We start from the raw sequence: 69,601 nt of genomic DNA on the forward strand, positions 1-69,601 counted from the left end.
ACTAATTCAACTACAATAAAAAAAAATTACACTTGAAGAGCTTATTATATACTATTCCTCCCCGTTCTGAGAAACATTTGAGCAGAAGCCTAGCATAGTTACCATGGCAACTATAATGCAAAATTGGCAGCGACTTTATGAATTGCAAATTCCTCTAAGGGTGTTGGGGATTTTTTTTTCCTATTTCCATTTTTAACCATCTCATATGCATTATTCCAGCAATATGTTAAACAAGATTTTTGGGAACTCATGCATCACTTTGAAAGAAGCTATGTTTTAAACCCTCAAATGCCATTATCCTAACAAGAGCAGGCTAACCAGGGAGCACCCGGCTTATTAAATTTTAAAGAGTCTGTTGTTTTTACCCTGAGTTCTTAACATGTTTGATCACCTTCACCTTTTCTGAAGAGGATCCAGGTAGTCAAATAAATGGAATGACTAAATTCTTCACCATCATCTGGCCTTGAATTGCTCTGCAAATGGAGAAATGGGGGCAGTCCCAGTTTTAAAAACTTAGAATTTCACAATCTGTCTCTCCTTCAGTTGTATTCTGCATCAAAACTTTAATCAAACGAATGGTCAATTCTTGTTGTTTTCCTTTCTCCATCCCATCTGCTCTCAAAGATGCTAATGAGCATGAAAATTACTCACAGAAGCTCTTTGAACAACTAGTAGTATGCACTTCCTAGCATGAATTGTATGCCTTGGGAGTTTAGACACTTGAAAAGGTAGCCAAGAATATTGTGCTACATTGCATATGTGCCTCTCCATTTATAAACACTTGGGATTGACAGGAAGAGGTTACCCAACAATCATAATTATTTCAAATCTTAGCATGTCCATTTATAGCTCTGTGACTTTGTCACTTGTAAGCAATAGATTTTAATTTTTTCCCAGTCCACTTCACAAGTCTGTTATAAAAATCACATGAAACAATGTATTTGAATACTTTCATGTCTTAAAAAATAATAATACCATCAGTCAGGTGCCTGTAGCTTACGCCTATAATACTAACTACTTGGGCTGTGATCTGTGGATCGTGATTTGAAGCCAACCCTGGCAGAAACACCTGTGAAACTCTTTTTTCCAATAAACCACCAAAAAAGCTGGAAGTGGAGCTGTAGCTCAAATGATAGAGCATTACCCCAGAGTTTGTGTGCTAGGTTGGACGCGTGCATGCATGCATGTGCATGTGCACACAATTGATACTACCTATTATTCTGAATTCTTTTCTAAAATGAAGAATAGAATCTTGAAAAAAAAAACAGACATCCTTTGTTTTTAGAATGTGGAATTAAGAAGAAAGGTGCTGATTTATAAGTCAGATACAGAGTTTTGGAAATCAATCAAAATAAAGATAAGAAGAAAAAGGATTAGAATTAAATCCTATCTTAAAAAGGAAAGCCTAAATCACTGCCTTTCTAATTTGGGGGAGTCTGTTTGCCAACAGTACTGTACTATTGAAAATGACTATAAGAGCATATCTCTAAAACAATTGTCCCCACATGCTGAGCAAGGGCAGGAAGCAATGGCATTTGGTGAATACAAGCAATCCACTGATGTGTTCTTTTCTGACCTGTTTCATAGCAACTTCCTGTGGTCAGAGGAACGTTTAGTTGTTTCCTACTGTTGAAATGTAAGTGCATCATGAACCTCCATGAACATAAATTATGGCATACATAGTAATTAGAGAGATACAAAGGAGAATGTTCAAAAGACTGAGGCACTGCTTAGCTTCTGAAGACTTTCTGTGCATTGCTTCCTTCTTTCTTCCTTCCCTCACTTCTTCACTCAACAAACATCCCCTAAGAGCCACTTGTACTATACTGTGGTGAAAAAAGGAAGCATGAGACACATTTTAATTCATAAAGGCCTCCTCAGTTTATTGAGAGAAGTCTGTACAACCTCCTCACTAACCCCAACTGCACCTAAAGTTTATGGGAACAGAGATATGGCTAAGATAAATCGCAAAAGGGAAGAGTAGAGTGAGGAGGCACGTTCGTATAATTCCAGCTGCACTGAGGCAGGATCAGTATGGTAGAAAAGAGGTGGGAGGGATCCTGTGGAGGAGAAATCATGTGGAAAGGCAGAGAAAGATGAGATCCAGTGCCTTTGGGAAGCTGGAATACAGAATACCAGGTACATAAAATAATAACCAAGGATTCTCCACAATGGGTTCAGGCCCAACTTCACAGTACATGCAGAAGCAATGAGAAGTTCTGAGTTTTTGAACCAAGGGAAAAGAATGGCATTAACAGATCTAAGGTTGAGACAGGACCTTGTAGGAGTAGAAGACCACCAAAACAAGTACAGATGGATCAATCAATAACACCGACAAGTCTTTCAGGAAAGGCTGCTCTCACCAAAAACTCATGACTTCACAGGCATGAGAAGCTTAGAGGAAACAACAGGAAGGAAGTAGGACTGCACTGTCCTCCACATTTCCTAAGGAGTGAGGAAAATGCTGGAAATCTGTCAGCGAGATCTCAGAAGGTGAGCACACAGATTTCAGAGTGTTTCTACCTTCCTATTTTGGCAGTCATACAAAAATGTGGTTGATTCCCTTCACTCCAAGTAACTCACACCAGATGCTGATGCCCTTTAGGCTCTTCCCCAGCTACAGTTCCCCAAATCATTTCTTTCCGGAGGTCAGGCATATGGAGCTCATTAAATTCCATACAGCAACATTCTAACCGTGTGAAACTTTTTTGTTTGCAGTGCAACTTGATGTTGCATTTGATTTACAAAGCGCTGTGTATTCTTAGTCTGAGATGACAGCCCATTCTTCTATGAGCTGAAAGTATGGTTTGGGGCAATGGGGTTAGAATTAGAAATCTGGGCTTGTGCTAAGCACTTGTAAAAAGATAGAAATTCACATCTTAGAAAGAAAAGATCTATCTCATCCTCATTCTTATATGGAAGAAGAAACCAAGACCTAGATGATTTAAATGACACAACAGTAGCTGTACCCCAGGACTCTTGGCCCTCACTCCAGAGGTCTTTTCTCTCTTGCCCTTGGCTCCTTACAACTGAAAATTCAAAATGAATTTTCATGGTCAAAAAAGGTTACCTATGTACAATGTACTAGTATTTTCATATTCTAGCATGTGCACATCAGATAATTGATATGATTTGTTTGAAAATGATTTTCTCTGTTTATTACAGTCATTTAATATATGATAATACCCCTATGGAATCAGATTTAAAGGTCTAAATGCCTTATGCAAAGATATGTGGTTTGGAAGGCTAAGTATGGGTCTCTTCATCTGTAAAATGGGCAAGATAATTCTTCAAGGTTGGATTGTTTTATTAAATGAACCTTTGAGTCAAATGCTTAAAACACAATGGCTTGTGTTATGGTTTGTGTAGTCGGGCTTCAAATAGCAGAGCTGGGAAACTCACCGAGTTTTCATTCCCATAGTGCTGTCCTTGTTGAAAATACTTGTATGCTTTGTTTGTGGAACTGCCTTTGGAGTTAATTTTTGAGCCTTACGGTAAAATTATAGTTTTATGCCTACTGCTGTGGTTTGGAAATGTCCCCCAAAATCCTGCACATAAAATCCGGGTCATCAGTCTATGGTGCCATAGTAAAACCCTTAAGAACTTTAAGGGGTAGGGACTAGTGGAGGGCTATCAGGTCATTGTAGTGCCTTTAAAGGGTGTAGTGTGAACCTGCCTCTTCCTGTTTCTCTCTTGCTTCCTTGTCTCCGTGGGAGAAGCAAGCCCCAAGCAACATGGCCAAGACATCAAGATGTCGGTATAATTTGTGGAGGGGAAGGGAAAAAACGAATCGTTTAAATAGGGATACAGGTGGACCCATTGCAACAATGAGATGTACAAGTCGTTATGTCGAAAACGGACTTTACAACTTTGGTGGAGGAGAGGATTAGGGGGGAAGATGGGAAGGGATGGGAAGAGGAAACAAAGGAGGAGGCTACAATGCTTGATAAGAAATGTACTCATTTTCTTGCCCATGTAATTGTAACTCCTCTGTACAGTATTTTCACAATAATAAAAAAAAAAGAACCAAAAGTCTGAAACTGTGAGCTATATCTTTTTCTCCTTTTGTATTGATTAGCTCAGGTATGTTGTCAGAGCAACAGAAAACTGACCAACAGGCCTGTATTTAGACAAAAAGAGTATAACTTAAGGGGTTTTTTTCTATATATTTTTATTGTAAAAATACTGTACAGAGGGGTTACAGTTACATGAATTAGGTAATAAGTACATTTATGGAGCATTGTTACCCCTCCTTTTTTTCCCCCTTACCATCCTTTCCCTAACTCCCCAACTCCTCCCTCTGGTGTTTTAATGTACTTATGAATTACTATGTGATTTTTTTGTTTCTTTTGTATAACTTAGTCAATTTTATTCACCAATATTAGCTCTGAGGTACTTCTAACCATTTGTTTATACTGAAGCTAGATATAAAAGATGAAAAATTGCCTTGACTAAGAATACTCAAAACACTTTTCTGTATTAAGTGAAGGAAACACACTTTCTATTTGTTAGATCAGGTCCAGAAACCTTAGGCAAGGCAGAAACCATGGAAGCAAACCCTGTTCTACAGTCAAGGAGATGACTTAGTCTTGGGGAAGCTATAATTCTCTGGAATTTTTGAGTCAGAAACATTACTGCTCTGAGCAATTAAATATGGATTTTTCACAAGCAGAAAATATCACTGTAACTCTGGCAAGGATGAAGTCTCCTTTTGTGGGAAGGACAGAAGGAAGGAGATACCTTTGGGAGCTCTGAGCACTCCTGACCTTGAACACAAGGCAGACGGTAGAAGGAAAAGTAGCACCTGGACGGCTCCTATTTTGTCCTTATTCAGGATAAATTTCTACCCCTTCCCCCAGGAGACATATGCACTTATGCACAAACACATACACACAATAAAGAAGAGAGCCCCTTATCTCTGTACTCTACTAGAACTCTGTCACTCTTTCACAGTAGAGTTAGCATTGTACTGGTACTTGCCCCTCAACTATCCCATTCTTTGTGCTGTTATCATTATAACACTATCACTACACTGTTGGTTAATCATAATTAAAACAATAAACAAGGGAAAAAAGTCTTTCCCTAGTGAACATAAATAATTGCAGATGAGTATATCTTACTTGGGCCTCACACCATGTAATGTGTGCTATTACAAACAGTATTAGCAAAGGTTTTATTGCCTGCTATAATTTTTCTAATTGTAATATCTACTCCCTTCACATTCCAGGCTCATCCTGAAGATCCACCAAAGTTACTTACCGTTTGTGGCACTTACTTTCAGCTAAGGGGAAAAAAGTCTTTCTCCTCCATAGGTAATAACCTTTAAGGTGAAAATGCCAAAAGGGGTGGGGAATGCTTTCTCTACCAGATGTTAACTAGAAAAGCACAAGGAATTGTGGGTCCAGAGTGAGCCTCGCTGGGTTAACTGAGCAAGGAGAGGAAATCCAGGGGACCATTTAGAAAGGCATCACGCCTTTGGAAGGCTTTCACTAGAAAACCAGCTTACTAAAGGACCAGCTCAGTAGTTCAGCTGGAAATAGATTGTTTTTGTTTTTGTTTTTGTTTTGCCAGCCCTTTTTCTACCCAGCTAGGATGTTTGGTTATACTCAAATATTAAAGTATTCGAGTATTTAAAAAGCTCTTGTAGTGATAGGTTCTCACCCTATAGTAGGTTCCTTCCCTCCACCCAGCTCAGGAATGAGCAGCCAGGGGAGGAGATGGTGTGTGTGGAATGGGGAGCGGGGGGAATGGTCTCCTTTTGTAGCTTTTCCTACCTTGTCTTCCCTCTGTTGCTCCTGCCCCACTCACTGTACTGCCTCTGATCCCTCCAAGGTGAGGGTGGAGAGGGACAAGCACAAGGCCTATTAATGGGTGCCTTTGTATTCTGTGAGCATGGCTTTGTGGGTAAACTGCAAATTTGCCAGATGCTTCTCTCATAAGAGGATTTTGTGGGTTCTTAAGCAACATCATCTGCCCACCCCCAGCTACCCCTTTCCATCGCTATGACTTCTGGGGTTCACCAGTGATCCTGACTCAGCCCTGAAGATGCACTGTCAGATAACTGTTACAGACTCCAGTTTCTGAAAGCAAGTCCTCTGGTTTCAGGTTTACTATACTGGCTTTCTCTGCATCCCCTTAATCTACACTAACTATTGTGCACATGTGCCACACATGCCTTCTCCACAGAAAAACTTGAAGCCTGAAGCTCTCTCATGGTGTTGCTGGTTTTGTTCTGTCACCAGAGACAGCTCCGGGAAGTTTTTTTTTTTTTTTTTTTTTTTTTTTTTTTCCAGGTAAGTCTCAGGTTCTATCTCTAGCCACCTACTCCTATCTTCAACCTCAGTTCCACCAACATTCAAGGATCCACCTCAAGTCCTCAAATCCTGTATCCATGTTTCTTAGTGTTGCCTCATGAGTCATAACCCTATCCTATTGAGTGAACAAGTCCAGTTTAGCAGACATGTGCTCTATGACCGGGTTCTGATCCCTATCCTTCTCCATACACGGGGCCTCTTGCATGGCAGAGATGGCTTGGTAAAGAATGCAGATCATTTCTTTTTTGAAACTATTTATTTTTGGCTTAACTAAAAATATTAAACCTAACTCCCTTCTCTATCATTGTCTTAAGCCAATCACACAGATAAACTTCATATCTATACAACATAAGTTGGGATGTTTGATTCATTAGAATATAGAATTTGCACATATAAAAGTTTACACCTATAAATAGTATTTCCACAATATTCAAGCCAAAGATGATCTCATTATCTGTATGTGTGAATCTTTGCTGATGAATTAAAAACTTAATCCTGAAAACCTTGTTTGCCATATGTAATATATGATACTTTATACATTCATAAATTCATCTGAAATGAAGGATGGATGAATGTAGACAAGATAAATAGATACATAAATGATAGATGACATATTTTTAGAAGTACCATATTTAGGAAGCCAGCAGGAAAATAGAACTGGATCTGATGTCTAATTCTTTAAAATAATACTTGATGACCTAGGAAGATGTAACTTAACCTCTTAGTATCCCAATATTCTCATTTATAAATATAAACAATAATCTCAAGACAGCTGTGAGCAATATATGAGCCAATCTTGGGAGCTCTAAAACTACATACCAACAGGAACGTGTTAGTGGGATGGAGCAGAAGATCTACAGCTTGGCTTCTGCATTCAACAATTCCCATGTTTCTGTGACTTGCTCTTACTCCTTAGAAATTGGGAGAGTCTTAGTTTTATGTAGAAGACAGTTTATATAGAAAAAGAACTTTAATTTCCCAGAGCCCTGCAGATCTAACTGGACTGTACAGCCAAGGACAAGTCAAGAAAATCTTTGTGCTACAGTTCCTTCAACCATTAAAGAGGATAATGGTGATGGTCTCATAGGGTTGTTGTGAGAATCAAATGTCTTACTAAGTAGCTCAGTGACTGTACAATGGTTAGTCTGATTCGTGTCCTGTGGGTTTCCAATGAAAAAAATACCATGGGGTTACCTCCCCCTTTACTGCCTCGATTCAGTCATTTCTGAATAAGCTTAGTTGCTATGGTTACCTCCCAAAGACACCACTTTTGAAAATGTGTTGAGAGATGGGGATTGGTGGCAGAAGGCTTTAGTGGAGGACACAAAGCAACTTCAGCAACAGAGACATTTTAATACATGTGAATTCTTTCCCTTGGAAACCAAAGTCACATTTTGCCAAAATGGAAATCAACTCAGGAAGTGGAGTCTCAGAAGTTCTGCATTTGGCCAGCCTCCTCCCCTAACTGAGACCTCAAGGACAGGTATGTCTGGCCCTGAACCAATTCCAGAGCATCACAGTTTCCTCCCCAAGGATCTGGCAGTCAGAAAGATGCTAGTTGCCAGACAGAATTCATCAGATTCACTTCCCAGATGCTATCACTTCTGATGCCGAAGGAAAAATAGGTTGCCCAGCAATTGAGGTTGGAATGGATGGATATTGCCGAGACAAACTCAGTGTTATGTACCAAACAATGATGGGCTATTCTTCCTGAAATTCATAAGCAGCAGTTTTTAATTTTTGAATATTACAGGAGGTTTTCATATACCTCCAACTCCGTACTGAGCTCTGAAGGAGCTAACACTATTATCCCAGGCCAACCTCGCCCCCCCCTCCCCCAGTGATGTCATAAAAATGCCTTTTTATCTGTCAAAGTAAGTCATGGTTCCAACAGTGCTCAGGGAATGAATAAAAGTTGGCTTGACCCTGCTTCCTGTTTCCAATGAAACGAAACCCCAGACCTGATGGGGCCTAAAAGGCAAGAGTATTGTGCACTGGATCCTACTAAAAAAGACTCTTTTTGCCTGGCTATTTTTCCCAGACATCCCAGGGAGCCATCAGGGCTCTCATTTGAAATTCAAACCAGAAAGTGACCCCTGAAAATACGAGGTGTCCCATTTGTACTTTCATGATGATTCAGCACCACCTAGGGGACATTTTTATTCATTTCTTGTTATTTCCATTTTAAACATCTTTGGATATATTGCAGTTTCCCCCACTCCTACTCCATTAGAAGGCCATTGAAGTTTCCTTTTCTCCATTTAAAAAAAAAAAGATTCAGCGCCAATCTTACTAGAAACTGACCAGCAAACATCATACAGAGCCTGATGCTGGGTGATGTGGTTCACATTTACAATTCACACTATAATTACTAATATAAGAACCACCAATGCTTACACAAGGTAAGGTGTAGATAATTATTCCTAATACATGCACTAGTCCTGCAAATTGGGGACTGGCATCCTGATTTTACAGATGAAGAAATTAAGGTGCAAAGAGGTTAAGAGATTTTCCTAGAATTCCAGACCAGAATGGGCTTTTTCCTTTCATAGGAAATTGTTGTCTCTATCCTTCTGTGTTAAGCCTATGTAACAAAGCTGTTCATGTTAATGACTTATTGTTCTTTTGATACATCACCTTGAAATCAATTCTGTCATTCCCAAATTAGTGATGAAACACAATTGTCTCAGTAGTGGGAACTACCTAGAGAACAACCTTGAGCCGCCTGGTACAACCTCATGAGTTTAGAAGCAGGTGATGGGCTAAACAAAGCCACAGTGATGTTGTACAATGTAATCTTCCAGACCCTTTGTCTGTAGATTTTGATTTAATACATCTGGAATGTACCCAGGAGTATATATATTCCACGAATATATAAGTGACTGCAACCACCTGGAAAGCCTGACACATAGTTGTACACTGAGGTCAGAAAGACTTGGATTGCAAATCCAAGACTCTGCCTTGTCTGCAGTTATCACTAGGTGAATAGCAAAGCCCTTTCAACCCCTTAAAATAAATTCCTTGTTTATAGAATGAACATTAGTAGTTATCATGAACCACTAAGCAGGGCTATGGTAAGAACTGGATATGAAATGCTAGTGCAGTGCCTGGAACACAACAGGACTTGATAAGTGGTCATTACTGTTGTCGTTAATCTCTTGCTCAGTTCACCAGATTTGCTGAACATGACTTCTTCCTATATCCAAAATTTAAATTCAACAGTGAAAGGAAATATAGAAAAAAAATACACTATAATAATAATAATATATATATATCACTAAAAAAACACAACCAATCATCCTTAGGAAAGATGATAGATGACAGACAGATCAATAGTTAGCTAGCTCACTAAATAGATAACCTTTAAGAAAATGTTCTACAAATGAGAAACCACATATTAGAATAGTTGAACATTCAACAGAATAACAATTGTCTGGACACACAGAGATTCAAATTGTGGACAGATAAATGCATAAATAAAATGGGAGACTCTTATCTCAACTAATCACCAAAAAGCCAGAAGTGGAGCTCTGGCTCAATTGGGAGAGCATGAGCCTTGAGCACAAAAGCTCAGGGGCAGCCCCCAGGCCTTGAGTTCAAACCTCAGGACTAGCGTGCAGTGCACACGCGCGCACGAACACACACACACACACACACACACACACACACACACACACACACACACACACACACACGGTTAACATGGTAAACTTGGTTATGTGTGTTTTATCATGCTTTAAATATATTCTAAAAATATATAGCATTTCAAAATCTCAGTGTTTGAGAAAGATCATGTTTGGTTCATTTGCTGTTTCTTCTAGCAAATATGGTCCTAAGCTCCATGTGAATTAGCTTCTGTTACCAGAAATTTAGGGCAACTTAGTTGACCTTCATTCTTGTTTCTGGCAAGAAAAGCAGAGCACTTAAGTAAGGTAACAGGAAAGTTTATTAGCAAAGAATTATGGCAGAGAAAGAAAGAACAAGGCATAGGCATTCCAAGGGAAGATGGCAATTCAGTCCATTTTAGCCAACTTGGATTGTCTTCCAGGTTAAAGAGCTTGACCTTGAGTTTAATAGGGAGACTTGGAGTCCTTGAAGACCACTGATAGGTGACGAGACTCACCTATAAGTATCCTATAAGTTCATAATGCTAAAGATTTAGTACTTTTCCTTATTTTATCATTCTTTTGCCCTTCATACTTCCTCATTCTTTTTTTGTAGCCACTGGTTCGCATGTCCTCCTTGTCAGGTTTCAGTTTATCATCTTATCCTGTCACCTGCAAGTTCTCCAATTGCCTGCTTTTCTACTAACAAATACCTATACTGTGACTTCAAAGGGCACAAGGTACATACTTCTTAAAAGTAAACAAGTAAATTCACAACTTTACACATACATTCTCAAAAAAAATTAACTGTCAATGTTGTGTTTTTGTTTCTAGCTGCATGTAAGCAAGCTACCCATGACCACTCAAGAAATACTAAGCAAAATAAGAGGTTGTCACTGAACAGCTGTTCTACTTTAACCACCCTGACATGTAGAGATGCTCTGTAAAACGGCCCCAGTGCATACACTTTTAGAACACTGAGGGAGAATGGTCTTTCTCTCTAACAGTGGCCTGCATCGGGGTCTGCCACTCTTACTTGGCTGGGCTCTAAGTAAAAAGCAGGACATCAGAGGCGTATCCTGGGGGCCAAATTGTAAGGGACCCACTTCAACAGCTGCATCAACAGCAGCAGGTGAAACCTTATTGAACCTCAATTTCATTTACTGCTAGTAATAATTCCAGACCAGCATCTGATAAGCTAGAAGAGTATTTGCTAATGAGTTTAAGCAACACCCAAGCACTTCAATAGTTTCCAAGCATGGCAACATCAGTTTTGTCTAACTTTGGGTGAGACAAAATGAAAGTTTTACCTATCTAGTTAATTGTTTCATTTATATATCTAATGAATTCTACATCTTGCTCCTGTCCTGTTTTGTTGTTGTTGTTGTTGGGGTTGTTTGTTTTTTTAAAGCAAAACCAAGAAACAGATTTCCTAAGACCATTGGGAAAATAGCCTTTTCCCTCTTCAAGAGAACAAGGGTCTCCGTGGCAGACTGCCTGTGAGGGAACCAGCCACAGCAACAGTGAACATGTGGGGAAGGTGGGTTGGTTTCCCCCTCACCTGCCAGAGAAGCTGTACCACTGCCTGGCAAGACTTGCTGAGGAGACCTTACGTGGTGTGCTGGGCATTCCTAGTGAGTCTTAGTATGTGTGCCTAACCCTGAGCAAAATTCAAAGTATTTTAAGAGATTTTCTTTAAACTCTGTAAACTATATAGGCATGTATCTGTAACATCTTTATCAATCATACCAAGTTTAACATAATGCAGTTGGAAGTTAACTCCTGGCCCTTCAGAGAATTGCTTACACAATTAGAAGAGCTGAAGGAACAGCCTTTAGTCCAACATCTGGAACAATTCTCAGAACACCATAGCAGAACTGGCTGTTTAGGAGACACTGGCTCTGCTGACAATCGGGAAGATGCTGCCTGATCTCTGGTGCCACAACCACATTACCTCAGCCATGATCCCACATCCCAGGACCTCTGTTACTGCTATTCCAGACAAATCAAAACATCCCATAATTGCTAGTAGAAACAATTGATCTCCATTTCACTTGGCCCTCCTAATTTCAAGCAAGAACATCTGCACGGAAGAAGCTCTCACATTTGGCATTCAAGCTGAAATGGATTCTGGGAAATGTAAACTTCAGTCTTTTCTGATCCCATCATCGAGAGCCCACTTATGTGCTCACAGATGTGTCAAGAGATTAACTCCTCAGCCTTCTCAGTAACCAAAAGGCTAAGCAGACAAAATTCATTTGGCCAGTAACCTACTTACCTAGGGCTGCCTAGAGGATAGCTCAAGCATGATGGACTGTATTGTCCGCCTTGGTCCCTCTGGAAAATGAGTATGCGAAGAACCTAGGCTTTCCTGCTTTTCTGTGCTGTTAGGTGAAGTCCAGTGCATGTACAGACACCTGTACAGCTACATACGCAGCCTGCTGCTGGTGAATCACTGAGAATCAAGGACAAAGGGTCCTCTAGCTACTAGATCAACTTAGCAAAGTATAAACAGGTGACTCTGAAAATACCAGTTCCCCATAGGATCTGCTCCAGCAGGAGCCCCAAATCTGTCCTAAGTAAAGTTCTAGTTGTTTAGAGATGCCCAAGGCACTATCATAACAATACATACACACTCATAAATTAAGAGTGTCATCTAGAAATGCTTGATACTTAAAAATTCTAGGCATGTGTAAAAAACCACTACCACATTCTGTTAGTGACAGAAAAAGAGCTGTTAGGTTATGAAACTTTTGAAGTTTGACTGATACATAAAAGTTTCAAATTGTTTTAGCAGCTACTTTTGTGAGCAAAGTTTCTGTCAATGGGAACTACCAAGAATTTGAAGAACTTACCTAATGGTCTTGATCTAAAATTGCATGTACTCATGTTAGCAGACTACATATTGTCTAGAAAGCCAGATGAAGCATCTCACCAATTCTGAAAATAAAATTATTTAAAAATTTCACCCAAAGGCAATATTCATTTAGCATCTTCCTTATTAGTTCGGGTTTGACTGGTTTATTTCTTCTTATACAATGAACATATTTTTTCCTACCCACCTGAAAAGGAAACTCCAAATCCTCTGCAGTGAGCTAAGGAAACCATTTTGTCTAGGTGAGCCTTTCATGGGAAGGGGAAAAAAAAAATGAAAAGAAAGGAACCTTTCAGTTATTGGACATGTTGTCTTGATTGTGGTGAGGTCTCCAGAGGTACGGTGTTTATATGTCAAAACCTACCCAACTGTGCATCTTTATTATATGCCATTTGTTGTATGCCAATTACACTTAAAGCTTCATTTAAAAAAAAAAATGAAGGAAAAAAATCCATTCCAGAAAGGTTGCATTAATTTACACTTTGCCAGCAGCCTATGTAAATGCTTGCCTCACTTATCAGTACTATAATTCTTTAAGAAAAACAACTACTAATTTTAAAGGTAAAAATACTGTTCTTTAAAAGTGCATGTCTTTAAGAGTACACTAAAATTTTTCATGGTAATCAGCCCACTTTTCTTTCATTGCCACAAAACAATGAAGAATGGTAATATTAGTAAGGCTAGTAAGAGAGGAATGTCTTTTATGTGCCATATTAATCAGTTCAAACTCAAGAAAATTACTATTCTAAATGGCAGCTTTAAGTATCTAAGTTTATCCAGTCCTTCCACTAAGAATCATAACTAGCTACTGGAAAGAAACTGATATACTTAACATTAAATAATGAACCTTAGTTTCATTAATAATGGAATATTTTCATCTCCTTAGGAAACTTATAAAGGTTAAATCACTTGGCCAAGTACACAAAACTAAATGACACCCAATTTGGAACTAGTATCCAGCACCCTGGGGACATGACCTACTCCAGCAGACAATGAAAAGAATGGAATGATTGAATTTGAACTTTCTTCCACATAAAACTAGGAGGGTACACCAAATGACCACTGGACTCCTTCCAGTTCTAACCTTTTCTAAATGCAGTTGAGTGAGTAGATGAAAGTTGACTGCTGCCGTTATACTGTTGTAATTGTTTTTATTACCAGACTGGGAAATCCTTGACTATTCATTTTTTTGGCCAGTCCTGAGGCTTGAACGCAGGGCCTGGGCGCTGTCCCTGAGCATTTCATACTCAAGGCTAGCACTCTCACTTGAGACACAGCTCCATTTCCAGCTTATTGGTAGTTAATTTAAAGTAAGAGTCTCACGGACTTTCCTGCCCAGGCTGGACTGAACCTTGATTCTCATATCTCAGCCTCTTGAGAAGCTAGGATTACAGGAGTGAGCAACTGGTGCCCAACAAGAATCCATATTTTTATGCATTGAAACTGATGAAAAAAGTAAAATTTGCACCTCATAAATTTGTTAAACATTTAGAGTGGAGATTATTAGTGGTTAGAAAAATGACCTTTCTAAAAATTTTTCAGCATATTCTAAAATGCTAATAACATCACTTCTATTCCTTTTTTATGCTGGTACTAGGGCTTAAACTCAGGGTCTAAGTTCTATCCCTTAGCTATTTTGTGCAAAATTGGTACTGTATCTACCACTTACGCCATAACTCCACTTCCACATTTTCTATTCTTAAAATAATTTTTGTCAGGCAATAGTGGTGATTCATTCCTGTAACTCCAGCTACTCAGGAGGCTGAGATCTGAGGATCACCATTCAAAGCCAGCCCCAGGAAAGAAAGTCTATGAAACTCATCTCTCATAAGCCAGCATAAAGCCAGAAATAGCATTGTAGTTCAAGTGGTAGAACAGTAGACTTGAGCAGAAAAGTTCAAGGGACAGCACTCAGGCCCTGAGTTCAAGCCTCTGGACTGGCACAAAAACTACAAAATAAATAAATACATAAATTCTTTTGACAGAGAAATAAATTAATGTTCTGTTATCATGAGCTGCCATGTTAATTTCACTGATTTCAGTCTTTATTAAAGTTAATTTTTACTGGATATATGTGTCTCCTGATATGAAAATACTGACTTTTAATATGTACTTTGCAAATTTACATCAGTGGTGGGTAGGGCTTCAACTGAATAGATTTTAGTCTTCAAAAGCATAGATGCATCTTCCATCTTTAGTTTTTCCATCAACCAATTATTAACCTAACCAGAGAAAAAGAAAAATAGTTTGTGAAATAACTTTTAAAAGCTGTAACTTCAACCATATTAAAGTCAACAGCTTTTTAAGAATAAATTAAATTACAATTACTCATATTTTCAAAACCTAATAAGACTATATGAATTGACTATAGAATTAAGAAGCACTCTAACAGTGAACATTATAAAAACTTTAAAAACTGTCTAAATGGTATAAAAATTACTTTGTTGGAAAGATCTTTTTACTATACAATACCACTAGTTGTACACTAGGAGAAGGGGGTCATTTCAATCTTAGTAATCTACATATGACCCATCTCTGGATTCTAATGTACATTAATGGAAGACCTGAGTGTTTACACTTCAGATTATGCATAAGACCAAGTGAACAGCAGGAAGATTGGTCACAACATTACCATAGATATAAATGTATTTATATGATTCTTTTTATGGGTAGAGATATTTAGGAGTAGAAGATGCTGTTCAAGGAAAGCTGTGGTGCTTGAGATCAAAGGGAGCCATAAGAGGAAGACCATCTTCTTCTGAGTATTCAAGTGGTCTGCACCCTGCATCAGCCTCATTCTGGCTCAGGAAAACAAACATTAACACCTTTTTTTCCAGGTTCAAGATTGTGTGGAAACTGAAATGGTTTAATATAACTTCAATTAAATAGGAAAAAGTATTATTTACATTCTTCCTTATCAAAGATGGATTAAAGTTGTCCATTAACAACATTCGTAAAATTCCCCAATATCTGAGAGTAATCTGCTGAGCAGAGCCAAGTCATATACTGGCAATGTTCCTTTTCAAAGGAAACCAGAAATAAAGTATTTGTTCCAATAAAGCTGACAATTCCCCTAGAGTGTTAATAACCAAATTCAATCATGGTATTCCCAGTAAGTACTGGAATGTACATCAGTAATGAAAGAATACTTCATTTGCATTTTTTTCTTACCAAGATTACATGAAAACCCATTACATTCAAATGCCGCATTTTCATAGCAAGAAAACCTCTCGGGTGGCTTAAATCCAAACAATAAAGGGATTTAGGAACACAGAGCACAGCTACCCTGAAAATAAACATACACAACACAAGAACAATTAGGGAGATGAGCATTTACAATCTTGCTACATATCTGTTCTTTGGAGATTCCCAAGTTGAGCTTTTTTGAAAAGCCCCTGTTTTAGTCCTTCTTTTCTTTCTGTTACTTGGGTCTCTATACATATCATACTACTTGCAAACAAAATCTTGAATACTTTATACAGTTATCCTTCAGCCATTGTTGAGAATGCCTATATTTGTGAGGAGGAAAATTTGCAGACAGGAAAGCACCCATTTTAAAGTTGCTTTGGTTGTGCAAATCTCTGACCTGGATACAATTACTCTTTAGAAGCTGAATGGGGAATACTAACGATGGTAAATACATTGCAGATATTGTAAAGAACAACATTTAAAAACTTAAGAGAAAGTCGACTAGAAAAACTAACATCTGTAACAACAATGTAAAGAATGTTATATGTTTTCTCATGTGTGAATTTTGGAAATAAGTTGATTGGGAAGAAAAATGGAAAAGGAATTTATAAAGATACTATATCCTCATTGTCTTCTACACACTAGATTTTATAAGAGAAATTATATGACTATATTATATATATATTAAATGCTTAAGTTCTTCACTTGTCAGTTCTTTCTACTGAGAACTATGATAGCTCTTACTATGTCAGAGAGTTCTTAGTATGCCAAGAAAGAAAAAGAACAAAATCTTTGGGCAGGGAAGGCTCAGTGGTAGAGTGCTTGCCTTGCATGCATGAGGCCCTGGGTTCGATTCCTTGGCACTATATAAGCAAAAAAAGCCGGAAATGGTGCTGTGGCTCAAGTGGTAGAGTGCTAGCCCTGAGCTGAAGAGCTGAGGGATAGTGCCTAGAGTTCAGGCCCCACGACCGACCAAAAAAAAAACAAAAACAAAAAACAAAAACGTCAGCAAGTTCAGCAAGGAAGTCTTTTTTGAGGACAGATGGGTAGGAAATAAAACATGTGAAAACAGTGGCCAAAGAAAGAGCCAGAAAGATTCACAAAGAGTAAGTCACAAAACTTTATGCAAACAGAAAGGTGAAGATAAAGATTTATTTTATATCTCTAGGTCATATTTGTTTACTGCCCAAGAGGGTAAAGGAATATAAATTCCTTTAGACAAGGTCTTAGGCTGACTCATCTAAGACCCAAAAAGCCTCTCCACAAAGGCTGACTGAAGAGGGGGTATGCAATGACTCATGACCTAACTCCTCAAGGTATGGTACAGTGCTTCTCCACAGGTTCTGATGAGTCAAGGACTCCATTTATGATTAATGTCAATACTCTCTGCCCTCGTATAATACAATTTAACTGAAGTGCTAAGGTTCTGCTGGTCCCCAACAGCTTATACCGGCAATCTTAGCTACACAGGAGGTTGATATCTGAGCATGGTAGTTAAAAGCCAGCCATGGCAGGGAAGTTTATGAGACTCTTATCTCCAGTTAACCACCAAAAAGCCAGAAGTAGAAGTGTGGCTCAAATAGTAGAGCACTAGCCTTGAGTGGAAAAGCTAAAGGATAGTACCCAGGCCCTGAGTTCAAGCCCTAGGACCAGAAAAAAAAAAAAAAAAGAAAGAAAGAAAAAGCTAAGGTTTCTCTACTTTTGAAAGGTCTTGGAGTAAGGAAGTAAAGCAAACTATATGTTGGATATTAGATATTGTGTGTGTGTGCGTGCGTGCATGCGTGCGTGCGTGCGTGCGTGTGTGTGTGTGTGTGTGTGTGTGTGTGTGTGTGTGTGTGTGTGTGTGTGTGTGTGTGTGTGTTGGCATAATGCTTAAACTCTAGGCCTTATGATCTCAATCTGCTTGCTTTCTGATAGCTGGCATTTTTCTACTTGAACTATGCCTCTAGGACAGTATTTTGTTGGCTAATTAGAGATGGAATCTAGCATACTTTTTTGTCTCAGCTGGCTTCAAACCTCCAGGTCTTATCCTCCTGAATAACTAGGATTACAAGTTGGAGCCTCCAGTGACCAGCTGGTATTTGTTTGTCTGTAGAAGTCTCAAATCTTTGTGTCTTTAAAATATTACCTTGTTTGAAGTTTAAGCATTGATAGCTTCAACTATGTTAGCATTGTTTTATGACCAGTTTAGCTTCAAAATCTAGCTTTTTGAAAATGTCTATTTCAATAAGCAACACAATTCCAGTTTTGTATTCAACTGTAATAAACACATTTACACTGGATACCAGTGGCTCACGCCTATGATCCTAACTACTCAGGATACTGAGATCTGATGATCGTGGTACAAAACTAGCCTAGGCAGAAAAGTCCCCATGAAACTCTTATCTCCAATTAACCACTGGAAAACCAGAAGTGATGCTGTGGTTCAAAGTGGTAGAATGCTAGCCTTGAGTGAAAGATGAAAGAGTTCAGGGACAGTGCCCAGGCCCTGAGTTCAAGCTCCATGACCAACAAAACAAAACAAACAAAAGGAAAACAATTTAAAAAAACACATTTACATAAAACAGTAGATTTTGAGTGAAAAATCTTTGGTTTGTTGAAAGCTCTATACAAACACATTGGTATTATTACTGCTATCTGATATGAAGTCTTTCAGATTTCAGATTTAATTTCAGAAAGCCAAGAAAGTATTATGTAAGCAACCTTTGTATATTTGTAGAAGTAACGTCAGCCTCTGAAAATGAAAATGCTTGGCTCCGGTTGGCATCCATTCTGATTTCAAAATCTGAAAGAAAAAAATTGAAATGAAATTTTCAAACATCATGATTTTCTATATCAAAATGTCTAAATCTACTATTAGTAATGATAATGGCAGTTGCCAAAAAAAAAAAAAAAATACTGAGAGCTTACTAGTTGGCAAACACTAGTCTGTGGATTTTTACTTGATTCTTTTTTTTTTGGGGGGGGGGGGGCGGTCCGGTCATGGGGCCTGAACTCTGGGCCTGGGTGCTGTCCCTCAGCTCTTCAGCTCAAGGCTAACACTCTACCACTTGAGCCACTTCTGGCTTTTTTCTTTTTGCTTATGTGGTGCTGAGGAATCGAACCCAGGGCCTCATGCATGCAAGGCAAGCACTCTACCACTGAGCCATCTTCCCAGCCCCCGTCTGTGGATTTTTACTCAGATTAGTTATCAGTTATTAGTCTCAAAGTATTATTGCCATTTTCGAGATAAGGAAATTAAGGTGTATTTGTGTCTAAAATCAGATCACTGGTCATTTGTAAAGGAAGAATACAAACCTTGGCAATCCAGGTCCAAGGAAAAACCACATGGTACTAAGCTGCTACAATGAACTTTTTTTTTTTTGTCAGTCATGGGGCTTGAACTTTGGGCCTGAGCACTGTCCCTCAGCTCTTCAGCTCAAGGTTAGCGCTCTACCATTTGAGCTACTGCTGAACTTCTTTTTTAAGGGAAATAAATAAAATAAGGAAGTCCCATACCAATGTGATAGTTATGTGGCAACTGGACATTTCTTGCAAAGTATCCTTCACCTCCCAGAATGCTACTTAGCACCTGGGCAACCTTTGCATGTGTCAGCGATGGTGATGGTGGCGGTGGTGGCAGTGGTAGGTCTATGGCATTTTGATAAGCAACATCGTCAAGTTTCAGACAAGTATCTAAAATATGAAGCCTAAGAACATTTTTCTCTGGATCACCTAAAAAATAACACAATGGTGGAACAAAGGGTTAACAAAGTCAGCAGTGATATTCACTAGACACTATGTTGAAAATGAACTATACAACTTCACAGGGAAAGGGGTTGGGAGGAAGAAAATTCATGAGGGAAGAGGTGACAATGTCCAAAAAGAAATGTACTCAATACCTGACATGTAACTGTAACTCCTTGGAACATCACCTATACAATAATTTTTTAATGGATGCTCTATCTTCAAAATAATATTAATATATCTATATCTGTAAGTGTCTCTTTCTTATGATGAGAACTCTCCTGGGGTCTCTGTAGGTTGGTTGGTTTGAAGCACTGACTTTACCTTCACCACTCTTCCCCCAGTAACATCTGTTCTGCAGACTCCAGTGTCTTATTTTAGTCATTACTATGCACTGCCATCCTACCTGATGTCAGCAGTTCATCGATGATTTCTTTTTGGAGAAGTTGATTAATAGGAGCCAAGGGGAAATAATTCATCATACAAAATGAACACATGGCATTCAGTAGGTTTTCAGAAGAAATATGGTGTAGACAACCAGTCAGAGCACTGGACATACCTTCTAGGAACCTTTTGGGAATAATAAGAAAAATCAGATTTCAAACATAAATACAAAAACAAGGTCATGGAGGAGCTAGGTAGGTGTAATAGAACTAATGTCTTCAAGGAATCCCAAGAAAAGAGATAAGAAAACCAGGTCTATAAATAAGTTTCTACATATAAATCAGGATAAATTGCTAGTATCTAATAAGTACATATCCAATTAATGATGGCCTATTGCTATATCTTGCACTAAAAGTTATTTAGTAATTTTACTTGTTTAAGTCTTACTAAAACTATGGGACATTATTACTATTCCAATAAGAAAATGAGTAAACAGGCCCAGAGAAGTTGAGTAAATTAGTCTATGAATTAGTAGTGTTTGGGTAAGCAAGCTCTGAAGCAAGGAATGACAGGGACAGTATTGCCAATCTCCAGAGCCCTGACTTATAGGTTCACTGTCTTAAGCTCACTATGTAGATCAAGTTGGCCTCAAACTTGTGATCCTCCTACCCTAGCCTCAAAGTGCTAGGATTACAGGTATACACTAACTTCCACATCCAGTTTTAGAGACTTTTAATAATTATAAAAGATTTTCTATAAAGCCAGCACTCTTGCTGAAATTGTATCATCTATTAAAATTCTGTAGCTATCAAAATTCTGAGTTAAGTTTAATATCGATGGCTCATGTCTATAATCCTACCTACTAAAGAGGTTGAGACCTGGAGGATCAGTTTGAAGTTAGTCTGGGCAGATAAGTCCAAAAGACTCTATCTCTGAAACAGTCTGGGATTAGCTGTGATTTGGAGGAAAAAAAAAGATCAAGAAGTTAAAAAAAAACAACTAAGAAAAAAGGTGATGGGTTAAGTAGATAAATGTTTTCCTCTGCAGATAGCAAGCCACAGACAATATTATGGATTTTACATGCCCTCTCCCTGCTATAGGCAATCAGCTTCTGGACATACATGTTCCTATCACATCCATCTCTTCCAGTCAACTCTCTTTCCAAATGCTTGGAGTTAGCCTATTTTTTCAACCTTGTCACTCTTGCTTATAATGTTGTCCTTACTCTTTCCTTCATAAAGCATCATCTGGTACCTGCCATTTACTGCTTCCCTCTGGAAGAACAAGATATGGCGTCTAAATCGAACTAGAAAAGAAGGAGCACAAACTTCTTTTTCATAGTCATCAGAGTACCAAACTCAGACAACAGTATATGTGGACATTCAGGATGACTGATTAACTGCTATCTCCCACTGTCCCTGTTCCTCTACACAGAGACATGGAATGGGAGACTAAGAGGTAGATAGACTTTTCTAATCACAGTATGACTGACATTTAGAACTGGATAATTCCTTTTTGTGAGGGGTGTTAGCAGAACTTCTGGCCTCCACCTAGTAGATAGCAGCACACAAGGCTTAGCCTTTGTATGTCCTCCAGTTGTGGCAATAAAACAGCACTGCCAAATGTCCCATTGGGAGACAAAATCACTCTGGTTGAGAACCTCTAGGTCCAATAAAAGCAGAACAGACAGATAAAAGGATAATATTCATAATCCTCCACTCCTGTACTATTTAATTCTGCTATTAATATTTTACTAAATACCCCAACTCTTGTTGCTTCTTTTGGGTATGATGATTTCACTGGATCCAGTTACCACTTGAGCTGCTTAGAATCCATAATCTCCCTCACCCCTGAGCACTTATTTGCTAACCCCATACGCTCTAAGAGACAATTTCTGGAGTTTTCATTACCACCAGCTTGCTAGTAATTGTCTAAAAAGTGCAGAGGTCAATGAGAGAAAGAAAACCAGGTCAGAGCAAGGATAAATTTAGGAGATATTTTTCAACCTTTATTAAATGCCCATTTTTTGTCAATTCCTGTGCTAAGTTCAAGGAACCTGGTTTTGATTCCAGAGAGCTTACTAAATGAAGAATAGAGACACATGAATTGACACAATTATGTGGCCAAGTATCCACCAGATTTTAGGATACACTGGCACTGACAGAGACACCAGAGAAAGCTAAGGAAACTGTTTCAGTGGTGGGCACAGTAGGCAGGTGCTTTGTAGGCAGCCTAGCCCGACTTCATTGATGAACTGAACCTCAGAGGTACACAAATAGATAGCTTTAGAATCTGGATCTAGAGGAAAGACTATAGGACAGTTGAAGCCAGTTATTTTGTGTCAAAAAAGACAACCTGAAAATCTTGTCACTAACACCCTCTGAATGTTTTTTCCTCTAAGACCTCTTTAACCCATGCTATTTCCTTTTTTCAATCTAACAACTACTTTGTGACAGACATTGTTTTCATAGTCTGGCATAGGTAATTCATTTAATCCTCAAAATGACTCAAGGCAAATTTATCCCCATTTTAATAGTGAACAACCCTTTGCATAGATAAATAACTTGTCAAGCATGTAGTATGTAATAAAGGCAGGGCTGGAATTCAAACCTAGAAAAACTATCTTTAGAAGCTGTGATTTTAATCCACCTAAAATAATACTCTTCTTTCTGGTTTTTAATAAACCCTGACAAAAAAAAAAGATGTTTTATCTAGTTAAAGATAAAAAGAACAGAAAGTAGTTTGGAACAAAATGAATAGTCACTAAGAGTGACATTAATAAGACAAATAGAAAGACCAGCTCTTTTAGTTCTACAGAAACACTGATTTGATGAAAACCTACAGACCAAATAGGACTTCATGAGGAGTCCAGAATCAAGATAAAAAAAGGTCATAGTAATCCAAATATGCGCAAAATCAAAAACAGCTGCATAGGAAGATAAAAGGAGAACTTTACCTATGTCAAGCCCTCCCTCAAACTGTCAGCACTCAACACTAACAGACACTCTTGGCCTATGACTTTTCTCTTGGAGGGAAAGAGTAGAGGATGCACACAGCATTCCAGTCTTTCACTGAGACTAAGGAATTGGTTTCGGCTTCACCTCACATGAGGTACTGATGGACCCAGCATAGATCAGACGGCTAGGCAGTTTTAGGAAAGTACTTTCTGCAACTAGTGCAGACACTAAAGATGAAGAGACAGAGTCATGGGTATCACCCCAAGAAGCAGGGAAGTGCAGTGGAATACACCTTTAACATCATAACTATCTGAGATGCCCATTTCTTGGACCTCTCATATCTTGCCTCCTATCTCCATGCCAACACAACTAGCACAGTTCAGATGCTTAGGAAAAGTTAAAAAGAAAGAAAAAGAGCTTGGTGGCTTATAGTGGACAGAGTAGCTCTGTGGCTGGGAGATGAGCAGAACTCCAGAAAGAAGGAAGGAATCTGGTGCATCTCCAATGTCCCAGCCTACAGTTCCGAGGACAGACACCAGAGGGAGCAAGAGCTTATGGGCTCCTGAAATAAATGAAATTTCCAAATCCTAATTAGGAATCCAGCCAGGTGCTAATGGTTCATGCCTGTAATCCTAACTACTCAGGAGGCTGAGATCTGAGGATTATGGTCCAAAGTCAGGCTGGGCAGGAAAGCCTATTAGAACTCTTATCTCCAATTAACCCCCCCCCCCAAAAAAAAGCTGTAAATGGAGCTGTGGTTCAAGTGCTAGCAAAAGTTCAGAGACAGCACTCAGACCCTGAGTTCAAGCTCCAGGACCTGCACCTCTACCCAAAAAAAAAAAAGAAAAAAAATTGCAAGCACAATCAGAGAAGACATATCCACAGAAAGGTCTGAAAGGGCCTTGTATTTTCTGACTTGACTGAGGGTCTTTCCTTGTCAAAGCCAGTCCATAAAAGTAGGGCGAGGCAGTTGTTCCTTTAAATGTGCAGACAACAGTGCAAAAAACTACTTAAACACAATCAAGACCACATAATACAATTAAAGGAATAACTATCAAATAGCTGACCCCAAACGAATGAAAACTTAATTGTCTCACAAAGAATATAAAATAACTATCTTAAAGAAACAGTGAGTTTCAGGACATACACAAATAAATCCAATCAGGAAACAGATGACAAAAGCTAGACTATCAATAGATCATGTTAATTTTTTTAAAACAACTTAACATTTCAAGAAAAATAAAAACTATACAATTATCCTTTCAGCCCATAATGGAATGAAACTAGAAAGCAAAAGCAAAGCTGGTAATTTCACAAAAATGTGAAAATTATAGAACACTGTACATGGGAGTGAGGGGATGGAACACACATGCATGTGTATGTGTAAGGCCTGGGTTCTGTCCCTGACTGGGTGCTATCCCTGAGATTTTTTTTGCTCAAGGCTAGCACTCTACCACTTGAGCCACAGCTCCACTTCTGGCTTTTTGGTAGTTAATTGGAGATAAGTCTCACTGACTTTTCTGCCTGGGCTGGGTTTGAACCAAGATCCTCAGACCTCAGCCTCTTGAGTGGCTAGAATTACAAGCATGAGCCATAGGTGCCTGGCAGAACAGCTAATGGGCCAAAGAAGTCAAAGTGGAAAATATCTCAGCAAAACCACAACATATCAAAAATTATGGGATCACAAAGAAATAATCTAAAATTGTACTTGTGGAAATTATTAAGCCCAAACTTAGCAGAATGAAAAAGATCATAAAGATTAGCACAGAAATAAATGAAATAGAGGAAGTGGTGCTGTGGCACAAGCGGTAGAGTGCTCGCCTTGAGCTGAAGAGCGCAGGGACAGCGCCCAAGCCCAGAGTTCAAGCTCCATGACTGACCAAAATAAAAGAAAATACAGAAATAAATGAAATAGAGAATAGGAAAAAAATTAACAAAATTAAGACATGGCTTTTTGAAGAGATCAACAAAATTGTCAAACTCTATCTAGACTACCAACGAACTGTGAAATCACATTTATAATAGCAGCAAAAAGAATAAAACACAGAATAAATCTAATCAAGGATGTGAAAACTAGCCCACAAATGTTTGCATTCTTTTCTATTTTTCATTAGTGTTGTCTTAATTCTTTCATTAGTGTTTTGCTGTTTTCAGTATATAGTAAAATGTCTATATTATACAGCATGATCTACAAAGTAGACACACAAATAGTTTACAGGAATATGTTAAAATGCTCATTACCAATAATCATAAGGAAAATGCCAATCAAACCCATAAAAATATGAGATATAACTTGCACAGGTTATAATGGCTACTATTTTTTTTAAAAGGATTAGGAAGAAGACATTAGAATGGGGAAACAAGATGGGGGAAGGAGGAGGGAATGTAGTTGTGGAGGTGGAAGATAAGGGATGGTAGGGGAAAAACAAAGGAGGAGGCAACAATCCTTGACAAGAAATGTACTCATTACCTTGCTCATGTGATTGTAACTCCTCTGTACAGTATTTTCACAACAAAAAACTTATTAAAAAAAAGAATGGGGAAATAAAAGTGTCTGTGTACTGTTGGTAGAAATATAAATTAGTATAGCTACTAAGGAAAGCTATAAGGATTTCTCAAAAAATTTAAAAGGAGACAATTCTACACCTAGAAATATTTATAAGCATGATCTCCTAAAGATATCCATAGTTCCATGTTCATTGCAGCATTATTCACAAAGTCAGGATATAACCTAAATGTCCTCAATGACCTAAATGTCCATCATTCTAAACAGATAAATATTTTTAAAGAGGGGAAGCCAGATATAGTGGTGCACATCTATAATCTCAGCAGTGAGAAGGTTGAAGAAGGTTGAGTCTGAGGTAATCTTTTTTTTGGGAGGGTCCGGTCGTGGGCCTGAACTCTGGGCCTGGGAGCTGTCCCTCAGCTCTTCAGCTCAAGGCTAGCACTCTACCACTTGAGCCACAGTGCCACTTCTGGCCTTTTTTTTTTTCTGCTTATGTGGTGCTGAGGAATCGAACCCAGGGCCTCATGCATGCAAGGCAAGCGCTCTACCTCTGAGCCACCTTCCCAGCCCTGAGGTAATCTTGAACTACAGACTAAGTTCAAAGCTGACCTGGGTTACATAGTGAAATTCAACAGAATATTATTAATCCTTCAAAAAGAGCTATATGCTAGAAAATAGATAAACATGGAGGACATGATGCTAAGTAATGAACAAATCACAGAAGAACAAATACTACATAATCTCAAACTCAGAACTAGGACAATGGTTGGAATGGGGTAGGGAGTTAATAATCCATTGACATTTAAAAATTTATAGAAGAGTAGATATCATTTAATAAAAGGGAAACTAATACTAAATTAAAGATACATTTCTTAACTTTGCAACAAATTAAAAAAATAAACTACAAACTTAGTAGCTAATGAGATAAGATAGGAAAGTGAATACTGAATGAACATACATTGAGAATTTTTTTGAGAAAGACAAAGAACAGTGAAAGTAAAATTCTATTTAATTTCATAAATGACTGAAAAATACTGTCTAGTTTCTTCACATGGATGATAACTACGGGTACATTCAGTTGTTATAACTTGTTACGCTCATAATTTATAAATAATTTTATGTTATGTAATAATCAAGTAAAAGAGAAAGTACATACTCTTTGTGCTGGCCTTTGTCGATGTGATTAAGAGAAGAATACACAAACAGAACAGATATAATACTTTTCATGTGCAGAGATTCAGGTTTCTCTACAACTTTCTTCATAAACAAGTCCATCAATTCAATGGGTCGAAAGTGAAGGTTTTCAAATAAAACAAGGAGAAGAAGGACCTTAAAAAGAGGAAAATGTCTTAGTTATAATAAACTGCTAACAATCTTTATATCTGAAAAACATTAACAGTAATACCACTGTCCTGAGTGATAAAATACTTCCTAAAAGGGAAAAAATATCTCCCTAGCGCCAGTGGCTCTTATCTGTAATCCTAGTTACTCAGGAGTCTGAGAGCTAAGGATCATGATTCAAAGTCAGCCAGGAAAGAAAAGACCATGAGATTCTTATCTACACCAAAAACAGGAAGTGCAGCTGTGGCTTAAGTGGGAGAGTGCTAGTCTTGAACACAAAATCTAAGCCCTAAATTCAAGCGCTATGACCAGCAACAACAACAAAAAAAGGAACAGAAATTCTTGAATCATATTAAGTTAATAAGTAATCTTTTTGTAGCTGAGAACCAGAACAATACAATGGTTTCCATACTTCTATTTCATTTAAAACTAAATTCTTTCCTACATGCTTTTCATACTACAGATCTTAAAATTACTTTTAAATGTACCTTTAAATGAGGTTTCCCAAAGAGACTAACACAATCTCAAATAGCTCCCACTTCCAACTCCAGATACTCCCTAGATTCTAAGGTAACTGAAAAACTTCTAGATTTTATAATAATTTCTAAAACTGAAAATGGTTGAAGTATCATGGTAAAAATAAGTTTTCCAGGACACCTCCAACCTTCCTCTAGGGTCTTTACCACAATAATTCTTTTCCCAAGGTTAATGTAAAATTTTTAAATACTGAGTTAATAAAATCAATATTCACTTTACTCTCTAAACAGACCCAAACATTTGCCACAGTCATCACCTACTTCATTATAAAGAGAAAAATTCTGATCCATGTTTCTATTAAACATTATTCCTAAAAGCTTTTTCACAGAATGAAAAAGGAAATGATCATAAATAATAACATTTTATGAATAACAACATTTTATTCATCAACAATCAAATCTGTCACACTACCTATCTTTATTTTTAAAAATCTAGGAAGGAAAAGAAACACACAATGATAAATACTCATGTACAATATAGTCTTCCAAAAACCAAAGAGAGCAAACTTCAGACAATATAATTTTTGTTTCAGATACAAAGACAATTAAAACACTAAATAGTATATTAATAAATAACCCCAGAAAGGAATAATGAATAATTTTTCAAGTCAGATTAGTATTGGAAATTGACATATTAACTGCTATAAAGCAGAAAAAAATACTTAAAATGTTTAATGAATTGATATGCTCCTTTAAAGTTGTTGAGGACTACTTGAAACTGATAATTTACTCACTTGTTTCAAATTCCAGATGTCAAAAGTTGTAGACACATAATCTGCTATTCCCCTGAAGAGATCTAAATTATGGTATTGGAGTTCTTTGCAAGACCGCAAGATGCTGACCAATATTTTAAAAGGACATCCATGGATATTATCTTTAAGAACCAATTAAATAAACAAACAAAAATTACCAGATAGTTTTGAATGCAAGATTTATTATGTCCAACGTTTTTGTTCCTTTTGATTAAAAGAAAAGGAAGCACCGTATTTTTAGGAAAAAAAAACTATAGGCAAAAACTAAATATTTATAACCAATTTTAACTCATATAAAAGCAAAATTTCACAAGGAAAACAAATGTAATTCAAAACAGTACATCAGACACTATTAATCATGAGAGGAAAACTCCCCTTACCTATGACCTTCTTACTGCATTCACTCAGGAGAGCAACAGAACGATGATTCATAGCAGCAAGGACTTCAAACATGTGCTGGCTATTCAAAAAAGAAAATCTGTCTAATTCTTTCAAGGCTTTCATCTAAAACAAACAAACTTGTGTTTAGCATTTGTGGAAAAATAAATTAAAATTTTAAGTAAAAAGTATGAAGTTTGAGAAAAACAACTCACTAAAAAAACTACTCTGTGTTTATCATTAGTGGAAAAATAAACTTTTAAATAAAAAGGATGAAGTTTGAAAAACTCAGACAGGTAAGTAAATTCATGTTTATATATGCAAACAAAAAAATCTTAATTGACTTCAGTAAAGCTAAACCCCAAAAGCCTAACAATGTTCTCTCCCCATCCTCCCCACTCCAAAGTGACTTCAAGAAATAGTAGCAGGGTCACAAAAAATATTTTTTTTAATTACCCACTAAAGAAAATTCAGGTTCTTACCTCCAATTTCTTTTTAAGTGCTACTGGTGTATCTTTTCCAATATATTTCATCACAGTTTGTAATGTGAAGACACGCTGTATTTTCCAAACATGTTGATCAACTAGTATCCTGTCATTAAACATAATAAATATTATAATCCTAGAATAATTTCAAACTTTATTTGGCTCAGTTCCTGCTTCTCATGAGCAAAGAATATGGAGCCTATTAAAGAGATCTACGTGCCCAACAGAGTATATACGTCTAGAACTAGTATACCATATAAAACTAGTATCTAGACCATCTAGAACTATTTTGTCTCACATTATTGTGTTCTCAAATCATATCAGGACACTACACTAAGATTTATTATGTATAGTCAAAAAACAGGAATTAAGTATTATTCTCAATAATCTATGACATTAGGTTAGGTGATTCATGCTAGTGTCATGAATAACATAGTGCCCAAATAACTATCCTGAATGGATTATACTTGTCAGTTCTCTCCACCTCCCAATTTCAAAATTATGTTTTAAGATAATTTAATTTCAATTTTGCTCACATATTTGTTTGTGGTAGTTCTTTTAAAAAGGTATTATTTACAGCTTTATCTCACTCAGAGTTAGGATTTTAAGTTTATTAAAGTATGAAAGACCTTAATTACCTACAATATGTTCCTTCCCTCCCCAAAAGGAGTTTAGTTCTCATTTCAATTGTTAATTTCAAATACAGAGGGTCAGATAAAAACACATGAAGGATAAGAATTTCTCACCGCAACCCTGCTTGAAGAACATCCACATTCTTGCATGGGTCCATTGTCTTTAGAAGAACTGACAAAATTGAAAGACATCTCTCGTCACACTCATTGATACGTTCCTATTGAAATACAATTCAGAAAACATAATAAGTCCATAGTAGATTATCTCACCCAATGAACACCACTGAACTTCCCATTAAAAGTCTAAATATTAAATCAATAAGCCCTATATTCAATCCAGAATAAACAACTTCATTGGGGAAATAAAATGGAATACATAAATTTTCCAAATAATGGATACACACCATTTTGTACAACACATTTTTATTTATCAATATAATTGAAAACACATTTGACACTTTGCTTCTGAAATAACTTGAATCAAACATTATTTTTTCCTCTTCTTAAGACCCAAGCCATCACGAAAACCCCATGGTACATATCAGTGTACTGAGGTATACAATTGTATTCTCTAGTGTTCACCACAGTGCCTAGAATACTGCATGTCTTATAAAGGGTTAGTTTTTCTAAGTGGTTGAAAACATGTCTTCCTTTCTAGATTTAGAAGCCTCATGATTATAAGGGATTATGTTTTTCATATCTTTATATATCCCTATTGACAAATGCAGTAACTCGTACATAGTGACATCCAATGCTTATTGTGTCAATATGAATGCACTAGCTCTGTGACTTTAGTCAAGTTGCTTGACAACCCTGAGTCTGCTTCTTCTTCTGCATCATGAAGATAACATCAATCTCCAAGTGTAGTTGAGAGGATTAAGGAAGATTATATAAGTAAAAGCCAGATACCATTTACAAATATGAATCCCTTCCCTTCTCTTTTCTTCTTTCACCTACCCACCTTTTCTTTGTACATCTTTCCTGTATCTGTATTTTAGTCACTCCATTATTATTTATCCTGGAGAAAGTGAGTAGCATAAAATTTCCAAAGCAAAAGAAATGACCTATAGCTAGGCACCAGTGGTTTACATGCATAATCCTATATATTCTGGAGGCTGAGTAATTAAGATTCAATAGTAGTTCTAAATTAGCTGTAGCAGGAAAGTTCATGAGACTCGGATCTCCAACTGACCTCCCAAAAGCCAAAAGTAAAGCTGTGGCTCAAGTGGTAAAGTACTAACTTTGAGCAAAAAAGCTCAGGAACAGTGCCCAGGCCCCAAATTCAGTCCCAGGATTGGCACAGAAAGGAAAGGGAGAGGAAAGGAAGGGAGAGGAGGAGAGGGAAGGGGAAAGGAAGGAAAGGGAAGGGTGAAAGAAGGGAGAGGGAGAGAAAGAGAGAGAGAGACAAAGAGACAGAGATAAAGAGAAAGAAGGAAAGAAGAAAGGAAGGACCTAGCTAACTTAAAGTCTCCTAACAAATAATATATAAACAAATAAATACCTATGGCAGATTTTTTTACTAGCTTATGCACCACACAAGGGTCTCATATCTAAAAATATACTTAGGGCTGGGAAGTTGGCTCAGTGGTAGAGCGCTTGCCTTGCATGCCTGAGGCCCTGGGTTCGATTCCTCAGCACCACATAAGCAAAAAGAAAAAAGCCAGAAGTGGCGCTGTGGCTCAAGTGGTAGAGCACTAGCCTTGAGCTGAAGAGCTGAGGGACAGTGCTCAGGCCCAGAGTTCAGGCCCCACAACCGGACCAAAAAAAAAAAAGTAAAAATATACTTAGAGCTCAAAAAGTTAAAACCACCCAAAAATAAACCCTCAAAAAAACAACTACTCAATTTAAATAATAAATAGGGATTTTAGAGACTTCTCAGCAAGAATGGCCCCGTGAGACACGTGAAGAAATGTTGAACATCTCAGGCCATAAAAGAAATGTAAATTAAAACAACAATGAGATTCTACTTCACCCCACTTAGAATGACATTATCAAAAAATAATAGATGCTGATAGGGATGTGGCCAAAAGGGAACATTACTATACTGCTGATAGGAATGTAAACTTGTTTAACCATTCTGGAAAGTTGTATGGAGGTTCCTAAAAGACTAAACATAGAGCTTCCCTAGGACCCAGCAATCCCACTCCTGAAAATTTATCTAATAGACCACAAAGAAGGCCATGCTAAAGCTACCAGCACATCCATGTTCATTGCAGCATTGTTTACCTTAATCAAGATATAGAATCAACCTAGATGCCCCTCAATGATCAAATGGATCAAGAAAATATGATATATATATATATATATATATATATATATATATATAAAATGGAATTCTACACATCAAAAATATTGTACCATTTGTAAGGAAATGGAAAGACTTGGAAAAAAATGTATTAAATAAGCCAGACCTGAAGAAACATAGACTACATTGTTTCCATTTGTTGTAACTAGAATAGCCTATAAATCTACAAGTAAACACACTATATGGTAAAATACAAGCAAACATGTAGACATGCTAAACTATACAGGACTCTAGACATTCACACAATGTGACCTGAGGACAATACTCTTAGGAGAGGATCACAGAGGCTCAACAGCTATGTGCAAATGATCATATAAAATGATATTTATTGAAATGAACTCCAAGAAATGTAAACAAGAGGTTGTTTGTTAGTCCTGAAGCTTGAACCTAGGGACTGAACAGTATCCCTGAACTCCTTTTGCTCAAGGCTAGCATTCTACCACTTGAGCCACAGCACCAAAGCTTTTATGTGATTACTTGGAAATAAGCCTCATGGACTTGCCTGCCCAGGCTGCCTTCAAACAGTGATCCTCAGATCTCAGCCTCCTGAGTAGCTAGAACTACCAGCCACCAGCACCCTAGTACAAGAAGTTTTTTGTTACTTTGGGTTTTGTTTTTGTTTCTTTTTTCTCCTTTTTCACTGTTTTTGTTTTTGCTATCTTTTGTCTCAAATCTAAGTTTGTTTTGGGGAGGGTAAGAGGCAAGCACAGTAATGGTGGGACAAAGAGTGAATAAATGAAGCTGTGAGACTCACTAGACACTATGTTGAAAATAAACTATACAACTTTGGATGTGAGGGCAAAACTGGGAGAAAGAGAGGGAAGGAGTGACACTGTTCAAAAAGAAATGTACTCATCACCTGAGTATATAACTGTAACCCCTCTGTATATCAAATAAATAAAACTATACAAAAAAGAAACACATATATTCCACAGATAGCGTCTAATCTTTCCTCCCATCCTTTCAAATGTATAAATACATTTCGGTTTCCTTTTGATTTTACCTGTACCATCCTCAAGGAAGTCTGTACCACAAGAGTATTCTGAGGTACTCCAAGCTTCACCATAGCATAAAGACTGAACAGCAGGTGGTCATAGTGCATTATCCTGGCTTCTCTCATCATGTGATCACACAGGTGGTTAAAGGCCGGGTGCCTAAACATCAGTTGCTTTTCAAACCGTTTCTGGTCTTCAGACATTCTTTTGGCAATTGTCCACATTGCTGAGAAATAGTTACTGCTAGGAAATGTAGGGGCTTTTGAAAATATATCTAACACGTCACTCAAGGAATTACACTCTTGAGACAGTTTTCTATAGCTTATAGGAGTTGGTTTCATTTCTTTATTGGGTTCAGCTCCACTGGAGAACTGTGGATCAACATTCACTTTCTTCAATCCATCATCAAATGTCTCAGCAGATGCAAGAGAATGCTTTGAGTCAAAGAATAGTAGTCTTCTAGGACAATGCAATCTGTCAACCCTAAATACTGATGCAATGCTTATGTCTTTTCTTTTCAAGCTACCATCTCCTGATTTTAAAATAAATGCATCCTGAAAAAGGTATCTACATGATGTTTGGATTCCATTATCGAAGTCACTTAACAGAAAGTTTCTTAGGTTCCAGTTTGAATGAGGAATTTTTGGTCTGCAAAACTTCAAAGGATATAACCTCAGAGTTCTGCTCCTTGGAACTAAAGAATTGATTTGTCCAAGGTTCCGTAAAAAGGAACCTGCTTTATGACTCATTTTGCTATCCACTGAAACACTTTCAAATGGCTTTAAAGTTGTCAGTATAAAAGTGAAGTCACCTCTCTTAATGAAAAACAACACATGATGTCATTTTCCTGTAGGAGACAATAATGAAAGAAATTTAAATTTTTACTTAAATACACTTAACAGAAGCCAGCCTAGAAACCCATGGAGTCATTACAAATTTACATTAAAACAGTAAAACAATTGTAATGATATGGACTGCTTTCATGTTTACCTCTGTTGCGTCCAATTGACCAGATGTCCTTACCTTGAGACCCCAGAGTAGTTCCTAGATTCACTAACACTCCCACAGTACCATTTCCAGACAAGATAAACTCTAGCAACAGGAATCAGACCAACATGTACTCCCAGCTTGGACCATGAGCAGATACTCTGGCGCAGCTCCCTCCCCTCCCTCCAGCCTTCACCTTGTTTCCCGCCCTTCGTCCCCAATTACCTCCACTGGACAATTCCAGCCTTCAATCTGACTCACTGTAAATCCGTGCGCTGTAAGTAAGGAGTGGATCTCTAGCTTTCGCTAGAGGCTCTCCCTTGCGAGTAATTTTTGTTCTTCCTAACAAATCTATGCTGGTACCGAACCATCTCTTCGTCTATTCTTTTTCTCTCTTTTTCCTCCCTCTATTTGAACCTAACCACCACCTGTAGGCTGTCTGAAAGTGTCCATGATTTAGCAGCTTTCGCAGTGATCGCGGCATGAATTAGCTGAAAATAATGAAAGAAAGGGAGGGTTGGAGATGCTAACATGGCTGGAAACTTCCCAACGCGATCTAATCATGTCAGAGCCTGGGCTTGGGCAGGTTGGACCTGCAGAGACGCAAGGAGCCACAGCGAGGCCCGGGGCCCGGGAGGAGCCACCATCGGCCGGCCTCCCCGGGCCCCAACCGAACCCGTGCCCGCGTCCTCCGCAGCTGGGCCAGCCGCCAGTCACTCCGTGCCGACTCCTCGTCAGACCTCCCGCGGCGGGGCAAAGCGTCCAGGGTGGGACACCGGCCCGCCGCGCCTCCCACACCCGTCCTGCGCTCACCTCTGAGGAAGAACCCGTGGACGGGGATGGGCGCCGCCATGACAGTTCCGCCGAGCATTGCCTAGTATCGCGAGATTCTCTACGGCATTTCTTGCAGGTCAAAAAGGATCGGTTCGCGGGAAAGAATGGCTCGTTGTACAAAATGGTTCATTTTCCTGAGCGCCGAAATAAAACCAGAGGCAGAGAGATCACGGACTCTTTTAATACAGGCGATGTGCAATCTAATCGTGTGCCCAAGCGTAATCCTTTCAAGACAGGAATTCGAGTCCTTAACCCCTCCCTCTGGATCACCAAACGTGAAGCGCCGCTAGCTTCAGAGTGCGCCTGCGCTACGTTTGGCTGCGTGGTTGCTAGGAAACCGCGACGCCGACGCGGATCTGGGTCTCCCCGGACAATGGCTAAGTTCGTGATCGCTGGTGAGTGATCCTCGAGTCTGCCCACAGGACCCAGCACAAGCATAATACCACCCACAGCTCACTTCCCCAGGACGCTTGTCAGTGACCATTTAAATGGCTTCTATTCTAGCAACCCCAGACCTCTAGATTTTCTTGTGCATTTATTCAGACACTAATTATACAATGACAGAGTGTCAAGCACTACTTTTTTTCTTTTCTTTTTCATTTTTGCCGGTCCTGGGGCTTGGACTCAGGAGGGACTGGGCTCAGTCCCTGAGCCTCTCTGTGCTCACGGCTAGCGCTCTACCCCTTGAGATACATAGCCACTTGTGGCTTTTTCTGCGTGGTTTATTGGCCATAGAGTCTCACGGACTTTTCTACCAGGCTGACTTCAAACTACGATCCTCAGATCTCAGCCTCCGGAGTAGTTAGGATTACAGGCGTGAGCCACCAGCACTGGGCTGCTTTAAAATAATTTTTATCATCTTCCCCCTTCCACTCAATGAGACATTCCATTCTATAGATTCTGTCCCTAATATCTCTCCAAAATACTTCTCTCCATTTCCATTGTCCACACTATAGAGTAGACCTCTATCAATAACTGCCTAATCTCTTGGAATCCAATCTTTCTCTCCACACTGCAGCCACAATACTCAAGTAAAATACAAATTCGATTGTTTCCATATTGTATTATTCTGATCTCCTGTGCATTTTCATCAACATTAATAATTGGAAATTTATGTTATGTCTATTTCTGCCATAATGTTATGTTATAAAATTCTAACCATGGAAAACTTCAGAATTGCATGGCAAGTTGTTATACCTAGATGATAATTTCTGTGTTGAAAGAAAACATGGCTCATTTGAACTTTCTTAGGTAAAGCAGATTGTCCATTTTATGCTAAAGCAGAACTTCTGGCAGATTATTTACAAAAGAATCTTCCGGATTTTCGGATATTTAAAATCACACAACATCCTGATGTTTGGGAGGTAAGAAACGTTTACAGTTTCTTAAACTCACACATAAAGTTTGCTCTCTTTTAATGAAATTGGTTTATCATATTGGCTTTTAATAATGAATGTTCATGTATGAATGATATTTCACGACTAGTAAAAGTAGTCTAGTCTCAAGACCTTATTTTATTTCCAATAAGTGGAATAAGTTTGGTGATTCCACAAGAATTCACTCATTAACTTTTCGTCGTCCTTCATAAGGATTTCTTTTTTTTTTTTAATTTTATTTTATTTTATTTGAGAACATACTGTACAGAGGTGCTACAATTACATGGGCAGGATAATGCATACATTTCTTACCAAGCATTTCAGCCTCCTCACTTCATAAGGATTTCTAGTGATAGGAGGACTTGTTAATTTGAAATAGTCATCTTTATGACTGTGTTGCAACAGAAACAGCTTCAAAATGGAAATTTTGAAGAAATAGCTTTTTTGAACAGTGCTCTTGACAATGACAACCTGAGAGGGAAAGAGGACCCTGTAAGGATATTGGGTAAAGGGGGTAGGTGAACTACAATGCAGCCTGCAAGGATCCTACAGGGCACTCATTGGTATGACTTTTGAGAGATACCCCAAGTTGAGGCAAGGTTTTTTCACTTCTGTATCAACCAGTCACCAGATATTGGCTTTTCCAGGGGAAATGATTTAACCTTAGACAAGAGAAAACCCTTCTGCCGAGGTCATTCATGGAGAGAGATGGCAGTTTGCCATCAGCTTCCAATACAGCTGGTAGAAAAGGGCATAGGTGCCTTGGTTATTAAGAGGGATATAGACTACACATGACAGCATCCAGTACATCTTTTGTACCTGTGGGTCCACATGTACCATATAAGTTCTCACTACCTAGTAACAACTCATCTGAATTCCAAATGGCATCTTTCCCTTGGGAAATTTCACATGCCCCAAGGCATGTAGTTTCAAGGTCAAATTGGCACTCAGTACTTTTTTTTCTGTTCTATCCACTGTAGATTCCTCTGGTCTGTGTCCTTGAAGGCTCTGAGCCCTAGTCACTCTTGAGGATTTCACTGCTATGTTTGTCCATTTTTGTATCAAATGTGAGCAGAGCAATATTAAGGATACCTGATAGATAAGACAGATGTTGGTTTTTTCTTTTAATTTTAATTTTTTAAAATAGTTATACAAAGGAGTTTCAATTCAACCTGTCAACTTTATGAGTACAGTGTGTCTTAATCAGGGTCACACTTTCCATTATTCCAGATGATAACTATTCTTCAGCACCCACACTACGGACCTGCCACTGTACAACAGAGCCAATTACCCTTTTCAGAATGTCAACTCCTGTCCCTACCTTCTGGGTCTCTTGTCATAACAGCTCCCTGTGTGAATAATGGAAGCCAGAGCCTAAAATTTAGTGGGACTTTTCCTTTGTCCCTAGTATAGCCACTCCCCCTTTTGGATTTAGGAGTACAAATTCCTTCCATGGGTCACTGGGAGTGATGTTAAGTGTCCCTCTTAATTTTAATTCTTAGTCTCTGAATCCAATTATTCTATATATTATTAGGGAAAAACACTACATGGATGTTTGTGTGTGAGAGAGAGGGGGGGGGAGAGAGAGGAGAGATACAGCCTGAAGGAGATGTCCATACTTGCACGGGATACATCTTAAAACTAATACATGTCTTTTGTGGCCCTTCTGCCCCTCTATCAGGCTAGGTGGTACAATAGGAGCAGGCGATCTGGTTATAGGCTCCATTATGCATGCAGCATCTTTTTGCTATAAAAGGTATCTTTTGGTTTGAAATTGTGTTATGTAGGATTTAGTGTTGGTATACTAGACAGTTTGTAAGTGCTTAACCAAAGGGTGCTAAGATCTATGATCCATGCCAAAGATCTATGAGATCTATCTTTACCCAGAACATATGTTGATTCAAATCTAGATAAATCATTGCGCTCTGCAGGCTAGGAGTCTACTATAATCATCTCAAAGAGGCTGACTGGTATCTTCAAATGATAACACCATTACTGAGGCCCTTATTGTTTTCTGTTGCTGGCACAGTGACCCACTCAGCAGCAACAGTAACTAGGTAAGCATTAGAGCATGGCGGCCTTTCCCTTTGCACCGCTTGCATAATCTCTACCTCTTTTTTGAGACCATTCTGCCTGCAACTATCTACTGTTAACTCATCTGCTGGATGAGTTAAACTCCCAGAGTTCATCAGGAACAAATACACTGGGCTTCTCCATGCCACTAGGGCACTTCTCTCTGGTACGTTACATATAACTCGATGAACACGGTGCCCTTTCAGAGAACACAATTCATTGGGAAGTACCCACACTACCAAGTCAACTAGCCGATTGAATCCCTTCTTCCACTATCTTCCAGGGAAGTTCTGGTGTTTTAATTGTATTTAACTTGAGTCATCACTTTCACCAAGCTTCCAAGAGACAGTCTAGGTTATCACTGTCTTGTGAAGTTCCTGCCAGCTTGTGCATTCCTGAATTTCAAAAGAGGAATTTATATGGTAAATTCTCCCTTGTCCAATTTTATGTTCCACTCTTGACACAACACTCCAGTCATATTTCTCAGCTGCTGCAGAGACATCAATATAGTCTGCTTGGTCTTTTGAGATAGAACTTACTGCTTAGGCCCAGCATGTCATTTGGTTGAGCCATGACTAGGGGGTTCATGATGAATTCTCATGTTGTTTGCTTTCAGCTTGGATCTAGGTAGAGAAATCTTCAATATCAGCAAGAGAAATTTATTCCCAAGGCCGAAATTGGAAGGTAGCTTCATTAGGGATACCTCCAATAATTACATGGGCTTTAATACTGCTGCTCTATTCTTCACAGATAAGAATGCTGCTCCTCGCCTCTCCTCAGATCTTATCACTGGAATGTCTGATATCCCCAAACCAGATATTAATAATTTAAATTCTATTCTGATAAGTATAATCAGAAATCCACAAATGGCTTTTTAGCTCATTAATTCAGTCTGAAGCACATAAACCACATCCACAAATCTGAAAGGCAGTATCTTTATGTGGCCCCAAACTGGAAATATTTCATGTATAAGGAAAAAAACAGCCTTTAAAAAAATCAATCCTATGAAAGCATCTGGTCTCTCTTAAGTTAAACACATCTTAGATCTTCTCCTCAGCAGAAAGAGCACCATTATTAGGTTGATAAATCTGAAGACGATCCTTTCTTATTTAGTAATTTGCTACTGAAACCATCCATTTTCTATGTTCACATTTTTCCTGTTTAAAGAAACCTAAATTGCATTTTATATACATAGTGCCATTAAAACAAGCTGATATCTTAGTGTTAAATTCTGGAGTATTGAATTCTCAGGCAGATTTAATATATGTCTTTTCTTGGGGTATCATTTGATAGAAGTGGCTGAAAGGAGTGTGTGAAAAGAACAGATGGAATCACAAAAGATCCCCAATCATCTGGAGAGAGATGATTGATCGTGGAGGAAAGGGTCTACTCCTGGGTGGATATAACGAGTTCCTGGAGTATGCTCAGGTATGTAACTGACTTATCTGTTTTAAAAATTGTTCTCTTCCTTTAATATTTCAAATGTTTTGCTTTCTGAGACATTCTCTCATCTCTCTTTCCAGCCTATTTAATCAAAAAAAAAATTCATTGATAGCCATTGTTGAGTAATGATCTCTTTTCTAAGACTGACTTTTGCTTCCCAAATATTTAGCTGTATTATGGTGTCACCTCTAGCATGACAACTAAGATGATGATGGTAATTGCCAAAGAGAATCTGGAAACACATATAGAAAAAGAACTGGAGAAAGAAGCCTTGAAAGATCTTATCAGCCCCTTGCAGGTCTGGATCACCAGGTGCGAGAGTCAGACTCTAGGACTTTTATTTTTTAGGTTGGCTGTTGATTTTTTTGAAAGAACAATGAGATGAGATTAATTCCATCCATGGTTGAAGAAGGGTTATCAAGTTTCAGATGTACGTATATGTGTGTGTGTGCGTGCATGTGTGCGCACTTGTGTATATCTTCTTATGTAACCCCATGTATGAGTTTTACACACACACACACACACACACACACACACACACACACACACACACACACACACACACAATCTGTAAGCATATTTATTGTGTGGAAGTTTTATTAAATTCTGTCATTGTTCCTTGGCTCCTTTGACCATTGCCCCCTGACTCCTCTCACTTACAAGTTTCCCTTGCATCTTCTCCATGTGTTTACTCACGCTAACCCCACACCCCTCTCATCCTGATCCTGCTTTTTTCTGCCTCTAGGTTTGCCCCTTGGTTCTCCCAGACTGGACCATGTACAACCATGATTACTTTCTCTCCTGTCTCTGCACTCATTCTTTGTCTTTCTCTCCCTCTTCCCCCTTCCATTCTCCATTCCCTTACTCTTCCTTTTACACTTTCCTGGCTATGTGTGTATTTTCTAATCTGTATGCTTGTTTTTATAAACTTTTGGTTACTTTGAAGCATTACAAATTCAGAGAAGAATGGATGATTATATAGTAAACACCCATGACTCTTTTGTCAGATTTCATAAATACCATAGATTCAAAGGATTAAAAAAAAAAGCTATGGAAATTCCCACTGTGCATCTTGCCAAGCCCATAGTGATCTCAGAAACTATCTGCTAGGTTTCCCAATTCCCTACTGTTGATTTTATCACAGAAATAGGAAAGTTAATTCCTGCATGAGGTTGCAAATATATCATCCACAACCTGTGTACATGCTAACCTTGTCTGTAAAGGCTTTTGTTTGTGAATATTTGGAAAAGATAGTCTATTCTAAAAACTGTTATTTCTTGGTACATAAGGGTGTAAAGGAGAGCTTTCGCAAATGAAACCTATATCCTTTTCAAGAGGAAATGTAGACCTGTAATTAGAATGATATGATGAAATCTTGCTCTCTGCACATAGGGATTTCTACTTTATTTGAAAATAATATACAGTGCATTTTTTAGTTTGAAATTGTTTTCAGATGTCCAATGCAGGGGTCAGCAGCAAGAGTTTTTTGTTACTGCTGGTCAGCTTCCCATTACTACACTTTAAAATATCTGTAAATGCCTTCCCCCCCTACCGTGGTACCCTGCTCAGCTTTTGGCTCAGGGCTGGCTGTCAAAACCATGCCTTCACTTCCAACTTTTTGCTAAACACCTCAGGAATTTGTCTGACTAGGCTGGATTTTAACTGGATCCTCAGATCTCAGCCTCCCTGAGTAGCTAAGATTACAGGCATGAACCACTGGCCCTAGCCGTGTGAATTCTTATTTAACATATTAAAACATGCTATTCATGTACACATAAAAGTAACTATTAAGAACAAACACCTACCTAAGTGTTTATCTAACTGCTTGCCACTCAACTTTGCATTTTCATCAGTGCAACCACCCCTGTTAGCTACAGCCTAATCCCCATACTGACCAGCGGTGAAGTGTTTGGCAAGAACACAGAAATCAGCCTAACTCTATTTGACCAGCAGAAGGTGGAACATTATCTCAAAGTCATAGTGATGGAGATGCAGGACATGGCATCTCAGCTCCTCCTCAGAATCTCCTACTGCACCAAGATAGAAGAGGCTTTCCGCCAGGCTCAAGTCATCATCATCCTGGATGAAAGCACTGACAAGGAGGTGACCAGCCTGGAGGACTGCCTGAGGAGCAAGGTGTCACTGTGTCGCCTCTACGCATACCAGATAGAGAAAAATGCCCATGAGTCTGTCAAGGTCATCGTGGGAGGAAAAAGCTTTGTGAACCTGAAGGCGATTTTGCTTATGCACTATGCCCCACGTATCGCACACAACGTTATTGCTGTAGCCATGGGTGTGGAAGGCCAAGCCAGAGCCACAGTGGCCAGAAAGTTGAAAACAACTGCCTCACGTGAGTGGACTGCTGGCATTCTGTTTGCATTTCCCAAACATGATTCCAAGCAGCAGCCTTCTTGAGGGATACTACTGTACACTGCACATTTTTTGTGCCTGCTTTTACAACTGACTTTGTCTATCATTATAAACATTAACTGACCAATAAGCAATGTGATTAGAAGCACTGTCTTCTACTTTCGTTTTTCAGATAGGGTCTCCTGCTTTTACCCAGGCTGACTTCAGGCAGAGATCCTCCTACCTCTGCCTCCCAAGTAACTACCTCCAAAAACTTTTTGATGTAGTAGGGTCTATATTAGTAAGTGATAATATAAACCTTGCACTTGCCTATCAAGTTCAGGTCCCAGGGTAAAACCCAATACCACCACCAAGAGAGAGAGAAAGAGAATAAGGATATATTAAAGCAGTTTTGCTCCATTTCCCATCTGGGTGTCCTTAAATGTCTTCCTCCTAGAATTGAAGAGGTTCAGTGCAATAATAAAAAAGGTCTTGGTGAATGGGATCCTTTGCAAAGATGTTAAACTTACTGATAAGTTTATGATATGTGACCAGTTTCTGCTCCTAAAACATTGAAGCAGGAGACATCAGAATCATGGGATAATGAGACTGGATCAGAAAATAGATCACACGTGACACATTTTAACTCTGTCATGCTTGATAGGGCAGGTGCACAGCACCACTGAGAATGGAAAGAGGTGAAGGAGTTCTCTCAAACAAAATTAAGAAGACAGTTGTGAAATGTGACCTTAGCGTGCTCCAAATCTGGGCAATATGGGACTTCAGTGAGCCTTAACATCAGAGCCAGGTTCAAGTGTGTTAAAAGCTACTTCACAAAGAAACCCTAGGAAGCCTAAGTTATGGTGCTCTTGCATACATGTCTGTAGTTTCTTACTCCTAGTGACAGTACAAAACTCAAAATTAATGTGAAGATTATTCAGGAGAAAATGAAACATTTTCTTTTCATTTATTTTTGGGCTGGTCCTAGAACTTGAACTCAGGACCATGACACTATCCCTGAACTTCTCTGCTTATGGTTAGTGCGCTACCACTGGAGCCACAACACCACTTCTGGCTTTTTTGAGTAGTTTTAATTGGGATAACAGTCTTGTAAACTTGCCTTACCAGGCTGGCTTTGAACCACAATCCTCAGATCTCAGCCTCCAGAGTAGCTAGGATTACAGGTGTGAACAACCGGTGCCCGGCTCATTCACACGGTTTTAAGGAGCATAAACTTCAATTTATTTTGTACCAAATAGAAATAAACAAACAATACAAACAAAAAATAGGCTTCAGGTAATTTTAATTATAAAAATGTCCTGTAATCTATTTTTATTTCTACTTTTCTTTTTTACAGTCATCAAAGATGTGATCATTTGGGGCAACATCAGTGGGAATAACTATGTTGATCTGAGGAAGGCAAGGGTTTATGGATATGATAGTGCCATTTGGGGACCTCCTAATTATTCTCGCCCTGTTTTAAGCTTGATTTTTGACAGGTATAGTATATTTCTGAGTGACAAACACTAACAAAAGTTATATAAATGCAGAATCGTCGTTAGAATCTTTTTAATCATCTTGCAAATCTTTATACATAAATTACTTGTACTGGATACCTTTGTTCTTGTTTGTGGTATTATCAAACAAACAAACAATTCTACAAGTAGCAACTAGAGGATTTACAACCCCAATTTCTCTTATGTTAAAATGATAAGTTTTGATATTTCAGAGTATTATTAAGGCAGTTTGTGATAATACATAAAGGAATTTAAACTCTAAAGCCAGGTATGTAGCCCAGTTGCAAAAGTTCCAAAAAGAAGAATTAAGGTGATAAGCTGACCAGGCAAAGTGGGGTGCTATGTTCCCCTGAAGCGCCCAACTAGAGGTGCATGGCCCACTGTACTAAGGAGCAAGCTATTTGGGATGGAATTCTCACGTAGCCTCTTGTTGTTTTAGAGACATTATATAAACTCTCTGTCACAGATTTTCCATCAGCAGTATGAAAATGATAATATAGCATGACCCACACAGGATTGTTGGAAAGATGAAATGGATTCATCCAGTTAATTCTGGTAAACACTCACACCAGGATGCAGCAGAAGAGAAACCTGCAGGAGCATATTTAATGTATTTTCTTCCCTAAACTATAGAACTTTCCCACTCTTGGCATTTCCTTTGCATTGTTGCTCACTTCCCTTCCTCCTTCAGCCATAGGACCCTCATCCAGGCCCAAGAATGAGGAGTTTCAGGTTCACCCTGCTGCAGCTAGCAAACTCAGGGCCAAGGTTGGATGGATCTATCTCGTAGGCTAACCCACAGCAAGGGGTAGCCCTTAATACTTGCACTAGTTCAGCTGGACTGTTTCTTAATTTAGACTTCAGACCATAAAACCATGATTAGTTCTTTAAATCTCAGTGTGACTAATTCAGTATTTTATTTAAAAAAGTTATTTGATTCTAAATGAAGAACACCAACTAGTTCCAAGAAGATATCTTCATAGAATAAATTCTTTGTAATGAAAGTAATTGTTCCCAAAGTATTTGGCCACTTTTCTGTGCAGCATATCTAGTTTGAAATTTGGGGGTTCCTTTCTATAATATCTCCCCATCGATTGCTTAAGGATACTATGAAGTCATATTTCCATTTTGATTATGGACATCATTACTTGTACTAACTTCCAACAGCACAAGAAATTTCCCTTTTCATTTCCATTCTTCTCTCTTAACAAAATTGTGTCTTTTTTCTTCCAGTGACTGGCTACAAAAAGAATTTGTGACGACTCTTAAAAACATGACAGCCACAGGAAAACACTTTGGAGGCATTTTGGCTGCACATAGCATCACTACTACTTTGAAATACTGGTACTATGGTTCACCACCTGGGGAGATTGTGTCCTTAGGAGTATTGAGTGAAGGTAAATCTAAACTTTTCATGTCTTGTTAATTAAAAAAAAAACTCCTGTCCATGTCTCCTTATGGTCTATAAGCAGTCTTATTCAGCATCAATTCATTCTGTTATTCCCTAGAACCTTGGTAAAACTCAAGGACTTTGTCTCAAATCCCTCAGATCAGAATCACTGTCCATCTCTCTTCTAAAGTAACATGGTGCTTTGCCAACTTTCAGAGAGTACATTATAGTTGCCCTCTTAGCTTTATACTTGTAGATGTCCTTGTTATGGGTCTGTCTAGCTTCTCAAGACAGCAGCTTTGTCTGGATCACCTGTCTACACCTTTAGGAAACAGCATTTTTATAGGACACGCAGTGAATTTTGTAAAATTGAAGTTCAGTTTCACATTGCTACAGTGTGAATTCAAGTCAGTTTGTCATGTTTGTCAAGAAACGGGTATTTAAAACTCTATATTTGTAGAAAGAAAATTCAATTACTTTCTTGAGGAATTTCAAAAATAAAGAATTCAATAAAGAAAGAAAAATAAAGAAAAGAAAAAAAAAAGAAAAATAAAGAATTCAAAAATAAAAAATGCAATACTAGGAGGAGGGAGACAAATGATGTTTGTCTCTCTAAAAGCAGAACGTTAGATAACCTTCACACATTCTTTGCCCATAAGTTTAGTTATTCACAGATAAAACACATACAGAATGAACAGAAGACTTAGGAGGCCCTCTAGGGAAAAGGCTCTGGTTCCTTGACTCCCTTGTATTTTGGGGGAGTTCCTTGCCTCCCTCAGTATTTTTGCCCCAGTAAAAGCATTTTTCGTATCTGAAATGGTAAGAAAAGTTTTCTTATTTAATTGAGGTACCAAAAAGGGGAAGATAATTTGGCCTGAACGGTACTCAGGAACTAATAACTAGTGTTAGTCCTTTTATTCCCAGCATACCCAAGTGGGGGATTTGAAGCTGCAAGGAGATAATCAACTTTCTCACTTGCTTTCTTTCCATTGCCAGTCCTGCATGTCCAGGCAAAATGGCTGCCATATGAGCTGCAAGAATGGAAAACTGTTTGGACGAATGACTTAGGCTTGTGGGCTACAGAGAGAGTCATGGGAAGCTATGGGAAACAGATACAAGGAAGATAGACAAAGTTTGGAAAGGAAAGACTGTGTTAACACCTGGGTATGCAACTTGGTATTAACTGTGTTAACTCCTGGGTATTAAAACTTGGACAAGTGCTCAGCTAGTACCTTTCAAGTGACTGCTTTGGTCTACCCTAAAGAAAAGTACCTAAAACTTACTTCCATCATTGCCACTAAAAATTGTGACTATACTGAGTGACTATGCTCACTCCTGTAATCTTAGCTACCCAGGAGGCTGAGCTCTGAGGATTGCAGTACAAAGCCATCCCAGACAGTAAAGTTCATGAGATTCTTATATCCAGTCAACTACTCAAAAAAAGAGCTAGATATGGCACTATTGTTCAAGTGGTCGAGTGCTACCCGTGAGCAAAAGAGGCTCAGGGACAGTACCCAGGCCCTGAGTTCAAGCTCCAGGACTGGTGTGCACATGCACACGCACGCCCATACACACACACACGCACACACACACACACACACACAAATTGTGTTGTGTAATATTGCCAGGACCAAGTGGCTGTAATCCTAGCTACTCATGTGGCTGAAGATTGCAGTTCAAAGCCAGCCTGGGCAGAAAAGTCTATGAGAATCTTTATCTCTAAGTAACCAGCGAATAAAACAGAAAGTGGAGCTGTGGTTCAAGGATAGAGCACCAGCTTTGAGTAAAAGAGCTAAGGAAGAACGTCCAGGCCTTGAGTTCAAGCCCCAGTACTGACTGGTGTGCCCATGCATGCACGCACGCGAGCACACACACACACACACACACACACACACATGCACAAACTTGTGTGCTATGTGTGTCCTTTTCTATAATTTTCAAAAGAGAGAGTGTATTTTTCTCAGTGTGTTCATTTTGTTTTTCTTGTGTGCGCTCACTGCAGGCCAGTTTGGTATTCCTGAAGGGATTGTCTTTTCTATGCCTGTGAAATTTGAGAATGGGACTTGGATAGTTCTTACTGATCTTGAGGACATTGACCTAAGTGGAAAAATAATGAAGAGCTTGACAAGAGATCTGTTTCAGGTAATGTCAGAGCACATTCAAGGGAACTAGCTTTAATATAATTTTTTTATTGTGAAAATACTGTACAGAGGGGTTACAATTACATGGGCAAGATAACGAGTACATTTCTTATCAAGCATTGTAGCCTCCTCCTTTGTTTTTAATATAATCTTAAACTGAATCTATGCATTGGTTTTCTGTTTGTTTAATTTGTAACTTTTTTGAGATTCTTATTTTTAATTGTGAAAATATGTACAGAGAGGTTACAATTACATGAGCAAGGTAATGAGTACATTTCTTATCAAGCATTGTTGCCTCCTCCTTTGTTTCCCCTTACCATCCCTTCTCATCACCTCCCCTCCTACCCCCCCTCCCACCCACCAAAGCTGTAAACATAACGTCTTGTACATCTCATTGTTGCTGCAATGGGTCCACCTGTATCTCTATTTAAACAACTTGTTTTTTTTCTCTTCTCCTCCACAAATTATACCAACATCAAATACAGTGAAAACAGGGGTTATACTGTGGGGGAGGGACATACAAAGCAACAAAGAAATAATCTTATAAATATGTTAGAAATAATCACAAGAAAGAAAAACCATTTGAGTCCTTATCTTGGGGTTCATTTCACCTAACATCACCTAACCATTTCTGCTTGTCTCAGACATATACTAGTTATTGCAAATAAGGGAAACCATGGGACCTATGTTTCTTTGGGCCTGGCTTACTTCACTTAATATAATTATGTCCAAGTCTTCCCATTTCCTAACAAATAGGGCAATATCATTCTTTCTGATGGAGGTATAGCATTCCATTTTCTTGATCCATTCATCTACTGAGGGGCATCTGGGTTGGTTCCATATCTTAGCTACGGTAAATAATGCTGCAATAAACATAGTTGTGCTGGTAGCTTTAGTATGATCTTGTTTGTGATCATTCAGGTAAATGCCCAAAAGTGGGATTGCTGAGTCACAGGGGAGCTCTATGTGGAGTCTAGCCATCATAACCCTAATCCCAAAACCAGGCAATGACTCATCAAAGAAAGAGAACTATAGACCTATTTCTTTGATGAACATTGTAACTTATTCCTAAAATTAATGAAGCAATAAAAACGTAATGAAACAAGAAGAACATTGTTCATTGGGATTGTAATTTATGGCATATTAAAATATTTGTCATTATTTAAAATCAAGAATTGAAGCACTGTTCTATTATGGGGTAACTAAGTTAGTGATTATTGTCATTTAATGATCTGATTATAAAATTTTTCAACAGGAGAAACTTGTTGCGCTTGGATACAACACAATTTTTCAGCCTTACAAATCAGGTAATATCTTTAGATATTGTCTTTATTGGGCCACTATGAAGAGTTGTTATAAATGAATCACTATTCATATAGATACTCAAATCCATATTCATCATTTTAACTAAATTATTGACAAAAACAAACTTCCAAATTCAGAATCATTTTTGTTGGAGGGGGGGTCCAGTCGTGGGGCCTGAACTCTGGGCTTGGGCGCTGTCCCTCAGCTCTTCAGCTCAAGGCTAGCACTCTACCACTTGAGCCACAGCACCACTTCTGGCTTTTTTTCTTTTTGCTTATGTGGTGCTGAAGAATTGAACCCACGCCTCAGGCATTGCAAGGCAAGTGCTCTACCACTGAGCCACCTTCCCAGCCTTCAGAATCTTTTGAAATGAAATATGGTAAGAATGTTCAAGAGATCACATCCTGAAACACCTACCAAAATTTGGTATAGGACTACCCTTTACTTTTCTAGAGCTACTATATAAATTACCATGAACTAGGCAGAATAAAACAGCAATAAGCTATTTGCTTCTAGGTCAAGAGAATAGAAGGCCTACATTAAGATATCAGTAGAGCTGGATTCCCTCTGAATGCTCTGGGGAAGAATCCTTCTTTGCTTCTGGTAATAGTGAGTGTGTATGTGTGTGTGTGTGTGTGTGTGTGTGTGTGTGTGTGTGTGTGTGTGTGTGTGTGTGTGTGTATTTCCAAGTTTCTTCCTTTTGCCTCACAAGGACACACTTAGGGCCTCCACAACCACCCAACATGACCCATGTTAAATTGATTATATGTGCAAAGACCGTATTTCCAAATAAGTTCACAAGCACAGAAAACAGAGGTTAGGACTGCAGAATATTTTTGGTGATATGTTTTAACCTACAACACCAAATTTATTGCAGAATAAATGTCAATATGCTTATTCTTTTTCATTGACATTTTCTTTCATCATAAATTCATAAGGAAGAGCTATCATCTTTTTGTCCTTCCTTCGCCTTGAGGTAATTTCCATTTAAAATATGTAAATAGTCATGTCAAAGTAAATAAATTCATTTGTGCAAATAGGTTTAATCAAATGTCTTTTAGAACAGAATATTCCTTCCTTCCACTTTTATTTAGGGAACTCTAACAATAAACAAGTGCTAGAAACTGAAAATACATAGGCATTAGTTACTTTTCTATAGCTGTGACCATAACCTGGCAAAACAACTTAAAGGAAGAAGAATTTATTTTTATCATACTTCAGTTCATGATGGGTGACTCCACACACTACATCTGAACATTATGATGGCTGGAGCCTGTGATGGGGTGGTTCTTCACCTCATGGGTGCCAAGAAGCAGAGAGAGAAGAAGGGATAAGGGCCATACCTAACAACCTCCAAAGGCCACACAGCCTTCAGTGACCCACTTCCTCCAACCTAGACCCTATGACTTAAAGTTTCCAGAAGCTCCCCAAATAGTACCACCAGCTTGTAATCAACCATGCAACATTTCGCATTCAAACCACAAGTGGTGAGTAAGATATCTCTGATCTCTCTTTGGGAATCTGCAGACCACCAAAGGACCACACATTATACAAATGATTGCTTGGTGGTATGTCTCAAGGATGCATACTGTAGGGTGCTATGCTGTGAGAATATAGGCCTGGGGAAAAAAGTGACGAATGTGAGGCAAGAAAGCCTACATCAGCTTATTTGGAAAAACTTCAAAAAAAAAGGAAAAACAACTCACATGGCATAAGCCTAAGAAGATGGAGCTAAGAGTCAAAGCCTTGACATGAAAATGTGAGAGCAATTGGAAATTACTAGATGGAAAATGATCTGGTCAGGACAGAAAAACATGTGAGAGAGATAAGATGGGCCCAGAAGTCTGACCAGAAGTATGATTAGTTTGAAAAACATACTGGAATAAGGCAAGGCTGTTTGCAAAAAGACTGGAATTAGGAGTTAGCATAATGACATGAGAGTAAGGGCTAATTACAGCCAAGAAACTGGGGAGACATATAAGAGACCTGATGATAGGGTGGCTCTGGGAATTCCAAGACACTCAGGCTTCTTCTAGTTCAATTACTGATAGAAATTAAGTACATTTGCTGATAGAAAAAAAATGGCATACACATTCAAAAAGAGAAATGAATGAGAATATGAGAGAGAAAAAGAGAGACCATGGGTGGTATTGTACACATGCATGTGTAAAGGAAAGGAAAGATGACTTTGGCTTCTTACTTTCTAATTCTGAAATACCTTTGGGGTATCTGCAGTGGAACTATCAGATAGAGAACTGCATATTTCTCAGTGCTCAGAACAAGCTGGAGTAAGCTGTCAAATCGGGATCTGTTGCCTCATACATAACACAAAGCATTGAGATTATCCTAACTAGTGAGAGAGAGAGAGAGAGAGAGAGAGAGAGAGAGAGAGAGAGAGAGAGAGAGAGAGAGAGAGAGAGAGAGAGAGAGAGAGAGAGAGAGAGAGAGAGAGAGAGAGAGAGAGAGGAGAGAGAGGAGAGAGAGAGAATGAGAATCTGATTTTGTGGGATATCTAAAGGCAGAGTGTTTTAAGTACTAGAGCTAGTCTATACTTTCATATGCTCTGAATAAGCCAAATAAAATATCTCAAAGTATGAATGATACTCAGAAGTCATTGTATGTATGTCATGCATCAAACCAATGAATGACATAATGGTCATTTATGACTTTGACAAGAGAAAAACTTATAGATTGGTGGAAGGAGGCATGAGACCAGAGTAGAAAAGAAGAACCCTAGATTTGGAAGCCACAGACTTTCAGTGGAGCTTAGGTGCTTCAATCAGAAACCCCATGATGATTTTGATATCATGGAAGAAGGTGACACCCAAGGTAAATTGTGAGAAGAAAGATGGTTCAAGCAAGCAGGGTGATAAATGGGAGGGTTGTTCTTTTGAAAGCTAGCAGCATATAAAAAGACAAAAGAAATAAGAATGAACTTTGAAAGAACTGCCTACCCATTATATCTGGGAAAAGGCTTGAGATGAGAAGGCTTAGAGTTACCTCCCTACCTCCTTAATAAGCCTTGTTTGAACTAATGTAAAATTTTAGGCAGGAGAGGAATCGGAGCATATTCTTACATTTAGAATGATCATTCTGTATTCCAAAAAAATGGATTGAAGGAAGAGATACAAGCAGCAGGAAGAACTATGATGATAGCCTTAGCTAAGCAGTGGCCAAGGAGATGTACAGAGAGAAGCAGCTAGATTTGAATGAGATACAATTTGCAGAACTTGACCAACCTGAGGAAAAGGATGAGAGAAAACTCCAAGCCATCAAGAATGTACTCAATGTTTTTGGCTTTGAAATATATGGTGGTAATATTTCATGAGGCAGAATTTCCACCAATGGGGAAGTATGTAATTTACACTATTAATCTCCACCCTTGGGAAAAGTCAGGAGCAGCTGGTTACCTCTACTGGCCTTATCATTTATTATATTTGGTGAGTCATAAAAATGACTGGAAAGATGTGGTTAAGGTAAGGAATAGAGGGGAAGGAACAGACTTTCAGGAGTCCTTTAACTCAAAGTATCTACATGGTGATGGACACATGTCTCTTAGTTTAGGATGTGAGATAGCCATAAGGACAAAGAGTCATCAACTGGTACCTCTTAGAAGAGGACCTGGTGGCTAGGGATGGACGGCTTCTTCATTGGTCATTTGTACCATTTGGATTTGGTTCCATGTACACGATTAAATATCAAAAAATGTAAATGAAGATATGTGGATGATTAATGTTTAACCACCATTAACATGAGGGAGAGTAAAAATAGATGGGAGTCAAAAGAGGGTCCTCCAAACAGCAACAGAACCCCAGGCGTGGATTACTGGATCTGCTTCAAACTGGAAGCATCTCTCCTGCTTAGGCCAGAGGGAATGAGGAGATGGTCCCAGGTGTGGGTGAATATATAGGAGGGGAGAAGTCAGAACAAAAAAACAGGCAGCAGAACCAGCTACTGAGAGTCAGAGGCCAAGGGAAAGGCTAGGGCTATAAGGAAGGAGAGGAAAGTTAAATATTTGATAAGGGGAAAGGAGAAGAGAAAGCGACCTGGAAAAAGCACATCTATTTTTTTTTGTTTTTGTTTTTATCCAACCTGGCAACTCAGTAGAAGTCAATGATTGTAGTGACCCCAACATAGGGTTGTAGGATTCCCTGTAAACATGCTCTGCTGCAGGATGAAGGAGTACCAAAATAATAATGTGTACCACCACACTACAAAATTAGAATAAAAATAGCACTGTGATGACAATGAAATTCTGAAGTTTCCCATGCTTATTTTATTTGGAATATCAAAGTATTTCCAGATGTTTTAAAAAAAGATACTGAGATGATTTTCATCAGCACCATTGGATATAAGTATGGGAAATGAGTCTTGTTTTGTTCTTTTACTTAATATTTGGGGAGGGAGGGCTCCAAGGCAGATGATGGTGGTAACTGCAAGAACACAGATGAAGTCATACACCTTGGCCAGCCGTAATGTGTTAAGAAGCAAAAGTAAATAGAAATAAAATAAAAGAGTGATACTGAAAGTCCCTGCCCACCTCTGTGCTGCAAAATCTGTCTAAATCACTTGTGGAAATAAAACACTAGCAGGAAATTATTGAGGGGCATTGCTTCAGACCAGAGATTTAGTAAGGTCAAATTACAGAAGGAAGAGCAGAGAGAACTTAAGGAAAATGTGTGGACAGAGCATGGGTTCAGGAACTTAGAGAATGTTCTGGCTGATACCACATCATCCAGATTGGGTCAAACCAAATGCAATCCAAATGCAAAATGAAGTTGGAAACTACAGGCACAGATAATTATATAGGCGTCCAACAGGCAATTGTATATTACTACTGCTACTACTACTACTACTACTACTACTACCACTTTCAAACAACTGTAGAAGGGGAAGGTTCTACTTAGCATGTCTATTTATATATACAAAGCACCTTGATCAGCATCATCTCTTCTATCATTTGCCCTTGGTTTTAAATCAGACTCTCTTATTCCAGAATTTAAAGCCTCTCCAGGTGGCTTCTTACATTGGGAAGACTAGAGCTGCGAAATCCTTTCACTGAAATGCATATCAAAACTGTCTTCTGAACTTTAACTTCAACACTAGTAGCTAGTCCTAAATTTACCATCTATACTGGTATCAGAAGCTTGTTTTACTTGCAGATTTACTGCATGTGGTTTTGGCAAAAAAAAAAAAAAATGCCCCCCAAATAAATAAAGTTTTGAAACTTTAAAAGAAAATTCAGAACAAAATTTGTAAATTCCTGCATCCACTGTGGATGGAGAGAAGCTGGCCAGTCCCATATTATAGTGTCAGCTTTGTTTAAATCATTGTGTGACCTGCTATGGGTTTCCCGGCCCTTAAATGAAAATATGCCTCCCTAAAAGCTAGCAGCATCCATAAAGCAAGGGAAATGTGAATGTGCTTCATCTAATTGATAGAGTGAACATTTTAGATTTGTTGAAAAGAGGCAAATTTTTATTTGGGCATTTTTATGTTTTATTTTTATTTTAGTTGGGCAGCACTGTGGGAAAATGAATCAAGCACCCATAGTGTACAACACTGAACTCTGAACCCTAGGCCTCTGAGGTACTTTCCTAACACTGGTCTCTTTGGAACCAAATACCCAGGGTTACCAAGGGTCTATTACATTATGGAGAGTTTCATGAAAGATAATTACCTGTCATTCTTCTGGATGTTTATTACACTGTATTACCTTTAGACCTTGCTCCAAAGAAAAACACTGTCCCAGGGAGTCTAAACTCACATCATCAAAAATAATCGGAGCATTGCACCTTCTTACAATTTGGAGAGCTCTGCTTATAGTTAATGAAATGATTTTTGTATGAGATTTGCTTAATCATTTTAATCAATCTAATACTTGGTTTTCTGACTTTTAGAATCTCAATTAATCAGGAAGTATGAAGACTTGTCCCTTTCCTCCCAAGATGAAAAACAGGAAGTACAAGTAGAAATACAAAACCCGCTTACACGTCAAGGTACGCGCAAGTGAAAAAACTGCCTTTATTTTGTATAAAAGCTAACACTAAATTTTAAATATTTGGATAAAATTGCCAGATAGACACTGCAAGTCCTCAGTCTGTTGGTTGCTGTAAGAGATACAGGGGGGCAAAAAAGGAAGTGAAAGCAACATAAATTGTTGAAAAGAAAGGAGCCAAGAGACTGTGAAATGCCAAGACATAGAATGTCAAGTCAAAGCACATAATTGGTACTCTAAAAACTCACAGGAAAGGTCCTTTTAAGACATGAAGAGGAAAATTTAATCCGAATTTTGGAAATGACTTGTGAATTAAGGTTGGCTAAAGATAAACAAACAGGCATTTCTTTGTTCAGAAACTGTACTGGCTCAGTCATTCCAGATGAAAAAAATTCTAAAAATTTACTATAAAACAATTTTTGCATAGTTGGCAACCTTGTATTATATCTTTAAATTTTTAACGGGATAACTGTCATGTTATGTGTATTGGCCAAGTCAAAGAAGGAAGGGAGGGAAAGAGGGAGGGAGGAAAGAAGAAAAAAAGGAGGGAGAGGGGAAAGAAAGGATGGGGGGAAGAGAAGGAAGGAAGAGGGAGAAAAGGAAGAGAGAGGGAGGAAGAAGAGAGGAGGAAGACAAAAGGGAAAGAAGGAAAGAGGGAAGAAGGAAGGAAGACTTGCTAAGTGCTAGGGACATTTAAAATTAAGCCAAGCCTGGTTTCTACTCTTGAAATTGAGCATTTGAAACAGTAAAGCAAAGAAAAAAAATTATACTATTGAGATATCTTAATTTGTTTCAGCTGCCATAACAGAATACCATAACTGAAATGACTCACAAACAACTGAAAATTATTTCTCCATGTTCAAGGGGCAAGAGAGTCCCAAATGAAGACATTAGCAGGTTCAGTGTGCTGTCAAAGCCCGTTTCCTTGTTCATAGATGGCCTCTTCTCATAATGTCCTCACACAGTGAGAAAGGACAAACAATTCCCATGAGCCTATTTTATGAGGAAATAATCCCACTCATGAGGGCTCCACCCTTATGACCCGATCCCCTCCCAACAGACTAACATTGAAGTGACATAGAATCACTCTGGAGTTGAAGTTTCAATATGTGAATTGGAGTGGGAGTAGGGCATAAACTCTATCCAAAAGGAAGTGCTATAATAGAAAGAGGCCCAGGGTATAGTCAGGAGTGTGACTCACTGTGCAGTAGAACTCTGTACATTCATGTTTATTGCCACAATATTTTCGCTAGCCAAATTATGGAATCCACCTAGTTGTCTACCAATAGATGAGTGGATAAAGAAAAGGTGTATAGTATATGCACAATAAAGTATGATTCTGCCACAAAGAAATGAATTATGTTGTTTGCAAGGAAATAAGTAAAACTGGAGATGATTAAGTTAATCAAAATAAGTTAGGCTTAAAAAGACAATTACTAAAGCCGGGCGCTGGTGGCTCACGCCTGTAATCCTAGCTACTCAGGAGGCTGAGATCTGAGGATCGCGGTTCAAAGCCAGCCCGGGCAGGAGAAACCGTGAGACTCCTATCTCCAATAAACCACCAGAAAACCGGAAGTGGCGCTGTAGCTCAAGTGGTAGAGCGCTCGCCTTGAGCTGAAGAGCTGAGGGACAGCGCCCAGGCCCAGAGTTCAAGCCCCACGACCGACAAAAAAAAAAAAAAAAAAAAAAGACAATTACTACACATGAAAATATGTGCAGAATCTAGATGTAAGAGGACATAGACAAAATTGGAAGACCATTTGTGGGCAGTCAGTGGGGAGAGGAAATGTGGGGGCAAATATGATCAAATTATATTGTAGATATGCATGAAAATAAAAATTCATCTAAAATTAAAAAATATATTTACCATGTAAAAAGAAGGAAAGAGAAAAGAGGGAAGGAAGAAAAGGGAAGGAGAGAGAGAGGGAAGGGGAAAAGAAGGGAGACAGGTCCAGGGTACAAAGAGAGCGTATAGGAGTCTTCTGCCATAGACTGACTAGGTTAGGAAAGGCATTCCAGAAGAGCTGACATGAGACCTTATTCTAAAAAGATGAGCGGGGATCCCTTATGTGATTCAGAGTAAAGGAAGTTCAAGGGTAAGGCAAAGTGGAAGAAGGTGGTGAAAGGCTTTCCACAGAGGGAAAAGAACATGGAAGAGGAGGTAATCAAGGCATTTCCAAAAGTACAAGTCTGGGACATTAGAAGTTGCTTTCAGAAAACAGTAAGATCTGAGCTCCAGGGGAAGATGCAGAACTAAGGGCAGTGTGTCATTTGACTGGATGGTGAGCAATATGGCCCGTGGGATGATGGGACAAACCAGGAAGTCGATGGGGCCAGGCTCACACTGAGACGACTGTCATTACCTCTGAAAAGGACGATTACTGGGCTCAGATCACTGTCCAAAGAGGACTGTGGACTTAGTCCCAGCCCTAGTATGTCTCTCTTCAGAGAGGCTCAATCAACTATACTGTGTCTCTAGGTATCTAAGTAGCAGAAAATGTCAGAAAAGGAGCACTGGTTGGTTGCACTGGTTTCAGTTGGTGGCATTGGTTCCTGCTTGTTAGATGAACTTTAATATCAAATATAAAGGCTAAGCACTAGTGGCTCATGCCTATAATCCTAGCTACTCAGGAAACTGAGATCCCAAGGATCACAATTTGAAGCCAGTCTAGGCAGAAAAAATGCATGAGACTCCATCACTAAAAGAACTAGCAAAAGGCTGGGGCAGAGGCATGGCTACAGTAATAGAGCAAAAGCTGGGCAAGTCCAAGGTCCTGAGTTCCAACCCTGGTAGAAGGAGAGATAGAGACAGGGAGAGAGGGAGAGAGAAGAGAAAGAAGAGAAAGAGGAGAGAATGGAAGGAAGGAAGGAAGGAAAGAAGGAAGGAAGGAGAGGGACAAAGGGAGAGGAGAGAATGGAAAGGATGAGGGAAGGAAGGAGGAAAAGGGGAAGGGGAAGGGGAGGGAGGGAGATAAAGAGGGAGGAAGGACAAAGGAAGGGAAGGGGAGGGAAAAAGGAAAGGGGAGAAAAGGGCAGGCAGGCATTAGCTATATATATATATATATATATGGTTAATGAGTTAATCAGATAGATAGATAGATAGATAGATAGATAGATAGATAGATAGATAGATAGATAGATAGATAGATAGATAGATAAAGTTAGTCACTAGCATTTTTGGGGGGGGGGCCGGTCATGGGGCCTGAGCTCTGGGCCTGGGCGCTGTCCCTCAGCTCTTCAGCTCAAGGCTAGCGCTCTACCACTTGAGCCACAGCGCCACTTCCAGCTTTTTTTTTTCATTTTGCTTATGTGGTGCTGAGGAATTGAACCCAGGGCCTCAGGCATGCAAGGCAAGCGCTCTACCACTGAGCCATCTTCCCAGCCCCAGTCACTAGCATTTTACCATTGAGCTATCATAAAACTGATGAGAATACAATTTTTAGTTCCCCACCCAAAGAATGAGAATAGAAAAGAAAGAAAAAGGCAAATAGAAAATATTTTTTCAAATTATCTTTAAGTAGTTGTGCAAAGGAGATTCAGTTCAACATATCAATCTATGAGTCCAAAGCAAAATACATTTTTTAAAGATTGACAGGAAGAGATTAGAAAATTATTTCTTGTGCTTTTTGGTTGATTCATATGGGCACTAAAGCCTGTGCTGAGAATGTGTTCTTTGCTGGGAACTCTGCACACAGACCCAGTGTGGCTTAGAACATGTCACAGATTGTTGGTTATATTCTAACCCAACACATTTTCTTCAACTTTAGTTTCAGATACTAAAGACAGCCTGTACTTTGATACGTTCACAGATGAAGAAAAAGAACAAATTTTATCAGATGGTAAGTCAACGGAGCCCAAATGGAGCTCTCTGTAGTACTTACAGTCATGGAGCACGTGGTCCAGCTTTAGAGGTAATGCTGATTCTGTGATCAGAAGAACTTAGCTAGCAGTCAAAGTAAATGTTTCTGTAAGTACTTTAGAAATGGAATAAAAATGCCCCACCTTTTTGTATAAGCAACTGAAAAATTGTCCCATGTCATACTTGCTCAAACTGTCCCCAAACACTACTTCTCAGCCCTGGCCCTTTGTGTTTATGCTTTCCAACTCTTCCTTTTCCATAAGTAGAAAAGGCCTTCTGAAAGCCCAAAATATCAATAGAGTAAGACAAAATCCTCCTCAGAAGACAGGTGAGAAGACTAAACTTCCTCCTCTTCCTCCTCTTCCTCCTCCTCCTTATTCCTTCTTTTCCCTCTCTCATACACACATATACATACATATATATGTTATTATATATTGTTACATATGCTATTAAGTGTTACTATATATAGTACATACTATAAAATAAATAATATATAATAAATTCTTAAAGGTATTCATGTAGAGCTTTGAATATTTTCTAAGTCTACCTATACAAAATACAAGTAAATATAATAATTTTCTCTGTTTCCAATTCACCCACACTTCTTTACCTGATTCTCTGAATAAAAGAAAACTGTCAGATGGGTGAGAATGTGAAGGGTTGACATTGATCAAGACACACTATAGAGGGAAGGGATAGTAGGAGAAAAACAAAGGAAGGGGTAGCAATGCTTGACAAGAAATGTAACTGTAACCCCTCTGTACAGCATCTTTACAATAAAATTTTTAAAAGGACACATTATATTTATAAGCTGCTTTGTTGAATGGCAACTCCTTTGTAAAACTACTTAAAGGTAGTAATGAAAAGGAGAGAGAGAGAGCGGAAGGAAGGAAGGAAGGAAGGAAGGAAGGAAGGAAGGAAGGAAGGAAGGAAGGAAGGAAGGAAGGAAGGAAGGAAGGAAGGCAGGCAGGCAGGGAGGGAGGAAGGGAGGGAGGGAGGGAGGGAGGGAGGGAGGGAGGGAGGGAGGGAGGAAGGAAGAAGACAGAAAAAGTCAAGCACTGACAAGTTCCCCAGTGATTTACATTATAACACCAGAACTCTATGGGTGGTGGGGGGATGATAAAAAAAATTGCTCTACTATTGTTTGGGCATCTGTTTACCTTCATGGGGCCAAGGACCAGCCAATATCTTAGACTGCAGCTCTATGAGAAATGTGCCCTAATATCCTGCAGTTCCTAACAGAGCAAGACACCGAGAAAAACTTCAGAGTGGAAAGAACAAGATAGGAGAAAATGAGAATATCTGGAGAAATCAATGTGCTTTAAATATTTAAAACTATTTTTAAGTTTCTACTTCTGCAGTGGATCAGCAATCCCACTACCTCAACCAATTCATCAGTTCAGGGACTCATAAATGGTACATGGAAGACAGAATGTTTTTGTTTTCTTTTTCTATAAATGAACTGGGTAGTAGAAAGATCAGCTTCCCTTCTACTAAAATTCCCTTCAAACCTTCCTCTACATACCGCAGGTATTCAACCTGGCTTGTCCACTCTCTGGGAACTCAGCTTTTCACTTCTATAACCAAGACTGTAACAGTGGGAATCTAATCCAGATATCACACAAACATATATGTGAATCCAGATTAGCAAGGTATTCCACTGAGTTGTCCTAATATTTCATAAAAATAAGGCCACTATAGATTGCTTTGTGGCTGACCAATCAGGACAGTCACTCATGCTTCTACATTTTTATTTAAATGTCCAATAAAAGGTCTAATGCAGCTTCCATTCTGAGAATGTACAAACAATCTGATAACTTTGGAATAGACCTAACTATAAGACACTAGAATTTGTGCATTGAATTGATAGCTGTATTCATCACTCAGAAGGAAAAGCAAAAGAGTACAAAGAGTGAGCACTGAAAAAGCATAATGTCAAGAAAGAAGCCAGAATTAGTTTTTCCAGATGAAAATATATAATGATAGTAATATTGTTTTATTTCCCCCATAGAATCTACCTCACAATATGTTCCCCAACCGTTGAGCCAGACTGAATGCAAGAGTCCAGTAGACAGAAGGAAAAGGGACAAAAGAATACTAATAAAATAGAACCTACTAATGTATTTTTAAATAGTTACCTTGTTTTAATTTTCTTCCTTTTACAGACTCTGATGGCAAAACTGACGAATACCAACAGTTCTAATTGGACCAAATATATTAATATGGAACTGTCATAAAGACCTGTGTGTGTATTTAGGGAAGAATGATTTGGAAGAATTTGTTTAGTCTTAAGTAGCATTATGCAAGGCATAACAGCGCAATATATGTTCTCTATAGTCACTGTGATGTATGTTTATGGTTGCATTTCCTCAGAAATGGTTTGATGCTGATTTCTTCTTTTGAAATTGTATTAAAGATAGTGTTGTCAGTCATTGTGTCCACCTGTATATCCTTCCAAGAAAACCTACTTCCTTCTATCTGTCATTGGGCCACCTTAGTTCATATGGCCTTGACTTTGACTTTAACTGATTTAAGCCAGAATCAATGAGATGACTCCACAAATACCCTAAGACTTTGGCTGAGACAAGTCCAGTTAATGGTAGTGAACTAGAGAAGACCACTAAAACCTGCCCTTATCTTCAGGGCTAGGCAAGTTCCTCTGCCCTGTGTTGTTTGCCTTGGATTTGTTCAGTTTCACATAGTTGTCACTGTAACACATTTAGTTTTAACTGAATAGATCTCTAGTTCTTGACATAGATAGGGTCTGAACAAACTGAAATTTGAAGGGAAAGCTTATTTTTTTACCTTGAAATTGGATAGTTTAAGTAAAAAATTAGTCTTAAAGCCATAGTAGTCAAACCAATGTGCATTCTCAAACTTAATAGGACCTGAACAAATGCCACTTAGGAACTTTTGAAAACCCAGGAGTCTTGTTAAAAACTGCAGCTAGCTCTGCCTTCTCTGTATTTCTTAATAGCTCTCAAGGTACCCACTGCTAGCTGAGATTCAAGAGAGCTTCAGGTGCTTTTGCCTTGCTTTCAGACCATCACAATGAAATGGATAATTTCAAAACCATGACTGACTTTTGCTTATTTCCAAAGTCATCACTCTATTTGATGTTGCTGTGAAGAAAGCGTACTGTCTGTTTTAGGATGTAAGCTTGAACCCCAGTCCTACCACTTCTCCTGTCCCACCCCTGGACTCTTGTGTTTTCACCTGGTTGGTACCCTCAGACCACAGTCTTCTAGTTCTGTCACCTGAGTAGCTTCAGATTGCAGGCGTGTGCCCCCATGCCTGGCATGGAAATAAGTTTAATGGGAACTTATGAGAAATAAATAATCAAAATTGTAAAGGCTCACATGGCATGGCATAAGGGAGAGATATTCAATAGAAAACATTAGAGCATGGCTTGGGTACAGGCATTTATGTGGCTAAATAATTGGTTCACTAGTCACTAAAGTATCAGTTTCATGGTTATAAATCCTGGAACTTTAGCAGACACTGTGAGGAGCTCTCCCTTCAGGTTTATCCCCATTTTCTTGACAAATAGAACCTTAGTTTTTTTGCAACAGCCAAGAAGGCCAGCACTATGCAATGGATATTGATATATCTAATCTAGTGTTGCTTATCAGTGATTGGCTTAGAGACAAGCATGTAATCCAGTCTTGAAGAATACTATATAAAGACAATTCTTCTGATGTGTGTATGGGGGGGCAGATATCGAGGGGGGAAGACGTTATATAAGGACAAAGCATATGGGCTCCTTCTACTTCTGTCATACCAAGATATAATATTTGCTGGCAGCCATTTTGCCACAAGAATGGATGATGGAGAAAAATAGACAAAAAGAAAAAAATAACTAGTTCCTGGGCCTAAGGCCTTGATGATTTCAAAAAGAATCTAAATTAAGCCAGGACCGATTTCAATATTTTAGTCAACCAACAACTGTTTTCAGCCTCTGTTAGTTGTGGTTCCTGTTACCTGTAGCCAATGTCTGTACTCTTACACATGTATATGGTATTATACACCACAGTCTCCAGGTACATAATTCATAGAGAAACATTTTCAACTCTTTGTTTTGGGGGAATTAATAAATATTCTGGAATTGCTTAAGCCACTTTTCAACACAAATGGGCTCCAAACCTTGATTGATTTACATTTTCAATATTCCCCCCAGTTCTAGCCAGTAAGTACTATGAGCCTACATCATTTGTAAGCTAGTGGTTTTAGTATTAGCATGAATTAGAATCACCTCTGACAGATAGCTGAGTTTGTGATATCCAGTAGTTTTAGGTAGGGTCTGAGAATCTGCATGTTTACCCTGTTGCCAAGCAATACTAATACTGCTGATCTCAGGACCACATTTAGATAATCACTATCCTGAGCTATGGTTAATTGCCTCCCAAGGCAGACACAGACTTAAATTCACATTCTCCACATGTTTATCCCAGACCCTTAAAAGTAGGTCTTTCTTTCTGATCAAAGGATTGTTCTTCAAACTTAGGAATGGTTTCAGGATTTTGTAACGCCATTACCATCCCCTTTTAAGACTAGTCCACCCTCATTCTTATAATCCTCAGACTGGCTGCTTCCCACCTTGGCACATACTGCTTCCACTTTCTGGAGTACCACACACTTTATTGTACTCCAAGTTTCTTCAGGTCTAACACAATGGAGTCATCTTTTCTCTTTTGGTCAAATTATTATGCCTTGCTTTTCATATCATAGAGATGAGAATTATGTGATGCTGAAAGACAGAAGGTAAATAAAGAGCTCTCTCCTTCTGCCTGCTGCCTGCAGGTACAAATGTGAAATTATGCTGCCTGTAACCTCCATTTCTGCGTTTGCTGGCCTTAAAATGAGCTTTCGCTCTGAACTGGTCCTGACCCAGAACTGAATGCTTTCTCCATCTGCAGAGGACATAGGAAGGTTACCCAAGCTTGCAGCTGAGCTCTGGAAGCAAACTGGTAACCCAACCGTGAGCAGCTGCTCTGTCCTTCTCATTAATTTTTTTTTCTGGGCAGAAATTAGGAGCTCACAGAGATATCTAATCACAGGGCCCTCTATTCACTAGTATGAAGAGCATGGTTTTTTATACAAAGGGTCTATAAGCACACAGTCTCCTCACTTCTTGCAGGCATGCTGCCTATGTCTGGGAAAGAGGCCACAAATTCTACTGTGTCTTGTTCAAGAACAACATGTGAAGGTCACACTCATACGATGTCATCAAATCAACTTTTCATCCACTCTCAAAATTACCTGTATGTTTGCAAAATCTTCCAATAAACCCTGTCTTTCTTTGGTTTGGATGTGGTTTGTTCCCCTGCCCTCACCCCCCCCTTCGCCCCCACTGTCAATCCCCAAAAGCTTTATATGTTGGAAGCTTAGTTCCTAATAAGGCATCATTAAGAAGTGAGAACTTTAAGAAGTGTAGTCTGGCTGGGTCTGAGTAGCTCAAATCTGTAATCCCAGCTACTTGGGAGATCTGGAGGATTGCAAGGTGTGGTAGTGCACACCTATCATCCCAGATACACAAGATATATAAGTAGAAGGACTGTGGTCCAGGATAACCCTATCTGAGAAACAACTAACACAAAAAGGGCTGGGATCATGACTCAAGTGGTTGAGTATGTGCCAGAAAGTGTAATGCTTTAAGTTTAAATCTCATTGCAAGCACGTATACACATACATACAAGGTAGACTCTAAGGGATTGTCAACTGCGGATGCTGCCATCAGAAGAGATTAAAATAGTTCTAAAAGACCCTGAGTTAGTTATTGAAAACAGTAAGATTGGTCCCTCCTCCCACACTGGCCTCCTGTGTCACAGAGCTATATCTTTCTTCCTTTACCATGATGTGATGTAGCTCTCCCCCAGCATGGCACCATGCTATTTGCTATTTTCAGCCACCAACACGGCGAGCTAAATAAACCTCTTTATACCCATGCTCAAATATTTTGTTATTCTAACAGAAAATGAGCAAATCGAATCCTCATGATTTCTTGTTATACCATCATCATTTGAAATACATCTTTGTCTTTTTCAGATTATGATAACAAAATATCTTAAACTAGATAGCTCATAAATGATAGACATTTACTGCACACAGTTCTGGAGACTTAGGAAGTCCAAGACCAAGACTGCATCAAAGTCAGTGACTTGTGAGAACTCGGTTCTCAGTTCATAGGTAGCACTGTCTTTCTATGCTCTTACATTATAATGGGTATGGCAGCTCTCTGAGGACCTTTTCACGAAGGGCACTAATACCTCCCAAAGGCCTCACCTTCTGAAACTTTCAGACAGGCAATTAGGTTTCAACGTGTGAGGCTTGGGGTGACACAAACACTCAAGACTGTACTGATAGAGTTGATGTTTCCTTGTCCCCCACACAGATCCTACAATTGCTTTCCATCCTACCTCATCCCCACAAAGTATACCAGCCTCCTTTTCTGGATCCTTCTCTTATATCCTCATAAATGCTGGAGTACTTCAATGATCTTGTCTTTAATTTTTCTTACTTTTTACACTCATCACTTAACGACACCATCTGGTCCCATGGCTTTACATAACATCTATATGCAGACCATTTCCAATTTTTCATCTCCAGCTCAGTGATCGCTTCCAACTTGAGACTCCTCTATTCTACTTGAGAATTCCATTTAAATGACTAGAAAACAATTGAACATATATCAAAATTATCTCCTAATTCTTATCTTCCATTCGCTCAACTCAAAATCCTTGGAATCATCTTTGGCTTTTCTCTCACTTTCTTAAATCTGTTTGAGGGAAATCCTGTTGTCTTTACCTTCTAATACTATTCTATATTTAGTAGAAGCTATTCTCTACCATAATCACCTTGGCCAAACATCCACTTTCTCTCTTCTGGGTTACTGCATGGCCTACTGACTAGTCAGTATTTTTTGATTGCTTAGAGAACATTCTTATAGTAACCAAAATAAAAACCTTATTTCTAAATGTTAATCAGATTACATCTCAGCTAAGAATCCTTACAGAGACACTCCACTTACTTCACAGTAAAAGCCCAAGTCTTTAAAAGCCCTATATGAGCTACTTCAGCCTCCATCTTTTTATCCCTCTATTCTTCCTTTGGTCACGATCTCCCAAGTAATCCACTCTGTTCTAATGGCCTACATCTGTATTTCAAGTCTTCACTCACATTTTACTTCTTACTGAAACATGCAGGTAGTTAATGTGCAATCTCAGCCCACAATTTTGTCAAGCCCTCTTGTTGCTTGTTTATATATTTATTGGATATTATCAATGTCCCATACCAGGATGAAAGCTTCATAGTATAATGGATATTTATCTTTTTGGTGTTTTCTAATACCTTAAAAATAATGTGTGCTATACAAATGTTATCAATACATATTGTTTATCCCTCTTTTCTAAATTGCAATAATGTTCATATTATTTTGAAGTATGAGACAAAAATAAAACCAGTAAGTATCCATGGAAGTGAGTGTGTTATTTCTCATAGTTATTGCACATGAGTAAAATACATAACCAAAGTCTTCTTTATCTGCAGAATTGGAAGCATAAAAGTTTAATTATTGAAAGTGTAGTTTGGCAGCACCATTAATGTTCTTCATTTAACAATCAACAAGCCCAATGACAGAACAAAAAATGCCAACTTGCCAGGTGCCAGTGGCTCACAACTGTAATCCTAGCTACTCAGGAGGCTGAGATCTGATGATCACAGCTAGAAGCCAATCTGGGCAGAAAAGTCCCTGTGAGACTCTTATCACCAATTAACAACTCACAGGAAGTAGCACTGTAGCTCAAGTGGTAGAGGCTAGCCTTGAGCACCAAGTCAGAGACAGCCCTGAGTTCAAGCCTCACAAGTGACAAAAAAAAGTCAACTTATTGATCTTAGGTATAAAATAAGAGTTCCAAGGGTACCATATCCATAGATCTAACCACGAATTCACTTTCTATACAAACTACATGGAAACACAAGATAAAGGCAAAAACTATATTTTGGACTTAGCAAAAAAAATATGGAAGTGCAGATATTGCTTCAATATATTCATTTTATTCCCTTTCGCCACTGATGCTATCTTATGTAGTTTTAGAAATTCCAACCATGCAATCATGGCCTCTGTCAGATGTTTTCCTGTGTATTTTACTATTTTGGGCCAATTGTGAATTCAGTCCTCTTAATATTTTAACTTGACCCTTAGCAGAAACAACTTGAGAGAGGAAAAATTTCTTTTGGCTCAAATTAAGTGTTTAATACAAAGTGTATGCAATGCCATGGAATAGGAAACAAGATATATAAACAAAAGATAAAGAAGGAAGGAAGGAGGGAGGGAAAAAGAAAAAGAGAGAAAGGAAAGAAGGAAGGATGAAGAAGAAAGGAGGAAATGAGAAATAAATTCTGTCATTTGCAGCAATGTGAAATTAGTTGTACTAAGTAAAATTAATCCATCAAGACAAATACTGTTCAATCTCACTTATATGTGAAATCTAAAAAAAAAAAAAAGTTGAACTCAAAGAAGGAAAGAGTAGGATGGTGATTACAAAAGGCTAGCATGAAAAAATGCCTGAGAAGATGCTGATTAAATGACACACGTTTTCAATGAAAAAGGAGGAAGAAGTCAAAGCAACTTATTATATAACAGATTAGAATTAATTACAATTAAGTATATGATTATAATTCATAGCAATAGATTATATTTTTGAATATTTATGAGGATAGATTTTGTATAAACATTTTATTTTAATAAGACTCTTTTTCACTTCAATTTAAATCATTCCATTATGAAAATTTCTTAATTGAAGAGAGTATTTCTTTAAAACTCTAAGTTAAACAGAGCTTTATCAATTAAACTTACAGCAATACAGTCTTTAGAAATACATCATTTTTCATACATCCACTTTAAAAATTTGTCATGGTTTATTACATTTTTAAAATAAAAGGCACCTAATGCTATTAAAGGATAATACAGTATACATAGTGTAAGGTACATCTTTTCTCAAATATTTATTTTCTTTAAAATTCCAGCAAATCTCCATGAAGACAGTGTTACTCAAGTTAAAACATTTTTTTCTGTGTAGTTATTTTGCAATATTCTACAAAACATAAACTGTAATCCATACCTAATACAGGCAGCTTATTTGAATATTTTTTTGCCTGTCAGAAATACTGATCTACACACTTACATGATTTCCTTGAAACATAATATAATCCAACATTTAACAAGTATGTGAAAATAGTCTTTCAAACATTAGGATTTTATTCCTTGATTAGTTTAAATCATTTCATCAACTGAATTCCTTGAGATATGTAAGGTAGGTTGGTCATTTCAATGGACTGTGGACTGGAACTTCCCATAACTGTAGTGATATGTTCATAGCTACATAGCAAAGTACTTCATTATGAAAATGAAGAAAACAGACATGAGGATCATATATTTTAGAGTTTCAAAGAACTGAAACTGTTATTTTTCAGACTAGGCACTGAAACATTTTTCTACAAAATCTTGCCAGATTGTCTCCTCGCTGTATAATGTTCCATCATCAGGCTGGACTATTGACACCAGCTAACTGGCTCCAAAGAGGATAGATTTTGAATCATTACCACAAAACCAAGTAAACAGAAGCAATGTCTATATTAATTATCCCAATTTAGCTCTTCCATACTATACATACAAATCTTGAAATAGCATCTTGTACAGAAGTATACAGAATTTAGTCAATTGAAATTAACTAATTTTTAAAAAATAGTATAGTAAATGCCTACTGAAATAATTTCTTCTTTTTGTTTGTTTTTGGTCAGTCATGGGGCTTGAACTCCAGGCCTGGGCGAGATCTTCATCTCAAGGCTAGCACTCTACCACTTGAGCCACAGCACCACTTCTAGTTTTCTGGTGGTTTACTGGATATAAAAGTCTCACAGATGTTCCTGCCCAGGCTGGCTTTGAACCATGATCCTCAGATCTCAGCCTCTTGAGTACCTAGGATTAGAGGCGTGAGCCACCAGCACCTGGCTTGAAATAATTTCTTCTTATTGAACCTACTAATATATTACTTTGTGTTATGAATTCCTAACTATCATGTATTGTCAATTGCAGTCAATAATAAAATCTCAGTTGTCACAAAATCATCTTTTAGCATATGTATTTCTATGTTCTGTATTTAGGATTTTCTCTTGTGCATTTGTAAATAATATTGGCCCATATATTTTTTGTGAGTATGTGAAATAGGAAAGTAACATGTTTATGGTTGCATTGCTTTGACATTCATCATTTTACTCATGTTCTAACATGAGTTTGGTGGCCTTGTGTATCTGTGTCCATTTTCAACAGTATGAAAATCTGTTTTTTAAAGCTGATAAGGCTTGACACTTGGGACTACTGTTTTGGGCTCAGAACATTCTGTTTTTAGTTCATTTTCAGTATCTTTCTTGGTAATGGTTTTCTACTTATCCTTGAGTCAATTTTAGAAGTTTCACTTTTCCTTCAAAATTGTTCAACATTCATAACATTCTATTTTACTCTTTTTTTTAGTATGACTATATTAAGCTTCCTTTTCCTCTTATAACACTTTTAGTCTTCAGATATTTATGTGTAAGATAGAAGAGTAAACCAGACCCTGGCTTCTCTACCCATCAGCATCTATGTATTATAAGGAGGGACCATAGCCCAGTTCCTGGCTGGTGTAGAATCTGTATATCTGCAAGGGGAGCAATTTGTGATCACATAGTTACAGTTACAATCTGAAAAGAGAAGAAAACAGGAGAGGAGAGGAAAGGAGAGGAGGGGAGAGGAGGGATGGGGAGAGGAAGGAAGAAGAGAATAAAGGCAGAGAGAAGGAAAGGGAAGGTCTTAATGTGACTCTATTCAACATGAGCCAAAGATTGCAACAGAACTACAAAAATCCAATTAACAGTAGTAAATGAACCCAAACTCTAGATCTTTTCTCAAAGCCTGGCCAAAGTCCAGTCTAGCTAAAAGTTTAAGATTGTCAATTGTCCATTTGTGGGGTTTTTTTTCCAGTATGTGTTAGTTCATTCTTATAAATTTTAAAACTTGCTTATTTAATTATATTGATTGTAACTCTAGACAATTATTTTTAGGAATACAAGAATTTTAATTTTTTAATTAATATACATTACTGGTAGCAAAGAATGGATTTCGTTGTGAGATTTTCATACTTGTATATAATGTACTTGGATCTTATTCGTCTCTATCTATTGCATCTCATCACTTCCTGCTGATCCTCTCTTTCTTCCTTCCAATTTAGTCTAATTAAAACTTAATATGATTATTGATTTTATGATTGCTCTTTCAATAAACCACAGGTTTATCAACCAGTTGGAGGAATGCAG

At 38.4% G+C, this 69,601-nt stretch overlaps 2 protein-coding genes across 5 annotated transcripts; one reads left to right on the plus strand and one right to left on the minus strand.

Annotated features, from left to right (window-relative positions):
• Positions 1–10,242: 10,242 nt before the first annotated feature.
• On the minus strand, positions 10,243–34,863 carry Fastkd2 (FAST kinase domains 2). Of its 4 annotated transcripts, XR_011371145.1 has the most exons (13): positions 34,193–34,279; positions 32,989–33,827; positions 29,795–29,898; positions 29,046–29,154; positions 28,566–28,689; positions 28,168–28,307; positions 26,713–26,885; positions 20,116–20,279; positions 19,482–19,697; positions 18,687–18,768; positions 15,966–16,080; positions 12,775–15,016; positions 10,243–10,448 (listed from the first exon to the last, which is right to left on the minus strand). XR_011371145.1 is itself a non-coding variant. In XM_070018549.1 (12 exons), exons 2-12 carry the CDS (start codon positions 33,727–33,729, stop codon positions 14,897–14,899), a joined length of 2,088 nt encoding a protein of 695 aa, XP_069874650.1. In that variant the 5' UTR covers positions 33,730–33,827; positions 34,781–34,863; the 3' UTR covers positions 10,243–14,896. The 4 variants fall into 4 exon arrangements, 3 of the variants coding, with proteins under 3 accessions (XP_069874650.1, XP_069874666.1, XP_069874677.1); XM_070018549.1 differs by lacking the exon at positions 34,193–34,279 and adding an exon at positions 34,781–34,863 and having other exon boundaries at positions 10,243–15,016; XM_070018565.1 differs by having other exon boundaries at positions 10,243–15,016.
• On the plus strand, positions 34,491–60,684 carry Mdh1b (malate dehydrogenase 1B). Its single transcript, XM_070018536.1, has 12 exons — positions 34,491–35,196; positions 36,053–36,165; positions 39,544–39,678; positions 39,863–40,005; positions 41,547–42,043; positions 43,400–43,541; positions 44,793–44,956; positions 46,952–47,091; positions 48,346–48,397; positions 54,296–54,394; positions 58,161–58,232; positions 60,418–60,684. Exons 1-12 carry the CDS (start codon positions 34,491–34,493, stop codon positions 60,453–60,455), a joined length of 2,301 nt encoding a protein of 766 aa, XP_069874637.1. The 3' UTR covers positions 60,456–60,684.
• The last annotated feature ends 8,917 nt before the right edge of the window (positions 60,685–69,601 follow it).

Source organism: Dipodomys merriami, unplaced genomic scaffold (assembly GCF_024711535.1).
Source record: "Dipodomys merriami isolate MVZ:Mamm:240054 unplaced genomic scaffold, mDipMer1.0.p SCAF_1, whole genome shotgun sequence".
Taxonomy (NCBI): Eukaryota; Metazoa; Chordata; class Mammalia; order Rodentia; family Heteromyidae; genus Dipodomys; species Dipodomys merriami.

What these genes read in the sequence shown, in the direction of transcription:
- Mdh1b (XM_070018536.1), top strand. Translation starts at nt 34,491, where the DNA reads ATGCTAACATGGCTGGAAACTTCCCAACGCGATCTAATCATGTCAGAG. An exon ending in AGTTCCTGGAGTATGCTCAG is followed by an intron (nt 39,679 to 39,862) that starts GTATGTAACTGA and finishes CCAAATATTTAG; the next exon opens with CTGTATTATGGTGTCACCTC. An exon ending in AAACCCGCTTACACGTCAAG is followed by an intron (nt 54,395 to 58,160) that starts GTACGCGCAAGT and finishes CTTCAACTTTAG; the next exon opens with TTTCAGATACTAAAGACAGC.
- Fastkd2 (XM_070018549.1), bottom strand. Translation starts at nt 33,729, where the DNA reads ATGAGTCATAAAGCAGGTTCCTTTTTACGGAACCTTGGACAAATCAAT. An exon ending in ATGCAGTAAGAAGGTCATAG is followed by an intron (nt 28,308 to 28,565) that starts GTAAGGGGAGTT and finishes TGGTTCTTAAAG; the next exon opens with ATAATATCCATGGATGTCCT. An exon ending in ACATCTGGAATTTGAAACAA is followed by an intron (nt 26,886 to 28,167) that starts GTGAGTAAATTA and finishes CCTCTTTTTAAG; the next exon opens with GTCCTTCTTCTCCTTGTTTT.